Source organism: Perca fluviatilis, chromosome 17, assembly GCF_010015445.1.
Source record: "Perca fluviatilis chromosome 17, GENO_Pfluv_1.0, whole genome shotgun sequence".
Classification (NCBI taxonomy): Eukaryota; Metazoa; Chordata; class Actinopteri; order Perciformes; family Percidae; genus Perca; species Perca fluviatilis.
In genome coordinates this window covers 9859289-9931377 of record NC_053128.1, presented here as the reverse complement: position 1 = coordinate 9931377, position 72089 = coordinate 9859289, and the positions used below count along the sequence as shown (strand labels likewise).

At 42.0% G+C, this 72089-nt stretch overlaps 2 protein-coding genes across 11 annotated transcripts in view; both read left to right on the top strand.

The window, feature by feature from the left end:
• Positions 1-8172, top strand: part of zgc:92275 (cholesterol 7-desaturase nvd) — a 15745-nt gene extending 7573 nt beyond the window's left edge. Inside the window, exons 3-7 of the mRNA XM_039780837.1 lie at positions 534-712; positions 945-1070; positions 1376-1495; positions 3605-3781; positions 7717-8172. Coding sequence (XP_039636771.1) covers positions 534-712; positions 945-1070; positions 1376-1495; positions 3605-3781; positions 7717-7878 — 764 coding nt within the window. The 3' untranslated portion in view covers positions 7879-8172. The remainder of the gene's footprint in view (positions 1-533; positions 713-944; positions 1071-1375; positions 1496-3604; positions 3782-7716) is intronic.
• Positions 8173-28905: 20733 nt separating this feature from the next.
• Positions 28906-70376, top strand: grin1a (glutamate receptor, ionotropic, N-methyl D-aspartate 1a). 10 transcript variants are annotated; one of them, XM_039780419.1, is made up of 23 exons: positions 28906-29682; positions 33866-34000; positions 38174-38350; positions 42404-42466; positions 43238-43335; positions 44989-45110; positions 46116-46290; positions 47147-47291; positions 50481-50567; positions 51006-51141; positions 51468-51595; positions 55066-55230; positions 56012-56130; positions 56490-56602; positions 57221-57369; positions 57580-57737; positions 58295-58456; positions 58772-58881; positions 59255-59400; positions 59690-59740; positions 63990-64016; positions 64801-64911; positions 68286-70376. In XM_039780419.1, exons 1-23 carry the CDS (start codon positions 29434-29436, stop codon positions 68352-68354), a joined length of 2895 nt encoding a protein of 964 aa, XP_039636353.1. In that variant the 5' UTR covers positions 28906-29433; the 3' UTR covers positions 68355-70376. The 10 variants fall into 10 exon arrangements, with proteins under 10 accessions (XP_039636353.1, XP_039636344.1, XP_039636343.1 ...); XM_039780410.1 differs by lacking the exon at positions 59690-59740 and having other exon boundaries at positions 28907-29682; XM_039780409.1 differs by lacking the exon at positions 59690-59740 and having other exon boundaries at positions 28907-29682; positions 51006-51153.
• Positions 70377-72089: the final 1713 nt, after the last annotated feature.

Here is a 72089-nt window from a genome sequence, read left to right as displayed (position 1 = left end):
AATGCAGATTTTGTCCTGAGGGTGGTGCTACAGGACACTTTGTGGCAGACATGTAATGTCTACACCTAACCCTAACATTTCAGCCTGTGTTGGCGAAGAGATGCAAATATGTTTTGTGTGCAATTGAAAAGGAAATGGGCCAACGGTGGTGCTTGCAGAAAGGTTAAGGGGTCAGCAATATTAAGAATACAAAATATTAAGATTCACACCCTGAAGAACATGCATATTTACAGAAAATCTGGACATATTTTGTTCAAATCTCTATTAATTTGAGTACAATTTGGTTAGAGGATGGCACCAGAGGAAAGCTGATGGAGTGCAACTAATGGAAATGTTTCATCCTCTGGGGAGCATGAATATCTTCAGTTAATACATTGACTTTAAATTATGGTAATATAGTGTTTAAATATTAAACAAGCTGAAATGGTCTTACCAAAAGTCAGTAGACCAGCATTGTGTATTGGTCTTATGTGAAAAGTGGTGAAGCCGAAAGAGACTGTATGATTCAGATTTGGGTTCCATTTGTCATTCAGTGCCAGAGTTCGCCAAGGTGCGCTGCTGGCCCAGCTGTGAGGTCAACAGGCAGATCCTGGTTTGGTTTCACTGTGATAAAGAAGATCCTCAGTGGAGCGTTCCAGAGCAGCAGGAAATTACAAAGGGCGAGTGGGTCTATCGGGGCAGAACGGAACATTTTATCAACGCTCACATAGAGGTAGGTTCATATGTGTGTGTGTTTTTATGTACGCAGCATGAAGAGGCTTTAGTTTGTTTGAAGTTGAAAACCAATTTATCAGGTGTCTCTACTTTTTCATAAGTGATCAGTTGTTTAGAATTAAGAAACATCACCCCTCACAGTGGCTGACCATTGGCTTCCTCCAACGGTTTACTTTCAGTTGTAGATAAATTCAGTATCAAGTGCTCATGGTGACCTCTGCTCCCTGTAGGAGATCCCTGAAAATGCAGCAGACATCGCCCACCTCGCCCACCTTCACACACCGGGCATTTTAAGTGGAGTAGATCTGCGCTACACCTACAGCAAAACCTGGGAGTTTGTGCGGCATGACTGGAAGGTAAGAATCTTGCTAAGCTGAAAGATGCTACACAACATGTGATGGTGCTTTTACAATCCTCAAAGTTTCAGGGATGCCAAATGAGTTCTAAATCTTGAAACGCGTGGAAAACACTCAACATACTGTTTTAAGCCATGCCAACCTTTTTATGCTATTTACTGGTATTTAGATTTTAGATGGAATATATTTATTTTGGGAGGATGAAGTATTATTGAAGGTACTTCTGTGTCTGAATGCCACTGTATGTGCTTTGTGTGTGTGTGTGTGTGTGTGTGTGTGTATCCATAAATGTGTGTTCATTCAAGGTTCAATGGGAACCAGAGCCAGAGCCCAACAAACATTGTTCTCAGATGTTGGTGAAACATGCGCTGACTGTGTTTGGATGCCACTGGTCTCTGCTGGACATTTGTGTCGTGGCAAGACAGGTACAGTACATGTTCAAAGTAGCATTGCAGTTTGTACATAATTCCATGTTGACTGATTTGTAAATTATATTGACACACAACAATAATCAAATCAATAGTGCCATTAAATTAAAATGGATTTCACCCACATTGATATGTTTTAAGATTAAAAAAAAAGATCTAGTGTACCTCAACTCAAGAGCACAGAGCTGTTAAATTAGATGAAAAGTTAACATTAACATGGCTTCTGGCTGTGTCAAAGGATTTGTGTTCATGAAAACCGTACAGAGCCCAAAGGACATGAGCTGTGTGTTATAGCAATAGTGTTTATTACAAAAACCAGCAGGACTGAAAGCCTCCAACAATCTTCAATGTAGAACATTGGTGGACAGAACTCAGTGTTCATACAGCTGAGAAAACTGCTTGTCTGATGCAAAAAAACACCACAACTCATGTTATGGCCGCCTGGTCAGGACCCCATGGCGGCATTTTTTAATGCACTGGGTACCTCTTTAGCGTCGGTTTTGCAAGTGCAGGACTGTCTGTCACTGGCCGATTCTTACTGGAAACACAGTTTGTTTTATACATGTGCGTAGATGGTTGAGGTTAGGCATTGAAATCAAATAGTTAGGGTCAGGATAGCCAATTGGTCGGGGGATAGGACCTGAACAAATCGGGTAGTGACACATAGTATAAAGAGTGACGTAAAGTCAAACACAGGACTTTCACCCAGGAGACCGCTGTTTGTGTCCTGTGTGAAACCAAAAGTCTGGTGGGGGGCCTCCTTCTCTCTGCTTCGCACCACCTGCTGGGACTTGCTCTGTAAGTTTGACTGCAGCGCTGCGACTCCAAATGTTTCTTCAAATTTGCCGTAGTGTTTTTGTAGCTAGATAGCACTTTGTCGCCACCAGCACAGAGTGTACAACCAACCTTAATATTGCCATCCTTAGCTGACACAAACTCAAAATAGTGACTGTATTTCCAGCTAAAAAACACGCATCTCTCTCCTCCCTCCATTGTTGTTTACGTGTGTGTCGCTGCGTGGTACACGTGACCTGTCCTCATGCTGAAAACGTGACTTGTCGCATACGTGACTTCACTCCCCGAGACGCAAGAAGAAAGCAAAAATATATATTTTTACTAAGAAAAATGACAAAAATAGTAACGCACAGTGACTTGGATAAGTAACTTTAATCTCATTACTGGTTTGGAAATAGTAACGCGTTAGATTACTCGTTACTGAAAAATGTGGTCAGATTAGAGTACATAACGCGTTACACGTTATGTGGCATCACTGTACCCAGCAAGTTAAAAAGTGACTCCAAGGGGTCCTGACCAAGTAAGAATGTGTTGGTCTGGAAAGTTAATAAACCCTGTGCAGTCTGTGCCAGTTGCAGAGACATGACACAAATGTTTAAGGCAAAGATATGGTTGGTCTAATGTGGGCGGTTAGCAGCATTATTGTGGAATGAAATTAAATACATGACAGAGAGGCGGTCATTATTGGGCTTAACCATGTATGTAAATGCAATGTTTTTCAATTAGTCTATACCCGCGACGTTCCACTTCCGGGATGGCTCCGGTGCCGCAGGAGATTCCGCCAGATGTATGTCTTTTCACCGATGTCCGTTACCTTCCGCTTTCTTTGTGTTGGAATTTTAAACTCTGGTGGATTTCTGAGGACTATGGTTAACTGCTCCTCAGATCTCTGCAGGGTAAATCCAGACAGCTAGCTAGACTATCTGTCCAATCTGAGTTTTTTGTTGCACGACTTTTGAACGTACATGTTCCTCCAAAACAAGTTCCTTCCCGAGGCTATTTTGCAGCGACTCCATGCAGAGCTTAGGGCCGCCCATGAAGATTGTGATTGGTTTAAAGAAATGCCAATAAACCAGAGCACGTTTTTCTCCCATCTCAGAATGCTGTGTGGACCAGACCCTCCTCCGCAGCGCTGTGGAGGAAGGTCTGGCTATGCGTTCAGGTCTGATCAACATACTGTTGCTTTTGAAGCATTACAGATTCTGTAAGATGGGCTTGATGTAAAATAAATCAAAATATATTTGACTACCAACTTAAATTGATGTAAATGTAATCTACAGGTTGCAGTGATCATACATGTGTGTGTTTCAGGTGGGTCCAGGAGTGGTGTTCCTGCAGTTTGAACACAGTTTCTTGGGCCGGGGTGTTATCTTGCACTGTGTGACTCCAGTGGAGCCTCTGTTGCAGTGTGTCTCCCACACCATCTACTATCAGTCTAACATCCCACCTCTGGTGCCCAAATTCATCCTCAAAGCAGAGTGCATTCAGGTGTGGTACACACTTACCTTCTACTATCACTGTCACATGGTCCTTCATTGTCACATTGTTTGGATTTGCAGCACATTAACTGTACGGTTCAGTCTATGGACTCTCAACCTACTGTCAGCACGCGCTATAAAATAAGGTATTTTGGGGTATACATCAAAACTTACAAAGTAGTTAAACTGCATTAATAGCGTACGTACTACTGTCCAGGGGCGCAGCCAGACGTTGTTAACATTCAGGGCTCAGCCCAAACTATAGGTGGGATCTGGCACCATGCTCCATTTATGGCAGCTACAGTGCCTTGCGAAAGTATTCGGCCCCCTTGAACTTTTCGACCTTTTGCCACATTTCAGGCCTCAAACATAAAGATATAAAACTGTATTTTTTTGTGAAGAATCAACAACAAGTGGGACACAATCATGAAGTGGAACGAAATTTATTGGATATTTCAAACCTTTTAAACAAATAAAAAACTGAAATATTGGGCGTGCAAAATTATTCAGCCCCCTTAAGTTAATACTTTGTAGCGCCACCTTTGCTCGCGATTACAGCTGTAAGTCGCTTGGGTATGTCTCTATCAGTTTTGCACATCGAGAGACTGACATTTTTGCCCATTCCTCCTTGCAAAACAGCTCGAGCTCAGTGAGGTTGGATGGAGAGCGTTTGTGAACAGCAGTTTTCAGTTCTTTCCACAGATTCTCGATTGGATTCAGGTCTGGACTTTGACTTGGCCATTCTAACACCTGGATATGTTTATTTGTGAACCATTCCATTGTAGATTTTGCTTTATGTTTTGGATCATTGTCTTGTTGGAAGACAAATCTCCGTCCCAGTCTCAGGTCTTTTGCAGACTCCATCAGGTTTTCTTCCAGAATGGTCCTTTATTTGGCTCCATCCATCTTCCCATCAATTTTAACCATCTTCCCTGTCCCTGCTGAAGAAAAGCAGGCCCAAACCATGATGCTGCCACCACCATGTTTGACAGTGGGGATGGTGTGTTCAGGGTGATGAGCTGTGTTGCTTTTACGCCAAACATAACGTTTTGCATTGTTGCCAAAAAGTTCGATTTTGATTTCATCTGACCACAGCACCTTCTTCCATGTTTGGTGTGTCTCCCAGGTGGCTTTTGGCAAACTTTAAACGACACTTTTTGGGATATCTTTAAGAAATGGCTTTCTTCTTGCCACTCTTCCATAAAGGCCAGATTTGTGCAGTGTAACGACTGATTGTTGTCCTATGGACAGAGTCTCCCAGCTCAGCTGTAGATCTCTGCAGTTCATCCAGAGTGATCATGGGCCTCTTGGCTGCATCTCTGATCAGTCTTCTCATTGTATGAGCTGAAAGTTTAGAGGGACGGCCGGGTCTTCGTAGATTTGTAGTGGTCTGATACTCCTTCCATTTCAATATTATCGCTTGCACAGTGCTCCTTGGGATGTTTAAAGCTTGGGAAATCTTTTTGTTTCCAAATCCGGCTTTAAACTTCTCCACAACAGTATCTCGGACCTGCCTGGTGTGTTCCTTGTTCTTCATGATGCTCTCTGCGCTTTACACGGACCTCTGAGACTATCACAGAGCAGGTGCATTTATACGGAGACTTGATTACACACAGCTGGATTCTATTTATCATCATTAGTCATTTAGGTCAACATTGGATCATTCAGAGATCCTCACTGAACTTGTGGAGAGAGTTTGCTGCACTGAAAGTAAAGGGGCGCAATTGAATTTTGCGCCGCCCTTTTTCAGTTCTTTATTTGTTAAAAAAGTTTGAAATAGCCAATGAATTTCGTTCCACTTCATAATTGGGACCCACTTGTTGTTGATTCTTCACAAAAAATTACAGTTTTATATCTTTATGTTTGAGGCCTGAAATGTGGCAAAAGGTCGAAACGTTCAAGGGGGCCGAATACTTTCGCAAGGCACTGTATATGCACTATCTTTCAAGATATTTGAGATAATAGAATGCCTGAATCTGTAAATCATTTGGGCAGAACACGATAGTTGCCAAGGAAAAGAATCATCCTGTGGAGCCTACATCCTGTTTTGTATCTAATTGTTCTCCAACTGTCTTCATTATTCTGAAACCAGAACACACCATATGTTGAGGATGACTCATTTTCAGTCCTGCCACCTAAAAAGTTGCAAAAATGATCTGATGTTTCTATTTTTAAAGTAGGAATTTGGCGTAAACAGCATTGCTATTCTTGAAAAAAATCTTAGTAGAGTTCACAGAATGAATGGTGATATTTCCCCAGTAACGGAACTTTTGCTCTGTAGATTTTCCGGTCCAGTCAGAGAGACTGAGGGGAAATGACACAAAGTTGAAGGTATTTTTAAAACCTTAAAAGATTCGGGGCTGGAGCCCCAGAAGCCACCCCCTCTCTCTGCTCCTGCTGCTGTTACATGACTGTTAATTTATTAGTAACACGTTTATGATTCAAGATTGCTCTGATGTGAAGAGATCATTGTGTGCATTTGCCTCCCACTCTGCCTTTTGGTTTAATTCTACATCATCATTGCTAACAGAAGAAGTAACACCACACAGTCACAGAAAAGGTGTAAATAGCCCTCATTAAACTTGATAATTAGCTGTGTGATAAACCTAAAAAACACAGTCATTGATTTAACAAAAGAAAAGAAAACTATTAAGTTGGCTCAAATGACAAAGATTAAAGTACTTTTTCTGGATGGTAATGGGTGGGTCCACACTAAAACTGCCTAAAGAATTCTACCAAAGTAAGTTTATCAGTTAGATTAACAAGATAAACAGTTTAATTAAACACAGGAAACATGACAGATGCAGATGAGGATTGTGTTTCCCCCTCAAAGAATAAGTGACGAAGAAGCAGACTTACGTTTTAGAATTGAATCAACAGCACTACATAGCTTAGCTTCCGTGTCGGTACTCCTGCCTGCTTCTCCAAACTGGGGGGTGTGCCGACCGCCATCTACTGTAGCTAACACACTGACTATGGAGAAGTGCCTCATACAACCCCACTTCAAAAGATCCAAACTACCCCTTTAAATAAGAAACTACCTGAAAAAAATGACCAGGTTTTTGATGCAAACCTTTGGTACAAAAATAAAATATTTAATATCTAGTTTTGAGACACGTTTTGGTCAGCCTCTTTCATTTTCTACAACCCTTCTGAAATGTTTTGAAGTGTTACATACCTAATTGTTTAAAATAATTGAATTCAATTATTTTGTCATTTTGTTTTTGCGTGTGGCATTAACTCAAAGAGCCACCTCAGGAAACTCAATTATAGAGGGCATTTCCAGAGGTAGAGTTAGAGTGTGGACCAAAATGCCAGCTCTCAGCAGTGTGGAGTGACATTTAATCAGCGACACAGAAATCCCTGCTGATTTTGTACTGGGATTAGACACAAACATGTTTCTAATTGGGCTGGGTACCGAATTCAATACTTTTTAGGCACCGACCGAATTACCTCTATAGTAAAGTAAAGTATTGAAAAATGCCTCGTCATTCAATACCCAATTTCAATACCTAAGGAGTAAATCTCATCAGCGTCGGTGAGCCAATAAGCATGCAGCATGCTTCTACCAAGATCTAATAATGCTGGTGATTGGCTGTCTGACGTTACACATCGTAGAGACCACGCAGGAAAAACTCAGAGAGACGGGGCTCACGTAGTAGGAGCTGAACAATAAATGGAAAGATTTGTGCCGTAATGTCTAATGTTGTCATTTATTTTTGTTTTATAAAATTGGTATCGAAAAAATGATCAGTTAGAAACCGGTATCAAAGTCACGGTATTGGTCTCGGTACCGGTATTGAATATTTTTAAAACGATACCCAGCCCTAGTTTCTAATGGACTTGAAGTTGTAAAACAAACCTATAATGAATCATGTTTTTTTTTTTATCATAATGTGAAACTCTGTCCAGTGACCGTCTCCTGTTTTCTTCCTGTGTTTATAGTTTGAGCGCGATGTGATGATCTGGAACAATAAGAAGTACATCTCCAAGCCTCTCCTCGTGAAGGAAGACTCAGCCATCCAGAAGCACAGGCGCTGGTACAGTCAGTTCTACAGCGAGAACAGCCCGCGGCTGCAATACCAGCGTGACACTTTGGACTTCTGACCTCCCTGAACTAAAAGTGGAGAGATCAGCAGAGAAGATGTCAGGTCAGGGTTGACATTAATCAGAAGTGTCAGAGGAGGGGAGTCCACAATTGATTTTCTTCTGTCACATATACAGTAATAAATTAAAGGAGGAAAAGGAGACCTGATTTGTTTGTTGGGATGGGGCTCTTTTAAAAGCCTGAAACTTATGTTAAACCGTATAACCGTCTCTTCTTCTTCGTCCGCTTATCCGGGGTCGGGCTGCGTTGGGCAGCAGCTCCAGCGGGGGACCTCCCAAACTTCCCTTTCCCGAGCCACATTAACCAGCTCTGACTGGGGGATCCCGAGGCGTTCCCAGGCCAGGTTGGAGGTATAATCCCTCCACCTAGTCCTGGTTCTTCCCCGAGGCCTACTCCCAGCTGGACGTGCCTGGAACACCTCCCTAGCGAGGTGTTCCCTAGCGAGGTGTTCCAGGGGGCATCCTTACAAGATGCCCAAACCACCTCAACTTGCTCCTTTCGACGCAAAAGAGCAGCGGCTCTACTCTCAGTTCCTCACGGATGACTGAGCTTCTCACCCTATCTCTAAGGGAGACACCAGCCACCCTCCTGAGGAAACTCATTTCGGCCGCTTGTAAACCGTATAACCTCCTTTAATAAGTCTCATTGAAGGGGATAATATGACTTTCCAGCTTTACATACACAAGTGCCTACAGATGTCATGTCGCCTGGTTGGACCGGTATAAGTAACTGAGTGGATTCAGCCCATAAATGTGAGATTTTGATGAACCAGTGCTAATACAGAAAGCAAGCAATACTAAGAGGACCACAAAGCCATTTTACTCTGCAATATGCAAATACTTAATTACTTAATATACTTAAATACTTAATTATACTACATAATTACCAGTAACAGTCTTCTGCTTAAGAACAGCAAGCTAATCTTGTTTTCTGTCTGTATGTGTGGCATGGGTTAAACCACCTGCCTCGAGTTTGAGTTCAGTGAAAAGTCTCACAACACTATGATCTGATATCAGTTTCTTTCCCACTCTGGCTTTATCTGCATTAGAAAACACGTATCTGGCCTTCCAATCTGTAAGTTTAAATCACACTGGCCAATGCCCCAGCCGCAGGTTTAATGGCAGGTGGGTGTTTTCCGACTGATATCTGATAGTGACTTTCTAGTCACAGCAGTGTGCAATGACAACCGAAAGTACCACTTCACCAGTTTTTTTGTGAAGTTATCTCCTCAATACCTCAAAAAAAAAAAACTGTACAAGTTTGTAACAAGGAAAAATGAAGCTAGACTTTGGGTTAAGAAAAAACATTGGTGATGTGTCCTGCTACAGACTGCAGAAAATTCTCTGTAGCATCACCACTTTCCCATACGAGACATCCATTGACATTATACTGTAAAACAACTATTGATTACAGCTGCTTTAACAGAGACATGATTATGGAGTTAGAATCATGCCAAAACCTCACACACACACAAAACGTGTTTTACTCACGCCCAACGATTCACAAACAAACTTAGTGTGGTTTGCAAATACGAAACATCATTCACAAACTAATGCATTTTGTTCTGCAAATAAGAAACCTACCTATCAAACAAATACAGTATATTTTACACATACAAAGAAACTTTTAAAATATCCTGCAAGTACAAACTAAAATCCTTCAAGTACAAAAAAAATTCTACAAGTACAAAAAAAAAAATCCTTCAAGTACAAAACAAATTCTACAAGTACGAAAAACTGTCACGTGACTTTTGGCACAAATTTTCCACCTTGCTGATCCGCACACAAATGCCTTCAGATCCACACACAAATGCCAGGCATCATCCGTGGTCTACGCACAGATTCCCTGATCACAGCAGGTTTATTTCTGTACAGAGAAGCTGTATACAGCTTTGCTATTTTTTGTATTTTTAGCCAAATAACCGCTGTTTTAATCAACATTTATTCACCAGATCTTATCATGGTTTAATTGTATTTCTTTTAATGTTATTATTTCGGTCTATTTCGGCCAGGGAAGCTGGATTGCTTTGTTGTTTTGATATTTTTTAAACTATAATACTACATCTAGCAACATATATGTAGATATTATCATAGTATGCATTTCTTTATTTTAATAATATTATTGTGGTCTTATTACTGGTGAAATATTACAGTATGCTGTAAGACAGAACAATGATCAGAGCTGGGCGCATGCAAAGCCGATTTCCCACGATGCAATGCCGGCATTCATTTGAATCAGACAACGATCAGCGGGTCTTTAACGCCAGTATCGCTTCAATATACATATATATAATCAGTGGTTTTGTCACCAGCAACAACACGTTGCTCAGCTTTGTTCCAGTAAGTTATGCACGGTAATAACGTTTAAAAAAATCCGTGTGTATATATCTATGGTCCTGGTAGGCTTAAATTGACTTAACAGCGCTACCTGCTGTTGTGGAGTGCAAATTACAGGACATTTGTTAGAAAATTTACTGGCATTTGTGTGTGGATCTGAGGGCATTTGTGTTTGGATCAGCAAGGTGGGAAATTAGTGCCAAAAGTCACGTGTTTTCATACTTGTAGATTTTTTTTTGTACTTGAAGGATTTTTTTTTGTACTTGTAGGATTTTGTATTGTACTTGAAGGATTTCTTTTTGTACATGAAGGAATTTTTTTTGTACTTGAAAGATTTTAGTTTGTAGTTGCAGGATATTTTAAAAGTTTCTTTGTATGTGTAAAACATACTGTATTTGTTTGATAGGTAGGTTTCTTATTTGCAGAACAAAATGCATTAGTTTGTGAATGATGTTTTGTATTTGCAAACCACACTGAGTTTGTTTGTGAATCGTTGGGTGTGTGTGTGTGTGTGTGTGTGTGTGTGTGTGTGTGTGTGTGTGTGTGTGTGTGTGTGTGAGGTTTTGGCATGATTCTAACTCCATACATGATATCAATTTTCTAATCTGTCTCTTAAATGTTGAACTATTCCTTTAACAAGCATGGTTGTGCTAGATAATGGTGAGAAATGATGAAGTGGTCCTTTGATTATGATCTCTGTTCTGAACTTAACATACAAGAAAATGATTGACCCAAAATGAATAGGATTTGAAGAAAATATAAGTTCCCTGGGCTCTTGCAAGTATGTAATAAAAAGAAGTACATCTTGTACATCTATAGCAATATTTTTACTTCAATGTTTTTTCCCCTGATCAGGGATTCATGTCAGTATGCAAAGTTTTGTGTTTTTTTTATTTTTTATTTTTTTTTATTTACGACCAAGCATTACAAATCTTTACTGCATTTAGAGTCCGTCTTGACTTAATTTCAAGTCTGATCATTTATGTTAAAAACTGAGACGTGTTTGTATTTCATACTCTGTCAGTGTATTATTTAGTTTGTGTTTTACATACAGATTACTGCTCCAGCAGATCTGTATGAAAGACAGCAATATGCATTTTTATTGTTTATTCACTGTGCACATTGTCGACTCGTCACTGACTTGATGCCCCACATTGCTGCGAGGCTTTGTTAAATGATGCGGTGCATTAATCTTCAGTTGCCTGTGGTGATAGGGCTGATTATGTGCAATTGCTTTGCATTACATTTTAATTTCCGTGAGATTGTCAGAAGAGAGAAAACACATTTCAAAGCAAATAACCAGCAATGTTTAATATATATATATATATATATATATCAAAATAAAAAAGCACAATGAATATCAGATGAAATCCTATCTTTTGTTCCATCTTAATATTAAAATGTATTTTTGTTACTGGCTAATCTACAGATGTACTGTTTATTTAAATATGCAGAATAAATCTGTCTGCTCTGCTCTAATGTGTTTGCTCATGCATACTCCTTTCCGTTGCACTGCATACGTTAGCGTGTTAAATTGAGCGAAGTAGTGAAATGTTCACTGTACTACTTGGCCAGTGGCACTTCCCTGAATCTCTTATTATTGCACAGCACTCCTTATCTGTGAATGTGCTTATCTTATCTGGGTTTTTAGAGGGAGAGGACTGGGTTGCCTTTGTTTTACTGAAGCATTACATCAACAGTTGGCTCACTTGAGCTTTGTCCACGAAGTAAGTAAGTTTGCTGTAATAAAGAAACATGTTGAACTTGTGTTAGGGCTGCGTTAAATGTCTAAAACGGGCAGGAAAAAAGAAAAAGAATCTTCATATGAAGGATGGATGAGGGAGAAGCCCTTGGAACTGGGGAGGAAGGCGTTGTTACACTTGAAGAAAAGCACTTGCTGGCTGCTGAAGGGACTTGTGTCAGAGTTTTCTACACCACGAGGGGCAAGCGAGGCGACGAGAGCGACTCGGTCGCACAGCCTCTGCTTCGGCACAAACATCAGGACAGCCGTGATGAGAATCACAAAGCAGACACGCAAACAGCGACAGATGGGGCTGACCCAAAGACATCTGTTCCACATCAGCTGGATTTGGCTGGCAGGCGCGAGGCCGGCTGCGGTGGAAGTGTCAGGAGTTTGTGCAGTGACAGCAGTCGGCACGAGTGCCCCATCTGCAGCGAGCTGCTCCACTCGCACCACGTCACTTTACTCAACTGCAACCACGCACTGTGCAACAGCTGTATAGCTGGCATCATGAGGCGGGCCAAGGACCAGAGCCGACTGCAGTGCCCCTTCTGTCGACAGACCACCCCGTTCCCACAGTGGGAGATCAGAAGGCTGCAGGAGGAGTTGTACAGTGACAGGGTTTACGAGCCCGGACCAGCCCTCGCCGTCAGTCCTGGCCCTGAGCTTCAGGGCGTCCCTGCGTCGCTGTTGTGCTGCTTTGCCGGGGAAGAGCAGCCAGAGGCAGACACGCACATATGTGGATGCAGCATCTACCCCAGCCGCCTCGTCAGAGGCTTCAGACTGGTGCGACCATACTTCACCTGCTTCTGCGTCACTGCTCTGCTGCTGCTCTTCCTGGTGCTGCTGGGCTACTTCCTATACATGGTCCTTCCTGTTCTTATACTGGCCATACTTTTCAGTGGCGGCTAAGCGTATGGATCATCATTTGAGTGATGTCTGACTTCTGCAAAATGGTTTATGAATTAACTGCTTGTTGTTATGACCCGGCTCGTATGCCACAGCAAATGGGAGACGCGCCGTGGTAATGTTTTACAAAAATATACTTAATTATTCAAATGAAACCAAATCAGACCAAATAAATGATTATTAAAAAAAGGTGTCAGGTGTGGTTATCAGTGGTGTAAGTGTACATGAGGACAGTGTGGTTTAGGCACCAACATTTCAATTTTCTTGTATTTTCTCTAATCTTTGCAGGATTTGTCAGAAATAATTCCCAGATATAGAGTGGCTGAGAGGCACCATAGAGCATATGCTATATAACATAGCCATTTCATCCTTGTTAAGCATATGCTGATCCCATATGGGTAGTGTGTGTGTGTGTGTGTGTGTGTGTGTGTGTGTGTGTGTGTGTGTGTGTGTGTGTGTGTGTGTGTGTGTGCGTGCACGCGTGTGTAAACTAAACATAAAGATAACCCCAAAACAACATAACCAAACCAATGGCAAAACAGAAAGAGCTGAACAGCAGCGACTGACTGGCAGAGCGAGAGAGAGAGAGAGAGAGAGCGAGCGATAGAGAGAGAGAGAGAGAGAGAGGCTTAAATAGCCTGGGAACCCTCACGTGTTCCAGCTTACACTAACAAGCTAACACACTAACACAACAAGGGTCGTCACACCTGCTAACTATTAGGATACCATACAAGTAAGTCACATTTGGGGAAAAACAAGCACCTGCATCAGATTTTTTCTCACAGTTCCGCTGCAAAAATATGTCAAATCTCATTTATACTTCCATTGTTTTATTAACCTCATTTCTAATCTTTCCTACCATGATCATTCCACACTCACCTTTGGACTCAGGACTTTCACTCTAGATATTATAATTGGAATAAGCCCAATTTGGAGGTGGCAAAAGTTAATTTGACTAGGATAATTTGCACACGCACATAAAGAATTAGTTTTCGATATTGTAAACATATTGAGAAAAAAAGCCATTAGGTTCATCGTACAACATTTGTAAAATATCTGTCAACCTGACAGGATCCAGTCTTATCAGTTTGTCAACCTCTGACCCTTGTTATCTTTGTACTTTAGGATTTGGTGCCACGGATAAACCAAGGTTTGATTTTGGATCAAAAGTCTTTACATCTTTCCGAGGCACATATTGACCTACTTCTTATCAGAACAGCTTGGATGCTCTCTGCTGTGACTGCTGCATATTCTTAGCAACAAAACCCAGCTTGATCTCCTTTCATAGTGCACATGAGGGAGACATGGCCGGCAATTGAAGCCTTTATATCCATTTTATTCATTCAAAGAGAGAAAAAAAACAGAGAGCAGTGATGAAAGATGGCTAACTTTTTTTGTTTTGCTGTTGATGCAATGCACTTTTAAGTTATGTCACCCCCCTGCTTCTTATGTTGATTATCAAATTTAAAATTGTCAAAGGCAAAGATGCCTAAAATAGTATTTAAAAAAAAAGTTTTGATTCAGCCTTAATGCTCTGAGGTCTTTCCCCCCAGTCTTTGGTTCACATGGTCTCCTTGTGTAATAATGTAAATAAATTGTAAAATGTCAACGCTGTTATGCCCAATGAAGTTATATCATTTTTCTCAGGACAACCTGGGCTATCAGGATATGTATGCTGAAAATTGAATCTCTCAGAAATGTATTGCAATCACACAGAGAACAATAATAAAGTAGACTTTTGGCTTTTGCAAAGTGTTATCGTCATCAACTTTATTGCCAGACTCTTGGCAATCAGAGGAAAGAAAAATTAACACTGTAACTAACTAGTATTTCGATTTCTTCCCAGAAGAATCCATACAGTTTATCCCAAAAGTTAATTGTATCATATCCAATGCATCACGTTTTTTTAAAAACTGTAACGAGGTGCGTTAAACACTGTTGTGTGCGCAAGCGCTGTGCCGTTTCACCGTGCGTTCATGGACATCGGAAAAACATTTTTCCGAGTGAAAACGTCACCATTCACGTAACTTCCTGTGGGAATCGGAGCTGGGAAACTCGGGCTCGATTTTGCTAACCGAGTTTCCCAGTTGGTGATGCGTTGATGACAACTGATGTTTGATGGAGGCGTCTTTGGTTCACTGAACATATTTCATTGACAATAAACTGTTTATTGTGGACAAATGCCTCTGCCAAGAAACATGCACAGACATAACATGTTTAAAATTATTCATAAATAGGCCCATGTATAAAAAAAACAACACCTTATCCGTGTCTTTTCCCGTTGGTTGTCCTGCAGATAACACAAACAAACACCTGCCGATGTACTGTTTGGATGCTCGCATAAGAAAACAGCAGAAAATCTTTTGTTATTGTGGCCTCCATGTTTTCACACACCTGATGCTCTAGGCTCCGCCCAACCTTTGGTGGCAGTCATGCAACAAGTTGTTATGCCAAACGCCAATATAACAGAAGAAGAAGAACACGCATCCCGACCATGTGATAATCACTGGGGCGGTCCCTGTTATTCCGAGGTGGCATGAACGCGCCATCAGTACCACGAGTTTACAGACACGTCTCTGCTGATTGGGTATCACCTGTGACACAGGCAATTAATGAGAGACACACCCACCAAACGAGAGAAAACATAACTCAAAGCCCGGTGTCGTTGTCACTACCCAAAGTGAGTAGAGTGCAGATTTGAGTAGCGCATGCTCAGATTTAAACGGTTTACCGCATAACGTGTCATACCCGATGTTAGCCGAGTCAGACCGGCTCTGGTCGAGTGCAGATGTGAGTCGCGCATGCTCAGATTTAAACTGTTTACGGCATAACGTGTCTTACCGAAATTTGTGAAATCTGTAAAATAATAAACTTTTCTCTTGACATACAATAACAGAAGATGGAAATAATTTCAAAAAGGTTTTAGCTATCTATGATTGTTTGGTTGCTAACATTAGCTCAAAACGCCATTCAAGTGACGACCTTTGTTGTGTTTGATTGCTAGCTTGTAGCTAGCAGTCATTTAAAAAACGTTTTTACTATGATTGTTTGATTGCTAACGTTAGCTCAAAACGCCATTCAAGTGACAGCCTTTGTTGTGTTTGATTGCTAACTTGTAGCTAGCAGTGTTTGATCGGGTACTGTGTCACTCATAGACAGTACCCGATCCGATCCACCGGCACAATCCGTTCTGCGCATGCGCAAGATGTTCGCGCATGCGCTGTGATACGAGGATTTACGACACTACCCAATCTGTTCCCACGCTAGCCTCCAGCTAATGTTAGTTTAGCTAATAGCTAATTCGGCGGACCGCTATGTGATTATAGCGGTCTGCCGTTAGCCTCCACCGGGAAGCTAACATTAGTTTAGCTAACGGTTAATTTGGCTAACCGCTAGCTGACTGTAGCGGTCTGCCGTTAGCCTCCACAGTTAAGATAACGTTAGTTTAGCTAACAGCTAATTCGGCTAACAGCTAGCTGAGACAGCATGTAAACTTTAAAAGACCCTCAAAATAAAACTTGAAAATAAACGTTAACATATATAACAGCTGTTACGTCAGTTCTACTTGTGCTCATTTAAAATACAATCACTCAATACTTGTCTTTATTGTTATTACTGTAAAGTCTTAATTTAGCTGTAGCCTGCTTTTCCCATTATGTTTGACTTAATGTTATTTTAGACCGAATCTAGCTGTCCGTTCTGCCTGCACGATCCGTTCTGCGCATGCGTTATTTTAGACTGAAGGCTGTCGGCTAGCGGTTAGCCGAATTAGCTGTTAGCTATCCCGGTGGAGGCTAGCGTGGAACAGATTGGGCAGGTCGTAAAACAGTATCTGCGCATACGTCATGGCATACGTGTCATCTTGCACATGCGCAGAACGGATCGTGCTGGTGGAACGGATCGGGTACTGACACCCGTTGCACACCATTTCACACCGTTGCAAGGAAACATGTTGTTCAACCAGGAAACTGTAGCAAAACGGGTTTTTTTTAGATTGAACGTGCCCCTGATCCTGCCACAAGACCCTCCTGCTTGTATCAGGTTAGGGTTATATATTGGCTGGGCAAGCTCCCTGTCTATACTGACATATCCTCATGTGATTGGTCCACACAGCCCATCATCAGTCAAGACCAACACGTTGTGTTGACATGTTGACATGTCATAGTAGGAAAAGCACAGGTGCATTCAAAACCATTAATGATGGCTGCATTCCACTCAGGAGAGGTCCTGGTATTGTGCATGCTGACTCACTGAAATAGCTTACTGGGACACTTGATGGATCTGAGCCATCGTTAAGGTTAACAGTTTCAGCTGGGCTTTTTCTACTATGACAAGTCCAAATGTCTGCTGTGAAAAAGGTCAGCCAAGATGGCAGTAACAGTAAAAGATGGCCTTTCAAACAAAAAGTTGACCAAATAGTTTTTATCGTTATTGTGCAAAGTCTCCGAAATTTACTTTTTAGGCTATTAAACAAAAGGCAAAACACAGAACTAGGTTAGGTTGAAGCGTCGTGGAGAAATGGGAGATTACGTGACTTAATTTTTGGATTCATAATTATTCATTTATTTTACAAAAAAACTGTAATTCCATGATGGATTAAAAAACTTCTGGATGGCCTGCAATCGCATGGAGGACCGCATTGAAACGCTGCACATCTCTGCTTCTAAACAACAACAACTACAACAAAGTAAGTCTCTGCATTGTATTGATCTGGAGATATTAAATATGACATAAAACATGAAGTTTGGCGTCATATACGACACTGGCGACATCATCGATCAATATGTTTTTATGTTTTATATTCATTTGAAAGGAGTCACTCAGCGACAAACCCAAAGAGAAAAGGACCACTGACTCAGAGGCTTTTTGTCTAGTTTGGATCCTTATTTTGATTTCCCAGCATTGTGTCAAACTGTTCCCCCGCCCCCATCCATAATTATGGTTAGGGATAAGGTTTGGGTTAGACATAGACTGTTAACATTTAGCTACAGACTGTGGGTTTGGGTTTAGGTAGGGGGAAACACATATTGACGGGGAACAGACTTCGACACAACACCGGCAACTTCCGCAATTACACTCTCATCAACCCTGTTTCCAGTAGCAACAGACAGCTTCACCTTAAAGAGATATTTTGCTGATTTAAATCCAGCTCTGTGTCATGGCAGTGTGGACGGTGTGTGCAGATGAAGGGTGTATGGCGTCCCTCCACGGCCGCAGTGCTCAGAGAGTTCAGAGTTCAGAGTTCAGAGTTCAGAGTTCAGAGTTCAGAGCGGTCGAGATCCACTGGATGCCGCGATATGTAAGGGTGGTCCTCTGAGAAACCCGTCCCGTGTCATGCGATGGATTTCAGCAGACATCGACTGCTCTGAGCTCCGTGCACTGGCGCAGCAGAGGGAAGCCCCACACCGTTGCCCATCCAAAGATAACATAGAGCTGGATTAAATATTGAGTGAACATTGCATTTACATTCATGAGGTGGACAGAAACATGACTTATGGAGACAAATTCATTATACATTTGCTCGTCCATTACATGTACAACTTTAAAGGCGACTATAAGTCAAAGTTGTTTTCAGCTTGCCCCGCTGCCCCCAAATGTATGGTGCTAAAACAGTCTCATAAGTATTTGCAACTTGTAAAACACAATTCGCAAATGAATACAGAGTGATTTGTATTCGTAAATCTGTGTTGTATCTGTGCCTCTAATTTGCGACGTGTGAAACACAATGCACAAATGAATGCAGAGCGATTTGTATCCGCAAATGCGTATCTGTATCTGTCCGTGCGTCTGATTTGTAACTCGCATTTGATCATTTGTAAATGAACTTATTTTTCAATGTAAATATATTTGTAAATCTTCTATTTGTGCAGGTACTTTTGAGACCGTTTTTCTGCGCTGTTATTGTCACAAACAATTTGTGTCTCAAGTGAGGATCCCAGCGCTCTCCAGTAGATGGCGGTAATGCAACACTTATGGATGCCAACTGCTGTTAACCTACATGAAGACTACGAAGAAGCCTTGTCAAATGTTTCAGAGACAATTGGCAGAATCTACTTGACGTTCCCCCGGGTAGGTTGATATTATTAGGACTTTGTCGTCAAATAAATTACATTTATGTTTTCAGCCTCATTGTTGCAGTCACATTTGCAATTTGCTTTATGTTGTTATAGCGGCAGTGACAGTTTGCTACATTTTGGAGCATGCAAACGTTGATGTTCTTGTACAGCTTGAACAGCGATGCTAACTTAGCTTGTTAACGTCAGCCCTGTAACATGGGCTTTGCCTGGTCTTTGTATGGAATTGGCAGTCTGAAATGTTGTTAAGCGCTGCTTAAACCAGTCAGCGAGCTAGTGAATGTATTGTGTGAAACTATGCTTGTCCATAACAGGATATATAAAATAAGTTCCAAAGTTAAGCCATTGTCAAAGGAGTCTCTCTCACCTCAAGAAATCAGAATAAAAATGGATTTATCATGTTTTACACTGTAGCTGTTGCCATAGCTACAGATTTCAGATGATATTGCAAGTTAAACTATAGAGAATACAAATGTATTTAATTTTCCAAATGGCCAACAAATCTATAAATACATTGTGGTCAGCTTTAACAAATGTGTCCTAATACAAGGAAAATAACTGCAGACCAGAGTCGTATGGGTTTAAAAAAAAATATATAGAAATGTAATATTAATTAATTTAATATGTAACCATGTTAAAGTGATATGTAAAATTTAACTTGCTAGAAAAATCAGTTTGTGGAGATTTTTGTGTTGGGCATTTTTAATGAAGTTTACATAGTTTATTTATTTTTTTTATTCCCAGTATGGTTAACTGGCTTTAAAGTCTAATGCCAGAGATAAGGCAAAGGTAACAGCCAAGACACGGTTTTCAAAAATACATCACTGATATTACTTATAAAGTACTATAAAGTATAGAAAATGCACAGCAATCTTTCCTTGGGCACACTGATATATAATATTATTGTTTCAAAATGGTGAGCTGCACAACAAGAACATCATGTAATATGTACTGTGTTATTACATAATACTATGTAATAACACGTACGCCTGTTTCTCTGAGATCGAATCCTAATTCTCCCCTGACTCAGTCGTCTGTCTCAATTACTGAAGCCAGAATTTGGAGCTGACAGGTCTCTCTAATGTGAAACTAGACATTGATCCATATTGATCAGGCCTGCAGCCCCAGACAAGGCTTTGCAGCATGTTACCTGGAATCTAAAGTCCCTTAGAGTCTTTGTGTTCTCTGCAGCATGAATACTTCAACTTGGCATCGGGACAAGCTAGCAAGCGAGCACTGAGGGAGCTCACACATCTATAATTTATGCAAGGACTTCACTCTACATGAGAAACACATCAGATGGGCAAGCATCCATCTGAGATGACTCATTAAGGAAAATCCATTTGCAAGACTCCGTTTGTGTCAACGCACTGGCAATGCACAGCATGACCTGTTTAGCTCCCCACCTCGATCAGATAATGTGAGCGTCCAACAACCATGGACATCAGCTCCATGCTAAATGCTGCTCCATGCATTAGAGTGACACACATATATATATTGTATTCATGGTACGTCTCTTCACACAATTCAACTTGGACATGTTCAGGTCCGAGCACAATGTTCTGAAATACGCTCTTGTCTGACACAAGAGCAACATGAGGAGCTGAAGACACGCAGTTTGCAGACAAACACGCTGCTGTCATGCTAAGCGCTAAAGTATGTAGGAGTTCAAGTGTGACATGCTCTGTCTGTTCTTTCCTCCCCATCGCTCCCACTTTGTTTCATACATGGGTGATTCTTCATTAAAGGCACTTTTTACCACTCAATTAAAAAAAAAAAAAAAAGGGCTACAGCAGTAAACAGCCAGTGCACATATGGTTTTGTGGCCGTGCACTCACTGGCTGGTGTAGTAGCTTAATAAGGAAAGTTAGCTTCAGATAGGTAGTGGTAGATGGAGTATAGTTTGTTTAGGTAACCGTATTTCAATCAGAGGAGACTTCATTTAAGAGTGAAAATAAGTTTAATGAACATGGTGCAAGATAGGTTGGTATGTTAAGGCCTTGACACACCAAGCCGACCGTCGGCCTAGTTTGTGCGGTGTGTCCCGCACTGTCGCCAAGCAGGGGTGTTTCTAGGACTTTAGGAGGTTTGGGGCACGGACCCATTTAAATGAACTGAATGCAATGCAAAATGGCGATTGCCCAGCTTGTACATAGCCAGTGTATGTACATTTCAACTTCCAGTTTGTAGATGTTATTTAGATGGCGCCAACATTTGGCCTAATCATAACTGGCCTGGCAACCCAAAGGACAGGGTTTTGTTTCCAGATTTGTGTGGTGACTTATGATGGGGGATTTTCATAATTTTAGCCCAACAACCCATTTTAACACAATGGATTTGAAATGAAATCATCAGGATAGAATTGTAGGGCAGACTTTCAGCTTTATTTTGAGGGTATTTACATCAAAATTGGAGGAAGGGTTTAGGAATTACACACATGTTCATACATACTCCCCTTATTTCAAGGGACCTAAAGTAATTGGACAAATTAATATAATCATAAATAAAATGTCCATTCTTAATACTTTGTTGAGAATCCTTTGCAGGCAATGACTGCCTGAAGTCTGGAACCCATAGACGTCACCAAATGTTGGGTTTCCTCCTTTGTGATGCTTTGCCGGGCCTTGACTGCAGCTGTCTTCAGCTGTTGTTTGTTTGCAGGTCTTTGTGCCTTCAGTTTTGCTTTAAGCAAGAGGAATGCATGCTCGATCGGATTGAGATCAGGTAATTGACTCGGCCATTGTAGAATATTCCACTTCTTTGCCTTGAAAAACGCCTGGGTTGCTTTTGCAGTATGTTTTGGGTCATTGTCCATCTGTACTGTGAAGTGCCATCCAATCAACTTTGTTGAATTTGGCTGAATATGATCAGAAAAAATGTTCCTACAGAATTCAGAATTCATGCGGCTGCTTCCATCTTCTGTCATATCATCAATAAACACTAGTGACCCAGCTCCACTGGAAGCCATGCATGCCCATGCCATTACACTGCCTCCATCATGTTTTATAGATGATGTGGTGTGCTTCGAATCAAGAGCCGTCCCAAGCCTTCTCCATACTTTTCTCTTCCCATCATTCTGGTACAGGTTTATCTTAGTTTCATCAGTCCAAAGAATGCTGTTCCAGAACTGGGCTGGCTTTTTTAAGATGTCTTCTGGCAAACTCTAATCTGGCTTTTCTATTCTTGAGGCTTCTGAAAGGTTTGCACCTTGTGGTGAACCCTCTGTATTTGCTCTCGTGAAGTCTTCTCTTTGGAAAGGATCCTGCGATCATCAACCACTGTTGTCTTCCGTGGACGTCCGGGCCTTTTTGTATTGCTGAGCTCAGCGGTGTGTTCCTTTTTTCTCAGAATGTACCAAACTGTTGATTTGGCCACTCCTAATGTTTCTGCCATCTTTCTGATAGATTTTTTTCTTTTTCCGCAGCCTAAGGATGGCCTGCTTTACTTGCATTGAGAGCTCCTTTGACCGCATGTTGTGGATTCGCAGCAACAGCTTCCAAATGAAAATATCACACCTGAAATCAACTCCAGACCTTATATAGCCCACACATGCTCATCAAACAGCTTTTGACTCAATTGTCCAATTACTTTAGGTTCCTTGAAATAAGGGGACTATGTATGAAAATGTTTGCAATTCCTAAACCCTTCCTCCAATTTTGATGTAAATACCCTCAAAATAAAGCTGAAAGTCTGCACTACAATTGCATCTCGATGATTTCATTTCAAATCCATTGTGTTAGCGCACAGGGCCAAAATTATGAAAATATTTCCGGACCTAACTGTATATTATTCATTTTAATCTATTAATAAACCCCTGGACTGTAATATTTCAGATGTTTGAGCAAGATATCTGCTCGTGTCCAAAACTTTGTGCACATTCAAAATATAACTCATCCCATCTGTGTTCTCTGAGAGAAAAATAAAGTTGTAATAGTTTATTACAAGAATAAAGTCACTATATTTCAGAAGATAATCTACCTGCACCATAGTCTGCTGAGCAATAAGTGATTGCTCTGCTGAGACGGTAGATCTCAGACCTTCTGACAGACACAGAGCCCCGTTTGGGTCTTTGGTCTGTGAATGAGACAAAGTTTAGGGAAGTGGCTGTACGCTGCTCTACATCGGAGGTGGAAAACCGAAACTACGGTAGAAATACACAGAGCACAAACGCAACACATCTGCCACAGCATGTCCACAGCAAAGCGCATCCATAAACCTGAAGCTGCACAGCTTTTTACAGCGAGAGTGGACACTAAGCGACGCGCAGGTCTTCTTCAGAGCTCCGTGTGTTTGAGTCTGAACCGTAGACTGGAATCGTCACGTCACAGTAACTTCAAACTAAATCAGTAGTATTGCGCTCCTAAACTTTGTGTTTGTGGCATCAATGTATTAGACTGATTTGGCTATGATTCCTCCGAAAATTAAACCTTTCGCAGAGCTTTCCTCAAATAGAGACGGCAGGTGATGGCAACAAATACAGCATGGTCGGACCCCGCACGTAGCTGCATGTTCTTTTCGCCTTGGAAAAATAAACTGGACAAAGTTACAGTTCTACCATGAGTGCTACAACAACAACAAATTTAAGAACTGCAAGTGCGTTGGAAAATACTTTTCTTCTTAATTTGCATGTGCCATTCTGGGGCTTTTTTATTCTATTATAATTATTTTTGAATAGAGAGAGAGGGAGAGATCCGGGGCTATTCATAATAGATTCGGGGCTGTAGCCCCGGCAAAATTGGCTGATGCCGCCTCTGGTCGCCAAGCGCCGGCCTTTTTTCGGCCGATGTTGAATCAGCGTCGGCGGTCGTCTGCCGAACAGCCAATCAGATGGCTGGTCGGCTTGAAAACGAGAGTGAGGAAAACAAAAAAATTACTGTGACAGGCGCACGCACGATGCTCCTTTTCATTTTTCATCTCATCTGATCAATCCAAAACACATAAGAACTGTCAAAACTGGCCAAAAATGACGTTCGAAAGTTTCTTCTAAAAACCAGATGAGTGACAATTTTGTTTGGCAAATTTTCTGTAACCAGTGTCTGATGAAGGCACGTTGGGTGAGGGAAATTAGCAAGCTAACGTTAGCTAACGAGCCGGCAGCGGGCCGTTCGGTCCCTCCGCTCCCACTGTAGGGACACTTATTTGCCGAGAGAACAGATGACAGACCGGGAGAGGGACAGTCCGGTTAGCCATCGCCCAGTGTCTGCCGTCTTCCTGGCGGGGAGTGAAGCAGAGGGACCGTAGGCTCTGATTGAGCAAACGCTGTTTGTTGTGTATCACAGCAACGTTATCCCTTGTTAAAGGAGGAATAGATTACTGCCACCTGCTGGTATGGAGAGTTATTTCCTCTCACGCAGGCGCACAACAAACGTGGTACTTGGCCGTCAGCTGTAGTCTCTTATAAGGGGTACAGAGCTAGATATAGCCGTGGATATATAGGAATATGCCCCCCCCCCAATGGAGTCCAGGCACTGGTGGAGGTGATGAAGGGATAAAGGAAGCCTGAAGATCTGGATGGATGTGATGTGAAGCTGGGCTTCTGACGGAGGAACCCTGGGTGCTGGGAATGATGAGAACCGGAGGTGAACGGGGTGGAGGAGGGTCGCATCGATTTAGCCTGAAATGACAACTGACAGCAGCAAAGCGTAGAGAAGATTTAAAGTTTGAATGCAACGACGCGATAGCTCACAGAGATTGTGGCAAAATCCGGTTGGTTTAAAGCAACACTAGAGAACTTTTACCCGATGTGACAGATGGTGGTTAAGGTCAGACATTGATCTCAAATGGTTAAGGTTAGGCTAGGTCCTCAGGCAACGAGTCTCGCGAGACCTTTCGTAGTTTTCGCAAACCTACGGGGTTACCATCTCGACATCTTGAAAATGGGAAATGCTGTGTCAGGAAAATAGGTAACCGATAAATTATTACATTTGTGCCAAGACCAAAAAAGAAAGTAGGATGATAATTAGTCAGTAGCTAGTGTAAAATAAATGGTGGAGTAAACTTTATTAAGTTTTTATTTATTTTATCAACTGACTGGTGGTAAAGGACTTTTTTTTTTTATCTATTTGCATTTGTAACCAGGTGATTGGAGGTGAAAGGAAAAATATAGAACTTTTTTCTTTTTACACTCAATTTTGATGATTTGAATAACAATATTTATTGGTGTATTCCTTTTTTATATTTTTGAATTGCCTGGTTAAAGTTTAGGTACATTTTGTCAGTTTAGGGGCTCCATACACTGACATTAAAGGTCCCATGGCATGAAAATGTCACTTTATGAGGTTTTTTAACATTAATATGCATTCCCCCAGCCTGCCTATGGTCCCCCAGAGGCTTGAAATGGTGATAGGTGTAAACCGAGCCCTGGGTATCCTGCTCTGCCTTTGAGAAAATGAAAGCTCAGATGGGCTGATCTGGAATCTTCTCCTTATGAGGTCATAACAAGCAAGGTTACCTCCCCTTTCTCTGCTTTGCCCGCCCAGAGAATTTGGCCCACCCACGAGAGAGAGGTATCATGGCTTTCAAACGAGCAAAGTGGCAGTTGGTCAAGGCCACGCCTCCCCCCCCACCTTGCCCCCCCCCCCCCCCTCCTCTCCTCCTCAATAGCTACAGACACGTAAGTGGCACATCCTAAGGAAAGTTCATTGTGGGACTGGCTCTAGTGGCTGTAATTCTGCACCAAGGCTGAATTTCAGGAAAGAGACTTCAGATCCAGTATTAGGGGACCACTAAGGTCTATATAAAAGAGACTTCAGATACAGTATTAGGGGACCACTAAGGTCTATATAAAAGAGACTTCAGATACAGTATTAGGGGACCACTAAGGTCTATATAAAAGCATCCAAAGAGCACCATGTCATGGGACCTTTAAAGCAATTTACCAGAATTATTTAATGTCAGCATTGTTTCTGAATATGTGCTCACAATTTCTCTTATACAGTTTCAATAAGATGTATGTGTTTGTAAAGCACTTTGAAACTGCCTCATTGTGCTTTTTCAATGAATTTGCCTTGGCTAAAAAAAAAGAACAGTTTCCAACCAAATTGCTTGTCTGTATTACCATACCGTGTGATGGTAATGAGACATTATTCAACAGCAGTTTAAAAAACATACACTCGCAAACGCTCTTCTTCTAGCCTCGCAGAGGACCGTGTGGGTGGTGTGTGAGTCTGCGCATACTGAATGTGTGGGCGGCAGCTCAAAGTGTGAACTCAAGAGTGTGTCCATGTGTGTGTGCATACTTAAGTTTAAAAGCCTGCAATAATCTTTGCCTTCTACACTGCCTGCACTTACTTTTGTGCGTTAGTCTGACTGAGCCGGGGAGTCTTGTGTTGTGTTGCTCCTCCAGCAAACTGCTTATATAATGGCTGCAGAGCAGATTGGTCTAGCTTTATTGATGTGTGAGTGGTGGGCCGGAGGAGAGATTTAGAGGAAGGCTTCCTAACCTCCTTTTTAATAAGAGGCCAGCACGCTGTAAGGGAACATCCAATAAATGGTCAGTTTACAAACTGGCTGTGGCAGTCACGCAGAGGCTGGGAGCGAAGTCATTAGGTGCTCTGTTCAACACCATTATTTTTTCACTTGGTCTTTTCCGCGGTCTGATGGAAGCAGGGCCTTGTCTCCTCCTGTCGGGCATTTTGGAGGCAGTGTGTTCTGTGGCTTCAGGTTGTCATGCTTTTTGTTTCAAAGAGCCTTTGGAAGTAAATCTATCCAGGCTGAGCTCCAGAGGGACACTGTGTGTCAAAATCCTGGATCCAGTCAGACCAACCAGCCTCAGTTTCTGCAAAATGTGTACTAATTTTCTGTACTAGACATGTTGTTGCTTTAAGACTGTTCTGAAATAGAGATAGGCCTACTTATGTATGTTTGCTTTGGAACTATAACATTGTTGGGTTGCCTTCAGTGGATTTTCTTTCTCTGATTCCAGTCTGTTTTTATTTGTTAAAGGAATACGCCACCGTTTGTTGATGGGGCTTATCACGGTCTACCCTGGTTGTAGATAGGTGGGCCAATGCATTTTTTGTCTCAGTGCAAGTAATTAGGTAGGTTTTTTTTGTCTTTTGTTGGCTCACTTTTACTCACAAAATGCTAACCGGCAACATAGAATTCCATTCACTACACTAAGCTAACTAGCGGCGGCGCTGCCGGTGTTGCACCGGACTAAAACAATGCATGCACAAAAAATGCGTTGGCCCACCTATCTACAGCTAGGGGAGACCGTGATAAGCCCTGTTTCAACAAACGGTGGCGTATCCCTTTAATGTTGAGAGTTAGGATAGGGATCATGGTTTCTATGTTGTTTTTAATGTTTTGTTGCAGTAGAAAAACTATTTTTAGGTTTCAGTGAAACTGATGGATTCAATGTTAATTTATGTTTTTCGAAAGTCATATCTGGCTAAATAATCCTTTAAAAAACAAAAAAAGGCTTGATGTTTTTTATTATATATTTTTTTTTGTACCATGGATCTGAAAAATCAAGTCTAGTATACAGAATTGAATTGAAAATGGGAATGAGGCGTTCAGATAGCTAGCTTAGTGTGGACAATAAAGTATTTGCCAGAGCCCTGCTGTGTCCCCTTCACTTATTTAGCATCTGCTTTGGTGTTTTAACTACACGATTGCTTTCAAAATACAGATGTTCTGTTAAATACAACTCAGTCTTAGGTGGTTTTCTTGCAGGAATTATTTAGCCAGCTGTCCATAAACCTATTTAGTTAAACAGTGCACATTAATTCTCCTTGTCTTAAGTTATGAACAGAAAAATAAAACCTTAATAAATCATATTTGAGACAGGCTCATTATGGAGGCCAGCAGCCAGCAGCTGATGACAGTTGATTTCTTCAGCCTTGTGATTAATTTATCACCTCACTGCAACACAGAGAGACAGCACAGTGTTGTGATGTATAATTTAGAACACTGTTCAATGATTTTTAAATTGGCCTCATTTCCAAAACACCTTTTCCAATAGGAATAAACACGCAACGCAAACCTCCCTTGGGACAAAAAAATTCAAATACTTGACTATTAATAATCAAAATGAAATGATAACGCTGTTTGAGTTCATACAATGAGTCTCTCTGACTATAAGTCTTCTCATCTTTTTCATTTTTGTGTGCATGTTCTTTTTTGTTAATGTCATTTTTTTTTTTCGACGTTTCCTGCTCTGATGAATAAAGTCACTGCCGGCTTGTCAGGGAATATTTCCTCCATGTGAAGATCGCCTTTGTGTGTGTGTGTGTGTGTGCGCGCGCGCGTGTGTGTTGTAAAAATAAAAAAATAAAACTTGTTTCCTAGGTAACAAGGAGGTTGATTCTGCTCGTGTATCTCGCTTCAGGGATGCTCCCTACAGTTAGGCTACTAAAACGCTCCAAAGCGCGGGGTCAGAGATTACACAACATCCGCAACACCGGCGGATCTTTAGGCTACTCCGAGTCCACACACACACACACACACACACACACACACACACACACACACACACACACACACACACACACACACACACACACACACATACGCTCGGCTTCATTCACGGCTCTGACTTGCTCCGTGGTTGATGAGCTGTTGGTCCACTTTCCGCACACAGCCACGAGGCAAATGTGACTCTCCTTGCAGTTTGGAGGGAAATTGGTTAAGTCCCATCAAAGCCCTGTCCATGACTCAACTCTGACCTGAAATCCCCTGCATCTCCCCTGTTGCAATCAAAACCACAAGGTTGTCATTAATCACCCGCATTAACAAAGCCCACATATTAATCTCTATCCACGCCCTAACCCTGCAGGTATGCAGCCTAACATACATGTGCGCTTCCCCCATTGATTCATGTCCCGTTATGACTAGCATGGTGGTTCTAGTGGATTTCGAACTACACGTTTAGGCTATTTTTTTTTCATACGAACAGCTTCTACTCCCCGCATCATCACCATCTTCAGCATCAGAGCAGCAGTAGCACGCCAAGCAGATACAGCGGGAGCGCGCAGTACCACCGCGGCGCGCATGCACAGCTGTCATCAGCACCAAGGACAGCAGCCGCTCAGCCCGGAGCGAGCAGCCGCATCGGGGTGATCAGTTCGCACGGAGCAGCGGCAGAAAGGAGCGATACACAGCCCGGAGAGGAAGCCGTCTGTCTGGAGGCTTGGACAATGGTTTAACTCTTTCTACAAAAAAAAAAACAACCCTTAGGAGGTTTGAGCAGTTCTTCAGAGGAGACAAAAAAAAGGGGATGGACAATGCGGTTTGGATGTCCCTGGTTGACAGCCTGCTCCTAATATGAGCATGCACATTCCTCCGCATTGCACATAAATCCACCTCCTTTTTTTTTTTTTTTGTCGTCTCCTTCCTTTTTTGGCCTCCCTCCCTGCCCGGCTCACACCGCCCACCTGGATCGTGTCTGCAGTAACTGGCTACGCCGTGCTGCCGTCCAGAAGCCGTTCGAGCCGACCCGCCACCGGGGAGAAAAGCGACCGGGCTGTGCTGTGCTGTTTGGTGGTCCACACGATGCGTCTGTTTCTGCTGGCGGTGCTCTTCTCGTGCTCCTGCGCGCGGGCCGGCTGCGAGCCGAAGATCGTGAACATCGGGGCTGTGCTGAGCCAGAAGAGATACGAGCAGGTCTTTAAAGATGCCGTGACCCAGGCCAACCAGGTCTACGGCAGGGACAAATTCAAGCTGACCGCTATCTCCGTGACGCACAAACCCAACGCCATCCAGATGGCTCTCTCCGTCTGCGAGGACCTCATCTCCAGTCAGGTAGAGTTCATTTCCACCTCTGCATGGGCGCAAAAAATCAAGCAACCGTCTAAAATAACCTCTGAATCATACAGCGCATATATACTGTACTGTGCATGCATATGACCCATGCACACCTCCACGTTATCTGGAAAACTGGTTCACTGCGAGTTACATCAAAGTGTTCCAAAAGAACAAAACCTCTGTGCTACGCAAGAGAAAGTTGGTTCTTTCAGGAACATGACATGTTATCTCACTCAAGTGCCACTGAAGTGTGTGTGTGTGTGTGTGTGTGTGTGTGTGTGTGTGTGTGTGTGTGTGTGTGTGTGTGTGTGTGTGTGTGTGTGTGTGTGTGTGTGTGTGTGTGTGTGTGTGAAAGACCAGATTGGTTGTTATGCCTCGATCATCATCAGTCTTGAGCTCTGAATGACTAAACGTGTCTATTTCTCCAATTTCTCCATTACTAACACTGGAAGAAAATCAGCCCATAGGCTACATTATTCGTCCTCATCATCTGTGGTCACTCGAGGCAGTGTGACTGTCCTCTCTCTGCTGGGTCTGTTGTCTGATACAGTGAACTCCCCACATACCCATCTGTTTTTACAGACCTCCGGAAATAGGCTTTGGTTTTGGGGGCATATCTCGGATGAGAGGGCAACTGTACGTTTCATGACACACAGCTGCGCGTCCACTGAACTGCAAAGGAGCCAGCGAGGAGTGAAAATTGGCAATACGTCTCTTACAAATAACAACTTGGCGTTCAATGCGCTTGTGCTGCATGATAAGCTTTTCAGCAAGAGGGGGGATGACACGGCTGCAGGCAGTTTCTGTAGCGTGCGTCGGTCCATCGGGTGGATCGCTCGCTCACTGCAGTCCGTACGTTGATGCGGTGGAACAACTGTTTTTGGAAGTATGAGATTCCTGTTCAAACGTTGTGCGTACGACGAGGCAGAAAGATCCGTGCCGTATGTGCTGCAGATCTAACAACCAAAACATATTTCATCAGTAATATATGACGAGTGCGTATGAGAGTTGTTAAAAACATTGAAGCATCCTCTCATGTGACGCTCCCCGTGGCTTTTAAAAAGCGCCAACGTTATGTCACAGCATGTTGGGGCGTGAAGTCCTTCTCGCTCTCGCTCCTGTTCCTCCCACACACGTAATGAGGCTTGATGCGGGGGAATAATAAAAAAAAAAAACACCCACAGCTTCAATGCTGCTTTCATGTCCTCGCTCCTCTGCTTAGTGTAATGACTCTAATTCATACAGGCTTGTAAAATAATACTGTCGCACCCAGTCTCCTGTCACATGTTCATCCAAAGCATGAGAGCGCAATCCGGCTATTAGACTGTACAGATTATTCAAACAGTGGTTCAGCTCTCTCTCTCTCTCTCTCTCTCTCTCTCTCTCTCTCTCTCTCTCTCTCTCTCTCTCTCTCTCTCTCTCTCTCTCTCTACACACACACATCTCTCCTGTAAATTAGACCGACATCACACCTGATTGAGACAGAAGGTCCATGGAAGGTTTCATCAGATTCAGAGACTGGCTCCTAGGCGAAAACAGTAACTGAGAAGGGAAGTCTGTGGCAGATGGAGGAGTGGATGCCTGCGAGCAGTGCTTGGAAGATAGACCTCATTTTTGACCCAACCATACGGACTGCTCATATCCAGTAATCCATGCCTGCACAGTCATGCCAACTTTATTCATCTTCCTTCACATCCCCTAGGCATTTCTTAAGGCTGAGCTTCTTCTTTTTATATATATTCTTTTATATATATATATATATATATATATATATATATATATATATATATATATATATATATATATATATATATGGCCAGCTTCGGTTTGCTTAGTATGCATGGATAAGACTAAATCAACCAACCACAAATTACTATTAGACTAGTCTGCCAGCCCACACAGTGAAGACATTTTGAATAAAGGAAAATAGGTCTGTGCTTATCTGCTTCTTTTTTATAGACGGTATGTCACTGACTACAATTTATGTAAATATTCACGGCTCCAAAATGTTATTTTTAACCTGTTATACAACATTTTAGAGCAGCAGTTGCACCCTCTAAAAGATGACACTGTTGTATTTAAAGTGCGCACACAATTAATTCAACTTTAGGTAGAAAAACAGATGTTTCAGCGGAGGCTGGATTACAGATTAGGCGAAGCAGACAGATGCTCAGGGGCCCCAAATGCCCTATATTCAGTGTGGCAGTCGGTTTGTGATCATTCGATTGATTGCAAACAATTAAAGGGACTCCTGCATTTGTACCTACTCTCGAGGCTCTGTCTAAAAAAGGCCATATCTACCCAGTGTATATTCTTAAATAATTTTGCATTTATTCCATTTATAACCTAATATCTATGAATGCAGAGTCTGTAGGCAAGATTTTTGGTATCGGATGCGGTCTGGTCTTTAGTCCGTTTGTAGTCTGAGTAGTATTGACTCCAGTGCTGACACAGTGCTGGAGTATGGTCCGGCAATGCCAGACTACATGCAGGTAAACAGTGTGTTGGAGAGCAAAAGAGGTGAAATGCATTGGCCAAAATGCAATATTGGAACCTATCAGCTATTGTCTGATGACGATAGGGCTGGGCGATATGGAGAAAATCAAATATCACGATATTTTTGACCAAATACCTCGATACCACAACAATATTGTAGTGTTGACTAATGGTGCTTTCACAAAATATTTACACAATGAGATTTTAGATAAATAATCAACAGTAATGTGAATATAATGACTAAGTGGGTAAAAGCAAATAATAGAAAAGCTAGAACAGTCTGCTAAGTTCAGAAAATGACATCACTTTACTGTAATGCAGCCTTTAAAACCAGAAAAGACAACACTTATACCATATTACGATATCCAAAATCTAAGACGATATCTAGTCTCATATCACAATAGTGATATAACATCAATATATATCGCCCAGCTCTAGATGACGATTTAGCTTTTCATTAGCTTTAAAAAAATAAATGTATCTGTATTCATAGTAAATGCCGAAATGCCATCTGCACCAAAAAAAACCTACAAAAAGTATTGATGTTTGTGTATTGTGCGTAGAACCATTCCACTCATAAATAATAAATAAAAGAAACAAATTGCTTTCAAAGTTGGACTACAAAACTGCCATTGGAAAATCCTTACACAAGCCATTGTTGTGTTTTTGTTGTTGTTGTTTTTTCAACTATTTTTATTTAATTAATACATCATACAGGCAGTGGTGAACGAAGCATAGGAGAAGCCGCATGTCATTGTTGTGGTTTTTAACCGTTACCTGGGTGTAAACTGGCTACTTGTGAAACAATCCGGTCATAGACGTCGGCTCTCAACTCCAACTCTGTTGTTGCGTCTTAAATTGCTAATTGGACTGTAAACAGTGACCGCTGCATGGAAGAGGAAGTCTTGGCCCAGATTATTACATGGATGGGATGGCCTGTAAAAATCAATTGCCACTCTGGGATTAATAAAGATTTCTGAATCTGACTCAGATATCTGTTATCCGGATATCTGCTGGCTACACTGGAACCCCCAAAACATTGTCCGTTACACCCAGAGGCTAAGGGGGAATTGATGTATGGGGATGGGGATTGTTCTAAGAGAGGCTAAATCACTGTCAGACTGATAGCCGATGGGATCCTAGATTACTTACGTAATAGATTAGATTACAATTTAAGTTGGGAAGCACTGGGGGCCACATCTCACTTTTTGCCCTGCTGCTCACCCAACCCTGGTTTTAGAGTTAACTGATCTCAATGCTGAAATGAACTTTTCATAATGTAAATATTATACAGTCACCTTTGTAAGTGTGCATAGCAGATGCTGTTTTCTTATGTTAATAAATGAATGGAGTCATGTGTGCATCTTGTCCTGTTGTTGTTACAGCCTACATCAACGTATGCAGCAGACACATCACAGTTGTCAAATTTGCGTGATACTAGCAGTGTAAGAATTTAGCTTTATTTGATTTACTAAGAAGGATAATGGACTTTCAGCAACTTCCCATATGTATGTTTCTGTATATGTTGGTGTTTGTGGAATATTGTCTGCAAAAATGAAACCAATATAAGAAAAAAAGGATGCCTTTAAGACTTAATTCTTTATCCGAGTATGCCTAGTGGTTTTACCAATTGGTCCAATGACAGAATGACAAAGTGTTTTTTTTTCTTTCTGTGCCTCTGCAGGTCTATGCTATCCTGGTGAGTCACCCTCCCCAGTCCAATGACCACCTGACTCCGACGCCTGTCTCATACACTGCAGGCTTTTACCGCATCCCCGTTGTGGGCCTCACCACCCGCATGTCCATCTACTCAGACAAGGTGAGCGATGGATGGGAGAGATGTAAGGAGAGATAGATGGAGAGAAAAACAGAAGAGAGCGATGGATGGGAGAGATGTAAGGAGAGATAGATGGAGAGAAAAACAGAAGAGAGCGATGGAGTAAGGCGCTCCCCTGGGGAGGCTTCAAAGGCTTCCTAGATTAAACGTCCTATCACTGTCCATTAGAGGAGCTGTGTTTAAATGGCTTCCCTGCTGAAAATTGAAAGAGCATCATTAATAATGCCTCTGACCTGAGTTATGTTTTTATGAAGCACAAGCCACTAAGATAAAACTTTAAAGCAGTGACATAATTGAAATACCAAGGACTTTAATAACTTAATTTCAAACATCCTTGCTAATCTTGCGAGTTAAAGGAAATCAGAGGCAATGAATGCATGAATTTAAAGGAGCCCCGGGGGTCTGTGCATATAACTGTGACTGTGCAGACCGGCCAGTAGTTAGCTGTCTGTGAATCTGGGGGCAGAGCTTCTGAAGGAGGGGGGGGGTGTATTTGTTTGGCAATTGAGTTCAAATATCAATTATCCTTGCGCAGCATGGCTTACTGCACCTCTAAGGAATTTTTATGCTTTTTCAGTCCTTCCAGAAAAATGCGGAGTTTTTTTGTGATTGTTGCGGGCAAAAATCCTTGATTATGTGGCACGTTGTCTTAAAAAATGCAATGGAATATGCAGGATATTTATGCAATTTTATGCGATGAAATTGCGGGAACTTGTAAAAATTGCGGGAACTTGCAAAAACTGCGGTTTGATGAAAAAGAGAAAAAAAAGTGATTCCCCCAACACCCTGCTTTTCAATGATGTTCACGTCGTGTAATTACGTCACTTCATAACGTTCCCATGGCAACAGGGGAAAATGGCTGCTCTTGTGTGAAGTAAACGCAACATTTTTCAACTTTCTGCTAAGATATATGTGACTTTTTTTGCAACAAAAATGCGGGGATTATGAAATCATGCAAGCCCCACATATTTTGAGCGGAAATCGGCAATTTATGTGGTGAAAGTGCGCCGTATTTGAAAAAATGCGGCACCCGCATTTTTATTTATTTTTTTTACTTTGGCTGATTATGCATTGAATTATGCGATCGCATAATCACGTTTTTCTGGAGGGACTGTTTTTTTAGACAATGTTTGTCCTATGGCGTTGGCATTTGTTGTACCACCTAAAAAACTGTTTATCATTAATGCACAGTGTCCCTTTTTCTAGAACAATTACAGTATATGTGTGTGTGTGTATATATATATATATATATATATATATATATATATATATATATATATATATATATATATATATCAGTACAGGTCAAAAGTTTGGACACACCTTCTCATTCAATGCGTTTCCTTTATTTTCATGACTATTTACATTGTAGATTCTCACTGAAGGCATCAAAACTATGAATGAACACATGTGGAATTATGTACTTAACAAAAAAGTGTGAAATAACTGAAAACATGTCTTATATTCTAGTTTCTTCAAAGTAGCCACCCTTTGCTCTGATGACTGCTTTGCACACTCTTGGCATTCTCTTGATGAGCTTCAAGAGGTAGTCACCTGAAATGGTTTTCCAACAGTCTTGAAGGAGTTCCCAGAGATGCTTAGCACTTGTTGGCCCTTTTTCCTTCACTCTGCGGTCCAGCTCACCCCAAACCATCTCGATTGGGTTCAGGTCCAGTGACTGTGGAGGCCAGGTCATCTGGCGCAGCACTCCATCACTCTCCTTCTTGGTCAAATAGCCCTTACACAGCCTGGAGGTGTGTTTGGGGTCATTGTCCTGTTGAAAAATAAATGATGGTCCAACTAAACGTAAACCGGATGGGATGGCATGTCACTGCAGGATGCTGTGGTAGCCATGCTGGTTCAGTATTCCTTAAATTTTGAATAAATCCCCAACAGTGTCACCAGCAAAGCACCATCACACCTCCTCCTCCATGCTTCACGGTGGGAACCAGGCATGTAGAATCCATCCGTTCACCTTTTCTGCGTCACACAAAGACACGGCGTTTGGAACCAAAGATCTCAAATTTGGAGTCATCAGACCAAAGCACAGATTTCCACTGGTTTAATGTCCATTCCTTGTGTTTCTTGGCCCAAACAAATCTCTTCTGCTTGTTGCCTCTCCTTAGCAGTGGTTTCCTAGCAGCTATTTGACCATGAAGGCCTGATTCGCACAGTCTCCTCTTAACAGTTGTTCTAGAGATATGTCTGCTGCTAGAACTCTGTGTGGCATTCATCTGAGCTGCTGTTAACTTGGGATTTCTGAGGCTGGTGACTCGGATGAACTTATCCTCAGCAGCAGAGGTGACTCTTGGTCTTCCTTTCCTGTGGCGGTCCTCATGTGAGCCAGTTTCGTTGTAGCGTTTGATGGTTTTTGAGACTGCACTTGGGGTCACATTCACAGTTTTGACTGACCTTCATTTGTTAAAGTAATGATGGCCACTCATTTCTCTTTACTTAGCTGATTGGTTCTTGCCATAATATGAATTCTAACAGTTGTCCAATAGGGCTGTCGGCTGTGTATCAACCTGACTTCTGCACAACACAACTGATGGTCCCAACCCCATTAATAAGGGGAAAAAATCCACTAATTAACCCTGACAAGGCACACCTGTGAAGTGAAAACCATTTCAGGTGACTACCTCATGAAACTCATTGAGAGAACACCAAGGGTTTGCAGCGCTATCAAAAAAAGCAAAGTGTGGCTACTTTGAGGAATCTAAAATATAAGACATGTTTTCAGTTATTTCACACTTTTTTGTTAAGTACAAAATTCCACATGTGTTCATTCATAGTTTTGATGCCTTCAGTGAGAATCTACAATGTAAATAGTCATGAAAATAAAGAAAACACATTGAATGAGGTTGGTCCAAACTTTTGGCCTGTACTCTCTCTCTCTCTCTCTCTCTCTCTCTCTCTCTCTCTCTATATATATATATATATATATATATATATATATATATATATATATATATATATATATATATATATATATGTATGTACACACACACACACACACACACACATAGTCATGTGAAAGAATTAGGGCACCCATGCTAAAGTTGACTAAAAAGAGGAATAAAAAAATTATCTTTTGGAAATTGATCTAAATGCCTTAATTAAAAAAAATGAGGAAAAATCCAACCTTTAAGGACAGCAATTTTCTTTGTGAATGAATAATGTATTGTAAATAAATAAATGTTCTTCCTTAAAATACAAGGGGCATACCTTCCCCATACCGAGAGATTGGCATGGTTTTATTTCAGTTAACCTAATAGATGGTTTGATTTGCATTGAGAGATGATTTTATGGAAAGTACCCCATGCCAATCTCTAGGTATGGTGGAGTGTATGTGATGATGGGGGGCTATTTTAATTCCAAAGGCCAAGGGAACTTAAAAATAAAAATCTATAAAAATCTGCCTGCCTCTATGGGGTGTACTTACTTTTGCACCCTGTATTTTAAGGAAGAACATTTATTTATTCATGATAAATTATTAATTCACAAAGAAAATCGGTGTCCTTAACGGTTGGATTTTTCCTCATTTTTGTAATTAAGGCATTAAAGGACAATTCCAGCGCCAAACGAACTAGGGGTTATTAACTGAAGTGTACCTACTCTGTCGCTCTCTGGGACATGTTTTCATGCTAATCGAATGAGTTTGGAGCTTTGATGAGGCTACCGCTTTGACGAGGCTACCATGAAAATTGTCCTTTAAGATCAATTTCCAAAAGATGATTTTTGTATTCCTCTTTTTAGTCAACTTTAGCATGGGTGTCCTATTTTTTTCACATGACTGTATATATAATAAAAGGACAAGAATAAGGTACCCTGGTAGCTCACCTGGTTAAGCATATGCCCTATATACTAAGTCTCAGTCCTTACCACAGCGTCCCAGGTTCGATTCTGACCTGTGGCACTTTTTTGCATGTCATTCCCCCCTTCTCTCCCACTTCCCTGTCTTCAGCTGTCCTATCCATTAAAGGCCGAAAAAAGCCCAAGAAATAATCTTTAAAAGGGCAAGAATCTGCCCTAGTGGCAGCTTTTTGTCCACGTTCATGTTCTGAGCAATGATTCACACATTAAAAATGAAGTTGTTGTTGGGAAAACTGTCAACTCCACAATGTTAATCTCTATTTCCTGCTTGGTGCTCCTCAGAGTATCCACCTGTCCTTTCTGCGGACAGTCCCTCCCTACTCCCACCAGGCGCATGTGTGGTTCGACCTGATGCGGGAGTTCAACTGGAACCACATCATCTTGATAGTGAGTGACGACCACGAGGGGCGGGCCGCTCAAAAGAGGCTCGAGACCCTCTTGGAGGAGAGAGAAACAAAGGTGAGACGCTCCAGCTCCTAAGCCCCCTCTTCCCCCCCCCCCCTGCAAGAGTGTGTGAGCATGAGCGCGCGAGTGTGTAAGGTTTTGTAAACCTCAAAAGGTCTTCTGTGTAACTGTTTTCCTTTCTGTTGTGTGGCCACATCTCTTTCTCACCATTGTGTAAACATTGGCTAACATTCCTAGAGACATCAACAACAGCGTCTAATGTGGTCTAATCTGACAAAAGTTTGTACGTTTATTTGCTCATCTTCACGTTGCTTTTCGCCATAGTCCAAATTACCCTGTGTCTATCCACATTGGGAGCCAAATAGTGGACTTTAACTTGGGGCTTTTGCAAACCATCACAGACTGAAGTGTTTTTATTGGGGCCACGGCGGAAGCCAGGTGTTCCTCCCAGTGGTGATGAATGGCCGGCCTCATTACACAGAGGCCTTGTGTTTATTGCACCGTGCTAGGTCATGATCACATGATGTGGGAGATGGTTTCGCCTTTTCAGATACCGCTGATGTATCCATTTTAAGTGTAGCTCTGAGCAGTGTATGTGGGTCAGTGAAATGCTGATCTTCTTTGAGCCAAAACAGGCTTGAGACTGCGATGATGTGTGCCCTTTAGGAACAGAAAGAGAGAGAGAGAGAGAGAGAGAGAGAGAGAGAAAAAAAAACAACTGCCATCTATTTCATCCATTTAATAAAATGAAATTACCTTTGGGATATTTTTTTTTTCTTCTTTATTCTCTGTGATGCTTGTCTGTCTCTGGGGCACTTTGCTGTAATTGTGCGGCAGAATGAAATGAGTCCTGTTTCAGAGATTTAATTAAATCCGAAGCTGATAGACGCTGAATATGAGACGTCGCGTACCCGAGTTAGTTCACAGAAGGCAGCTACAGCTGAAGTGAAAGCTGCTTAAAGGAAGTGATCCTGATCAGTATTGATTAACAGCCACAAATGGGAACACATTTCAAACATTTGGGTTAATCAGTTTGGATTGTGCGACCACGTGCAGTTAAAACAATTATACTGTCATATCTAGATGGGACTCACATCCTGCACTCGAGAAGATACATTTGTGTATTAAAAGCCTTTGATGAGAATCCAGGAAGTTCCTTTCATGTTTGCAGAATATGGGTTTGGATCTTAAAATGAACCCATCTGTGCATCACATTCAATCTTATAATGATGAGGGAACTAGCTGCAACCCTCTGCTATTAGGCTTTCTTCACCCATTAATTTAGTTGTGACTGCAGGGCCCGCTCAAGCAATTTTGGGGCCCTAAGCTGGATTCATTTAAGAATTCCTCCTAAACGTGGCCAGCAATAATTACAACGAAAACCGGGTCAAGGATAAGGTTGGCGATATAGTTTTTGTTCACAGTGTCCACAAATCCATATGACATCTTATTCTGCTGTGCCGTAGAGCGCCATTGTTCATCAGTGAGCCACACCGTTGCCCTAGGAGACATGTTTCTTCATTTTAATGAACACATACACACACTATAGTTTACTGAGTTGATCACATATACACTGTCCTGCTACTTACTCCGCCAAATGTGTATTAATCCGCAGCGGAAAATAGTCCCCTACGAATGCACCTTTTCCTCCTGTTTGAGTGAGGTTTGCTAAAAAAACTAAAAGAAAATCTGTAGAGACAGACTAAAATATTGTTAGTGCTGGTATTTACATGGGATTTATTCACAATAACAATGTAATAATACCCATTTGGTAGAGTATCATTCAAATTGAAATTGAATATAAAAAGTACATTAAAAACAGAGGACATAATAATCTTTAAGATACACAAATAATAAATAGCTCCACTAAATATCATCTTTGGTGAAGCCCCAACGTTTTGCGGCTGTGAGGACATTTGGCGATTTGTTGTTTGGCACTATAACACAATCAGGAATTTTATACTTTGAATACTGAAATGAAGAAAAGGAAAATGAGCAGAGGAACCAAAGAAGTTTAGATTTGTGGGCGCGCCCCCTGGTGGCTACACGGCGCAGCCACTTAGCTCATTCCCGGCTCGGCTCTGACGTCCCATGTATGTCACAACATCTGCAGGGTAATAAACCTGCAGCAGCTCTTTTTATTGTGCATTTGTTTGGATGACGCGTTGACAGCTTTGATTGTTTTCGCTGATGTAACTGGATGTGCGTTTGGATGTGGCAGACGGCAGCGTTGTCACATTATGCTCTAATTAAAAATGTGAGGTGTTATTCTTGCTAATCACCCTGTTGTGCTGCATACGCTCAGTAAATTTCCATTTTCATTTTAGCCCCATGGCAAGTCGTTAGCGCGGTCACACATTCACAGGGGAATCGCTGTCACTACCAGCAAAGAGGCTCTGGACACAGTGGATTTAGCCAGAGTGCAAATGTGACCAACACAAAATGAAATATTAATGCCTGACTGAGGATACAAAAATAGAGAGCTCAGAAAATCTCTTGGGAGAGAAAAACAAAGACAGTTTTTTTTTGTCCGCAATGCTGCTGCATGTTACTCATGGAAGGATTTCTACCCGCTGAAGATGCATACAGTCTCTCATGTGATGAGTGAACGGGAGTTAATTAGTTATTACATGGTAGCTAAGGTGTTCTGATTGAGTCAACTGAACTGTGTTCTTATCAGGGAAATGGAAAAAGTGGAATTCTCTATAATCCCGCTGACAAGTTGTGATAGTCTTTTCATTACACCGGAAAGAATGGTTGGCATTCGGTTTGCAATCCTTCAGTGTGGATGGAATTATTTACATTGTGATTGTGGTTCAGGACATTTCATTTTGAGTTGCTTGTCAGCTTGACTACGGCGCTGAGGCATGGCCACCGTCGACTTTGTGAAGGGAGGGAAACGGAGCCAGAGTGCACTGAGGGGTGAGCTGTACAGCCAGCTGTGTAAGAAACCCGCTGAAGCAGAAAGATGATGATGTTTTCCTGCAAAATGGCTGCCAGTCTCAGGCAGAACTCCAGGGTGTCTGCTCTTACTTAAAGCGGACCGGAATCCAAAATGGGGACGCCTCATGTGTCCAAATTAAGTTCACCCTGCTCAGCACCTACTGAGAGTCCGTATGTTGTGCTGTGATCAAATTCCACACTATTGTACTATACCATCTGTAACATACTTTACTGTTTTATACCAACAGGGAATGATACAAGACGTGCATCGACGTCTGTCAAACTGCAACTTTGGAATGTCGCTGCCAGTTAGATTAGAGAAAGTAAAATGTTTTTCAATTAATTTCAATTCGTTCATTCATTATTAGCAGCTGTGATGGAGAGCCTCCATTTCCATTATAGGAGGGAGTCATTGGCCTGTGTTTGTGATTTAAGCTTTTGCTTTGATTTGTAAATCATAGTTGAATTGGTAATTACGGTTGTACTAAAATGTGTGCACGTTTAAACAAAAGATAAATCTAGCTAAAAATAGACTAGAATCTAGATAAATCTATATTCTAGCTGTTTATGTGTTGTTCCAATTGTCCTGATCACACCACTTAATAACACTTAGGATAGAACTGGTGAAAACGCTGTCGTGTCACCACCGACAGATGTTTAGATAGATTAGCAGTTTCCGAGTGCAGGTTTGCAAGTTTACACGTTTTTAGGATGCCAAAATCGCGATCACACTTTGGATATGATGGTGTGTTGGTGTAGTCTGCTGGCTCTCGTTGACGGCTATGTTTGTTTGTTAAAAGTTAAGATTGCGGTTGTGTAATGTTAACTGTAGTTTTCAGTATGGTGAAGAAGCTGCAATTTGGCATTTTGCATTGATTACCGCTTTGTTCCAGCTGAATCGGCATCGCTGATCATCTATGCTATGAACACAATGAACACATTTCCCTGATCCTTAGTAGTATTTGATATCTTGAACAAGTGTCCATGATTTCAGCTTTATTTTGAAAGCGGTCATCTCTGATGATTTGCAAGCCCCACTGTTAAAGATCCCAATTTGAAGCAGAAAAGTGGAGATTTGTTGGAATGCTTTACTGCCCTCCATTTTCAACTGTTTATAATATTTTTCTGTGTCTGCATATTTTCTCTGTGCACATTACTCATCAGAATAAAAAAAGGAACTATGAAAACCTCGACCAACTGTCCTATGACAACAAGCGAGGACCTAAGGTATATTTGCATGGTCAATGCACGCCGCCCACCAACTTTCCAAACGTAGCAACTAGAAACCAGCCCAAACCAGTCACCAGCAGACCCAGAAATGTTCCTCTCTTGGTAGCACGTGTTTTCTTTAGTTTTTTACTTTGAGACATTTCCCTATGATTTAAATGAAGAATGATTTTGTTATGAAAAATCTATAATTTCCGGTCATTAAAAGAAAGAGAGATATCAGTGAACAGCGCCCCCGCTTTGATCATTTTCATTTTCTCCTTCAATAAAGGAATGCATGAACTCAGAACACACATACTCACACACACACAAAAAAAAGAGTTTGCAAGTCCATTCCTTTGTGGAGAACCGGTAGTGTGGGACAAAATCGTTTCCCAGATGCTACTTCCTCCTGTTCTTTAGCACTTCCCTAGTTTTCAGCAGTTTCTTTGTTGGGGGAAAACGTCCCCCCTCACCCCCCTTCACCCGTTTTTAGTTACTGGTTGCATTGACCTTCTTCTTCCCTCTACCTAACACATGCACGTCCTTTTTTGGAGCCTTGATAACCCTCAGTTTGCATGCGAACAAATGCAAAAGTTTTTTTTTCCCTTCAAGCTTTTTTTTTTTTTTTTTTTTAGTTCAGCCGGTTCCCCTGGATCGCTTTCCTTTTTATCTCTGTCTCCCGTTTTCAAACTAAATCGGCCAAGCTCGAACCAAGCAGGTAAAGAGGCAGCATGGTGTCTAAGGTAGGGAAAAGTAGCTGGCTTGACCTTTCTTATGCCCTGATCACAGGCAGAGAAAGTCCTCCAGTTCAGCCAGGAGACTAACTTAACTGCCCTGCTGCTGGAGGCCAAAGAGCTGGAGGCCCGAGTCATCATCCTGTCCGCCAGGTGAGATTTGTGTCCCAAAGTACACCTCAATTTTAAGTCCCAAAAGGAGCATTGGTTAAGGTATCATATTTACCACACACTGGCTTAAAAAAACGCCTTAGCCACGATCCAAGAAGATCATTTGGATGGTAAAGCTGATGTAAATAGTTTTCATTACGCTGATCACTTTCTCAATTAATCGTTTGGTCTATAAAATAGTAAGTAATTCCTGTTAAAATTGTAACATGTCTTCAAAAACGTCAACTTAAAAATTTTATTTGTGTTTCTTAGCATTAGCCAAAGAAAAATATTCAGAAGTTGGAACCCAGAATGTTTGGGTAGTTGTCTTTTAGAAATGGCATAAACAATTAAACGATTATCCAAATAGTTGCCGATTCATTTCCTGTTGATCGAATAATCGATTAATCAACTAATCATTTCGGCATTTCTTTTACTCTGCTGGATCCAGCTGTGGATCTTTATGTTCAGTTACAGTTGACATCTAAATTATGTCCATGTATATCACGCCGGATAAAAAAAATAAAATCAAAATGTACAGACAGAGCACTTTTTTAAGGCAAACGTTTCCATAGTTGAGGAGGAGTAGGAGTTAGATCAGGCGATCATTCTTGCCGTGACACATAATATCTCTCCGTCCGTCACAACTAGCATGACGTATATAAGGGATCAGAGAGGAGGCGTCAGGGACTGCCTTCACTGTTCCACCCGGCAACAACACCAACGTCACACAGTTGTGAGTGAAAGAGCGCTCTGTGCTTCGATGGGGTCACCAATGTCACAGAACATGTCATGGAAATGACAAACTAGACGAGACAGGACTAAGAATAAGACAAAAACGACACACTTGTCTTTTGCGTGGTAAGGCATCCCAGATGCTGCATCGGTTGTCTTTCACCATGACACGCTGCACCAGATGAGTCGAGCGATTGTCACGCCTTACACTCCCTTTCATTCCCGATCCCCCATGTCCTTCATCTGGCTGACGCCACGAAGTCTGATCCTTGCGTTGGGTTTGAATATTCCTAATTAGGAAAAAATTTAAAAGGAAAATCAGAGCTCAAGAGAATAAAAGTGAGGGCATCCCGGTAGCTAAATAGGTTCTCCAGTCCAGACCAACTCCAGATCTGAGCCAGTGCCCTTGATCAAGGCACTGGCTCAGATCTGGAGTTGGTCCCCGGGTGCTGTGATTGGCTGCCCACTGCTCCCTTGAGGGATGGGTTAAATGCAGAGAATGAATTTCGCTACATGTATGTGTATGTGACAATAAAGTACCTTTACCTTTACCTTTTAAATGTCTAAGGCCCATACCACAAAACTGCAAAGGACCCTGGTTCAATTCCAGCTGCATCTTTTTCCTCTCTATCTCCCCTCCATTTCCTGTCTCCCCCAAGAGTATCTAAAGCTATCCAATTAAGGCGTAAAATTTATTTAAAAAATGCTTAAAAAAATCTTACTTTAATATAAAGACATTTCTCATAAATAATGTCATGTAATGTGAAATTTGCTGTAATCAGTTCAACATGCACCAATTCCAAACTAATGTGAATGAATCAATCCCTCCTAAAAACACCAAATGTCTTCCTTTCACTTTCATTCAGCTTACTGTGATGTAAAAAAACAACCAAAACCAAACAATCTTTTGTCAAACTCCAGTGAGGAAGACGCTGCTGCAGTGTACAAGGCTGCCCGCTTCCTCAACATGACGAGCTCGGGGTACGTGTGGCTGGTGGGCGAGCGGGAGATGTCGGGTAAAGCCCTGAACGAGGCGCCAGACGGTACGTTCATCCAGCGGAGATCAGTGGGAATACATACGAGTTAACCCCCGGCTTTACTCAGAGGCCGACCATAACACATCCAGGATTAGAGGGATTAACCGATGGATGCATTACATGATTGACTCTATGACCGCTTGTTGTGTTGTTGAGCATTTAAACGTTTAAGCATTATGTGTTTAAAGGTTTAAATGTGCTGTGTATCTACAGTACACTTTCAGTTTCAATGTGTATGTCCTGGATTATCCGCAAGGTACATTCATTGTGCTATTCTGCTACATTAATATCCTGATTTCTAATGAATTACTATGGGAGAGTTTTGCAACACATTACTGATAGAATGGTAAGCTACAACAGCCTTTCTTGTCTCTATTCCTGGAGTCTCTCACAATATTTTATCACTTTGTTGTCACAAATGTCGAGCGTCTCCCCCCCCCCGGGCACTTTCACACAACCAATCCCTGCCGAGTGTTTTGTTGTCCTGTCCATGTCCAGTCTCTTCCACCTTCGCAGCTTCTTCCAGGAGTCTGCAAGGCTGACGGACCTGGTTGCAATCAGAAAACTTAGCTGAAGTTGGATTGTTGCTTGGTTTAAATTTAGGTCTGATGGTATTTATGTTTATTCCTAACACAAATAATGCTTTGCCTGTGCTGATTCCCATCCCTTAGCTGGTAGGGCAGGAAAAAAAAAAAAAAAAAGATCCAACTTCAAGGGACTCTTTACACATGCTGTGAAAAGGTCATCAGTGGCAACATCAGCAAAATGATCCATTTATTCTGCTGCCTCGTCTCATAAATGACAAGATGTGGATATGATCGGAGTTATCTTCCCTGAGATTTACAGGCAATGAAGGTGTATCATGCAGCTGATGTAGGACCTTTCTTCAGGATGTCTAAACTGGAGGCCCTATAAGTTTTTTTTTTTACACGTTGTGCATTGCAAAAGGATCCAGAGAGGCTACAGTTTGCTCTGGTCAGTGATTATGTTTTGTTGTTGGCCTGGTCTCAGGTCTGATCAGCCTCCAGCTTATCAACGGGAAGAATGAGTCAGCCCATATCAATGATGCGGTGGCTGTGGTGGCGCAGTCCATCCAGGAGCTCTTTGAGAAGGAGAATATCACAGAACCTCCGAGAGGATGTGTGGGCAACACCAACATCTGGAAAACAGGGCCACTCTTTAAACGGTAAGCTTGAATACAGATGTAACGGCGTTGCTTCAGTTCTATTTCTTCACTGAAAGATGATAAAGGTGTGATCACCTTTTAAAATGGATTGTTGGTCATGGTTTGTTGAGGGGGGTTACAATTCGATTGTTATGGCAACCGACTTCATAAAATAGCTGGATCCTAACAATCTTTCAGATTTTTGTTTTTCCCAGGGCATATTTTTAACAACTTCAAGACCAATACATTTCGTTGACATTTAGGTTGGTATTTTTAAACTATGAGTTCAGGGAAATATTTTTGGAAAAGTGGCTCAAAAAATCTGTAACTTCAATTTAGCAAGACTCATCGAATCCAGACTTGTCCAAGAACACCTGATTTCAATGTAACACATTTTTGCTCAGTTTCTGTTGAGTTTGAATTGTGCATGTTTTCAATTACCATTAAAGCGGCACTATCGATATATTTAGATTAACAACTGATCAGACGTCCAATGTGAAAGGTGTAACTTGTAGTGTTGAACCCACAGAGAATTATCGCCCTGCTCTGCAGTTCGCCTCAGTCCCCAAAGTTCCTTCCCATTTTTGTCAGTTTTGACTGGAGCGCTGCCGTACACAATTCCAGGTCATCAGATATTCCAGAAAGTTCTAGAAACTCTATTTATCACTTCAAGTGACTGAGGTTCTCCTGACCCACTTAGGGTGGTTTCTGTTTCTCAACAGCATAACAAAGAATAACTGCAGTCATTTTAACACATGCACTGAAATAAGAGCCTTGTGCTGACACAATAAAATGCAGTCCTTGACACTATCCATGCATGAACATGTGTGCTCACTGCTCACACACACAAATAATCATGTTCATTTGCTTGCCATAGGGTGCTGATGTCATCCAAATACCCAGAGGGCCTCACAGGACGCGTGGAGTTCAATGACGACGGAGACAGGAAGTACGCCCATTACAGTATACTCAACTACCAGAAGGGTCGACTCATTCAAGTCGGCATATACAATGGGACACAGGTAAACTGACAGACAGGGACAACTTCAGCCCTGTCTCCTAAAAATTACGTTCCAATTACGTTTCTTTTTGACGTATCACAAATAGGTTTGTACTTACAGTCCACGTAGGCAGGTTGGGGGTGGATGGATGGGTCAAACAAACACTGGACTTTCACCCATTAGATCGCTATTTATGTCCCGTGTGAAACCAAAAGTCAAGAAACGTGACCACCCCAAATCAGAGTAATTTCCTGTATGTGTGTCACCACGCACCTCTAGGAGACTAGCTGCAAGTCCTGAGTGTATTTATTCCAATGGGAGAAGTGAACATAAACACAGATTATGACAGATTCTTTCTCCCCATAGTCACCAAAGTAAATATTGGACCCATTTTTCACAAGCCACATACATATCACGAACTTTCTGACCCTAAAATGGCATTTTTCAGACAGATAAATCAGGAAAGAAGTAACTTTGTACGTGACCTGTTTCTGTCTCAGGAACAAACTCTCTGGAACAAGATCTGGCAACAGAGATGAGCTAACTTCAACATTCGCAAATGCCCTAACAAAACTAATTTAAGTAATACTAAATATCGCACCATCTACACGATGTTCACTAAACTTTCAAACGAGGCCAAGCCCATTTATGAGGCAGGAACTGTGCAGCGTTTCATACCATTGGCGCAGCGTGTAATGCTTTAGTTCTAAAGAATCTTTGCTGGTACCAGGACATGTTGAAACAAGCGTAATCCAGAAGAGAATATGTTTCCATCCATCAAGATTGAGAATGCAGTTCGGTTGTATGGGAACATACTTTTTTAGGAGACAGGGTTGGCATCTTTGGCCTATTTGACACAACTGTGAGGCCATGTCCATGCCCTAGTTTATACTTACTGCCCAAATGTAAGTCGTATCTTCTCATGTACGTAGCCTATTTTTTTTATTTGTACTGGACATGCAGCTCCAGTTTTCTATCTATAGTACATTGCAGTTAATGTAGGGCAATTCAAAAACACTGCAGGTCAGCCAAAGCCAACACGATGCTGCAGTCTGTCCTAGTGAATTTGAAGGGTATTGCAAATATTCACTGTTTTTTATTGCTATAATGAACTGGAACATACAGTACATAAAACAAATGTTCTGCCCTCTGTCGGTCTGTTTCGCTCGATGGTGTTTTAAGCCCCCAACGTCTCCTTCCACGCAATGCTGCAACCGTTGACTTTAAGGCACCTAACCTTAACCCTAACCTAACCCTTGCCAGTGCCTTCGTTTTAACCCAAACCTAACCATTGTCTAATCGACTTCAAGGCAGCGCTGCAACCGTTGACTTTAAGGCACCTAACGGCTGCGTTCCGACTCCGTCCTAGCTCCGGCGATCTGCAGCCCTCCGGAGCAGATACGCAGAGCTTCTATGACGGATGCCGGAGAGCTCCGCAACAATTCAGCACAGGGCGGATTGTGTGGGACAAGAAGTCGAGCACAGAAACAAAATAAAATATCCGTTAATTTTCAAAATAAAATACACCGTGCTCATGACGGATCATATTTCCCTGCACTACACCTTGAAAACTTCATAATGGGCGGAAACAGGCCTGAAGTCAAGTTTGTGGTTCTGTTTATAGAAACTACATCCTGTTATATCGCGCGATCATACGTGAATTCGTGACTTCAGCTGTCAGTCATGGCCGCAGCCATTCCGCAATAAATCCGCACCTGGTGGGTATTGACGGACAGCGGAGCACGGAGCCGACACGCAGCGGAGCCGATCCGCAGTTTGTGGAAAATGTAGGTAATCCTAGAGACGTTGGGGGCTTAAAACACCAATAAACGTCTGTTACACCTCTGACCACAGCACAGCCCACACGTCTGGTGAGAAGTTAAACTACATGGAGGTCAACAACGCCAATGTTATTAGACCGGGTGTTCAGTTATTTTCTGTAACTTTAGAAATTTCCTGTTGATTTGCTAGGATTTGCATGTAACTTTTAGTTGAATCTCACTTTGCCATGAACCATGCATGTTTGGTTTTTTGGGGCATTTTTAGGCCTTTATTTTCAAAGGACAGATGAAGACATGAAAGTGGAGAGAGAGGGGGAATGACCTGCAGCAAATGCTGCGTCGAGGAGTAAACCTCTACCCCACTCTACCAACTGAGTTAACCCGGCCACGAACCATGCATGTTTTAACTGGATTTAACTCTAGATGGCAAGCAGGAGCTGCATGTATCTGAAAATGAAACCTAACAATGTTCTTCATGAGCCCTAGGTATAAATTGGAATAAAGAGAAAAGTTTTTTTTTTACATCTTTGCTGACCATTCTACAAAGCACAACCTATTTTTTTTTACGATAGATTTCCTACCTTCCAGGTGCCCACTGGTTTCCATTTAGATGCCAATATTCGTGATTTTTTTCCCCACAGGAAAACAGCAATGAGTGAATGCACAAAACAACCACATTCCCATTCTGGATAGTCTTCTGGGTTTGGCTTTACAACAAAAACATGAATTCAACTTGAATGGAAGGACATGAACATGATCCTTCATCAGAACTGCATAACCCTATCACTTTAACATAACGTGACAAACAAAAAAAAAAAGGACATCATGTTCACTGTATTGGTTTTTCTCTCTCATGCAAGTTTCAAAGTGTTGCAACTTCCACTGAATTTGGGAAATGGCTAAAAAATCTATTTAAAATTGTTTAAAAACAGGTGTGCATAATATAAAATCTATGTGTTTGAGCTTCGATGTTCATTCTTGACCTCAGAAAAAGTCTTCATTAGTGAAGAAGTCACTCCATAACCGAGCAAACTCCATCTGCTAATGGAGACTGTGAGATGTGGTTGAAAGCTCTGAGAAAAGCTAGTTAGTTGACCTAGTGTTGAGAGTATTCTGTCAAAATGAATTCATTTGTAGTTAATGGTGGATATTTAAACGGGCCAGCCATGCAAACACAGCAAAAAGTAAGGACTGTGAGGATCAGCACTTCAGTTTGCTGGCGATAGGTCTCATAATAAAAAGTTTCTATTACCCTCAGGTATGACACATAAGTCAGAGGTTGATGAAGTTAATAAAGGAACCGCTGAGCTGTGCTTATATAAAGCTGACTCATTAGTGATGCCCACCCACAGTGCTGGAGCCTCATCAGCAGCACGCCTTCTGTCAGCACTCACCTATGATACTGTGTATGTGTGCGGCATCCCTGCAGGTGGTGATGAACAATCAGCGGAAGATCATCTGGCCCGGAGGAGAGACTGAGAAACCACAGGGCTTCCAGATGTCCACTCGATTAAAGGTAGGGTGCCTTCACTTTGCTGCTGCAATGTGACGTTTTTGTCTACATAGAGTACGGAGCCGAGCTGATGTACTCGTGTTGGACAATCAGGTGATTCTTGTTTCTCATCGGGGAGTGAAGATGTCTATGCTCATAGCGCGATGATATATTTGCTATTAATTTCATCTCTTCAAATTTGTCATAGGCCTACAAAGAACCTCTCATCTGTATCTTCGTCAGTTATTTTTACATTCGTCTGTCTTTGTGTGTCCATGTGTATCTGGGAGTTTGTACATTTGTGTATCTGCTGGGTTTTTCCAAGTATTTTTCTCTCTCTCTCTCTCTCTCTCTCTCTCTCTCTCTCTGTCTCTGTCTTTCTCACTCGCTGAAGTCCCTCGGGATCCAAACGGATCCAGCTCTGACTACATGTTAAACAGCTTTCTGTCCCGTCTGTTGTAGATAGTGACGATACACCAGGAGCCATTTGTATATGTGAAACCCACTCAACCGGATGGAACATGCAAGGAGGAAATCACATTAAATGGAGTCTTAATTAAAAAGGTTATCTGCACTGGGCCCAATGAGACCATCCCAGGTAACCTATCAGGGACGTTTATATTATCACTGTGCTTTTACTGCACCCGCCAAACACCCACTGGAGATGCATACATATATATGCAGTAGGTATCTATATATGTATGCATGTAGCTGAGTGTGCCATTCAGAATGAGTGATTGTTGGGATGCTGGGACATGCTTGGTCTGTATGCTGTGTTTCTGGCAAACAGTGTGATTGTGTGTGGTCGTCTGCAGTGCAATGTCATGCATTTTGTTCCGTCTACATGCGCCGCCTTTGGATTAAAAACTAACGTGCTTCCTCAAGAGTGATTGTAACTTGCAAATGTTGCTGGTTTTGTTACAGGACGCCCAATTGTGCCCCAATGTTGTTATGGATTCTGTATCGATCTCCTCATCAAGTTGGCCATGACCATGAACTTCACCTACGAGGTGCATCTGGTGGCTGATGGAAAATTTGGAACTCAGGAGCGGGTTAGTTTTACATTCACAACCATATTTGTCATATTTTTGCATGAGGCACAGATAGCACCCAATACTTAACGTAAACTGAATAGTTTCTAATCTTTTTATTTCACTTCACTAACAGTAGTGATCTCACTAACCACTCCGAGCTGAATCAATAAGCAGTCATAAAGCGGAGACCCACAGATATCAAATGTCCAGTAGGTGAACTTGCCCATCGTCATTGATCTGGAGTCAGTTTTAAATGTTTACACTAGGATAGATTGAGCAAGCAGTAGTCTATACCCACGACGTTCCACTACCGGATTGCTCCGTTGCTGCCTGAAATTCTGCCGGATTTCACTGTTTTTGGTCGGATGTCCGTCACCTTCCTCTTTCTTTGTGTTGACATTCTAAACTCTGGTGGATTTCTGAGGACTATGGTTAACTGCTCCTCAGATCTCTGCAGGGTAAATCCAGACAGCTAGCTAGGCTATCTGTCCAATCTGAGTTTTCTGTTGCACGACTGAAACAACTTTTGAACGTACACATATTCCACCAAAACAAGTTCTATTTTTCAGTGACACCGTGGCTCTTCCCAGCGCTTAGCGCCGCCCATGATGATTGTGATTGGTTTAAAGAAATGCCAATACACCAGAGCACGTTTTTCTCCCATCCCGGAATGCTGTGTGGACTCCTCCTCCACAGCGCTGTGGAGGAAGGTCTGGCAAAGCGAGACAGCAATCCCCATTAGTGTTGTAGACAATGTGGAAGTGTCAATTGGTTGTAATGTGAAAGAGAAATAATAACAAAACCAAATTAAAAACCTACCAGAGAAAAAAAGGAGAAAATTTCCTATGGTCAAATAAAATAAACATAATACCTGAAAACTACTTCTGGTTGTGTTACCTGAAGAGACAGTAGCCTAAATTAAAGATTTGGTTTAATTAACAATATAGTTATCACATATGAACAGAATTAAAAGGTTGCCAAGCAGGCACCAGTGCAAATTGAAAATGCGATAGCTTTAATAAGATGGATTTAATAACAGTTCTTTTTTATATATAGCTTCAGCCAGGGTTCGAAATGACTTAGGACTCTTGGGGGGTCCCCTAAAATGTAATTATAAAAAATACTGAAGACTACCTTGCTACACTATATACTGCAGGCAAAATTATATTGACATATTTTGAAGGTGGGATAATGGTCTTGAGATGTTTTTCATGGTTTGGGCTAGTCCCAGTATTGTAGTGGTGTCTGGAGAAGTGGATTGGCTATCTAACAGGTAACCCTCTAATTCTGGAGCAACAAAGTTACAGCACCTTATATAAATCCCTGACATGACAAAGTGGATAACAGGTCATTCTTTCCTTGAGCAAGGAAGTTAACTCAGTTACCTAAATCCACCAGGTGTACTCATTATGGCAGCACCATGCACCTTCAAAGGGTTTGATCAAATACAAATGGCATTTCTCATCCCTTATGTTAATGGAATTTGTAAAACAACTAGCCGCTGGATTGAATAATAAAGATGTCTATAAAGACTGTACCTACATTAGATGGTTTACTTTGTTTTAAAGTAGTCAATCTATAACCTGAACTAAAATCTTTAGGGACACGTTTAAAAAAAATAAATAAGATATTCTAACATGACGGAAATACATTAAAATGACAATAATCCAATAGTAACCACATTATTCAAAATCACTGACTGGACAATTAGGTTGTTATGCTAGCTTTGAATAACTAGTCTAACTGCTATATGTCTGCTGTTAGCTGGCAGATTATTTGGCTTCATACCTATGCCTCATACACATACAGCTAGCAAGAAACGTTGACAAACGCACTCTTCTAATCATTACGTTACACTGGGTATCTAAGTTAGTTAATGCAACTTTTGATATAGGAACACCAACTCCAAATATTTTACTATAATAAGCAATTATTATGGAGATATAAACATAATCGAAGCACTTACAGGATTTTCATTCGGGATTTCACTCTTTGTGAGGCTTCGTTTTTGCCGCGTTCAACAATAACATACGTGTCTGCGCCATAGACTGTACTGTATGCGCCGGAGGACCACAACAACAATCTAGCTGCCCTGATTGCTGCCCAATCGCGCTAGGAAATAACTAAATTACTGTTATAAATATAAAACGTCACTAAAGACCTATAATTTTCACAATCATTTTTAATGTTAAAAATATTTGTCGGGGACCCCCCACAATCTAAAAATAAATTCTTATAGGGGGTCCCTAATGACTTATGGGGGGTCCGGGACCCCCCCAGACCCCCCTCATTTCGAACCCTGGCTTCAGCTATTGTACAAATTTGTTGTTTATTCATAGATTATATTATCTCCTCAACAGTTTGCTTAACTACCTTACAACGGAGTAACTTTTAGCTAGCAGCTAATGTTAGGTTATAGCTAACGTGTAGCTTACGTTTTGAAGCTTACACTAGCTTACTAATATTAGCGAACAATAAGGGTTAATGCTGGATCTGTTGGCAGTTATAAAGGTTGTCTGTTTTCTATGTAAATAGTTAGTTTTTAAGCTAACAGTTGATGAATAGCGTCAAAATATGGATACACTAGTGATAAGCACTAGTGAGGAGCTAGTGGCAACTACGAGCGTGGTTTAGGTGTGTGGCGGCCAAAACAACAATGGTGGACGTGATAGACAGATGGTTCATCCAGTCACCTGCCAGGCATTTTTTGAAAGTGCCAGCCCTTTTCCAAACACTTTCCAATTATGTCTTTTCAGATTGTTTTGTGTAACAAACCACCTGCCGCATCATTTTAACATTAACCATCAATATACTTCAAACACAGAATGTTATTATTACTACTAGCAATCATATTGGAGAATAGAGAAATCTTAACGTTTTCATTAATAGCTTCTGTCACATTTAGGGCCATGTCGTGTTTTTATTATTTGATGACCATGACAATGCATGAGTAACTGTCAAATTCCCACGGAATACTTCTTAACGATAACCGTTCATTTCAATCCCTTGATCAATACTTTTCCATAACTTTTTGTATGAGAATCATAATTTTGATGTGTTAACAACACACAGTAGTCCTGTATACTCACATCGATTTGCAAAAAGACTGAAGAGGATATAATTCAAATGGCTGGATATAATGTGAAAGGGGTCGCTTTAGGTTTATGACCTGAATCTTGGCTTTACAGAGCCTTATAACAAGTTTCAGCTCATTTTATTCTGTGGAAACATTCATTTCTAACCCAGAAAAGACCTGTCCTATAGGCATGAGCATGATATTCTACACTTGTGTTGTACTTCAGTGCATGATTTCATAAATTCCTGAAAATGAGCAAGCACTCTTCTGTAAGACAGCGCCAGTTTCCCCTAGAACTTATATCCCCACTAAGCTAAACCTAAATCCTCAAAGCCTAGAAACATTCTGTCGTCTAGACGACAGCAGGTTGATAGCTGATTCTCATGTTAACACCTTTCTTTTGGGACTTCAGGTAAACAACAGTAACAAGAAAGAGTGGAATGGCATGATGGGAGAGCTCCTGGGGGGCCTGGCTGACATGATTGTAGCCCCGCTGACTATAAACAACGAACGAGCGCAGTACATCGAATTCTCCAAACCCTTTAAATATCAAGGTCTCACCATCCTCGTTAAAAAGGTAAGTGTCTGCCTTTAACTTTCAGTAAAAAAGCTGATAAACTTATGTTGGGCAGTATATGGCAGATGTATCAGGCAGAAATTCAAATGCTCTTAAAGTCCGGGTAAAGCAAAATCTGTGTTTTTTTGTTTGTTTTTTTCTAAATACAGTATACGTGGTAGAAAATAATTGTAAATGTGAAAAAAATATATAAATTGTGTAGTACTGAATTGTGGAGTTAGACTGTTGGTTTCCTGTGTCCAGGATATTTAGGTGGTCTGAAATCATGGTTCGATGATGCACTGGAGCCATCCTTAACATAACCCCTCCCCTACTATATAAAACGGATGGTACTACTAACGTTAGAGCGCATAGCATCAGTCTTGTTATTTAAATTTCTAAGCACGCTTGTGAAACTTCATTTATTTTTGTCCATTATTAGGCTATTATTATTATTATTATTATGAGGTGATGCAGTGCTGACCTTTCAAATCATTCGGCACTTGCCACGACCATCGTTCTTTGATAAATGAATATTACCTCAAAGTTCACTGTGATTGACTACACAATTTCAATTCATTTCTGCTTTATGATTTCCAACACGCACAGACATGAACAGACACACAAGGGGGCCCGCAACAGTAGGAAAAACATGCAAGCAAATATGTAAATTATACATGGGTATAAAGTTGAGGAGATAAACTTGGAAACAGACATCCTATGTTAGTGTATTATGTGCAAACGTAAGGTTGTCAAAGTTGCTGATTGTCAATCAAAAACCCGTTGCGGTGTGTGTTTACAGGAAATCCCTCGCAGTACATTGGACTCGTTCATGCAGCCGTTCCAAAGCACGCTGTGGCTGCTGGTGGGTCTTTCGGTGCATGTGGTGGCGGTGATGCTTTACCTACTAGACCGGTTCAGGTACAAGGGGGACCTGTGTGTGTGTGTGTATGAGTGTGCCCATGTGTGTGTTCGTGCGTACTCACGACTGAATCAGCGAATGTGTGCCTACATGTGTGTGTAAACATGCACTCCTGAGCACTGCAGATCTTCCCTCGGTGTGGACACGAAGGCAGACGGAGGGGAAGATTGTCTCCAAAACATCCCACCGCTCTGTCCCTGTGTGTCTGTTTTCTTTCCGACTTTGTCTCCCTCTTACTTTGCTCGCTCATGTTCAGCTCCCTTCCCTGCCTGGGGTCGCAAAGGGTTTTCCCCCTCTAAGGGTTCTCTGCAATTTCTCAGTTTCATCTCCTGCAACCCTCCCAATTTCTTCCCTCTAGCCCGTTTGGAAGATTTAAAGTAAACAGTGAAGAAGAAGAAGAAGATGCCCTCACCTTATCATCTGCTATGTGGTTCTCCTGGGGAGTGTTGCTGAATTCTGGAATCGGTGAAGGTGAGATAAAGAATGAAAACCAATAAGGGAAATCTCCAACTCATCACTTGTTCAGCAGTAAATGTTGCCTTTCTCCCAGAACACGGTAATGCTCCCGAGTACTTTGGTGTTTACACAGTTTTGCAGTTGTATGAAGACCAAAATCAAGGCGTATGTGGCTCCGGGTGTCATGTTTTTCGTAGAGGATGACAAATTAGTTCCTTTCAAATCACATTTTGTAAAGAAAGATGGTGATGCGGCTCGTCTTTTAACAGTTTATACCTGTTGCCTTTGCTTGTGCCATTTGTCTTCCAGTTTTACTTTTCATGTCTGGTATTTTTAGTAAGCTATATTTGTATTTCTTTGTAAACGTTATGCAATTTTTTAGGGGGGTTATTATAATTTCTTATAAAACTGTGTGTATATATATATATATATATATATATATATATATATATATATATTTATATGTATATGTGTGTATGTATGTATGGGTTAATGATCATTGCTATCAGCAGTAGTAATAACAGAAGTAGCAGTGTTTTGATTGGTCAAACTCTTACCTAACAGGAAGAGAAGTATCCAGCTAACTACTCTACGTGACTAATCCAATTACTGAGTTGAAAACTCCCCACACAGGTGCCCCGCGCAGCTTCTCAGCGAGAATCCTGGGTATGGTGTGGGCCGGATTTGCCATGATCATTGTGGCTTCTTATACTGCCAACCTGGCTGCCTTCCTGGTGTTGGACCGGCCTGAGGAGCGCATCACCGGCATCAATGACCCAAGAGTGTGTACAGGGCGATACTCAAGCATAATACACACTAAAAATTTTATCTACAGTACATAAAAAATGTTTATACATATAAAAAAAAAAATATATATATATATATATATATATATATATATATATATATATATATATATATATATATAAGTTCTACATAACTTAGTAGTCATTGTTCAACTTTTTGTGTCTTGTCTCTGTCTCTTTATGCAGCTGAGAAACCCATCGGACAAGTTCATCTACGCCACGGTGAAGCAGAGCTCCGTGGACATCTACTTCCGGCGGCAGGTGGAGCTTAGCACCATGTACCGCCACATGGAGAAGCACAACTATGAGAGTGCCGCCGAGGCTATCCAGGCCGTGCGTGACAAGTGAGTCTCGGCCAGGCCGGGCCGACCAGAGTACGTGTCGGCCGGCTGATCGACCTATCAGACACACACAGACCAGGGCCAGTCCAGTCAGCTCAGTGGTGGGGTGGGGGGGGGGGAGACATGGACCTCTGGACCAGGCGGAAGCGGCAGGGCTTACTGCTGCGTTCCCTCTGATCCAGGCCCATCGCCCAGCCGAGACAGACGCCAGGGACAGGAGCGAGTGTGGACGTGTGTCAACAGCACTGGCACCAGTGTGAGGTTAAGCTAACATTGAGTGGAGGAGCACCCTTTTTCAGGTTGTACCCAGACGAACATCTTTGAGATGGGGGGAATCCAATGGGGGGACGCGCCCTCACCCATCTGGCATTGGATTTCATTTGGGGCCATAAGCAGCGGTAGGGATTGCTGGTAAACGCTGAATGACACACACGATCTGGTGTGCGAGAGAGAGAGAGAGGGGTGGGAGCCGTAAATGTGTATGTAAATCATTGTACTGTTGCACCGTAACCCCCTCCTTCCCCTCCTCCCTCCTCCTCCTCCCTCCCCCTCCCCCACAGCAAGCTGCATGCTTTCATCTGGGACTCTGCGGTGCTGGAGTTTGAAGCCTCGCAGAAGTGCGACCTTGTGACCACGGGAGAGCTGTTTTTCCGTTCGGGCTTTGGCATAGGCATGCGCAAGGACAGCCCCTGGAAACAGAATGTGTCCCTGGCCATTCTCAGGTCTGTCCCAGCCGAAGCTGCATTACTCGTATGACTTCTTTTTAGTTTCTTATCAATATGATTTCATGGTCACTTACTGACCGTTTTTAAAGCCATCCAAATACATCGCCTTATGTCACATCTTATCTCTCTGTATCTCCCCTCTCCTGTCTGTCTGTCTGTCTGCCTGTCTGTCTGTACACCTGTCCTGCTGTCTCTGTCTGTCTAATTTATGTTGCTATCTGGGAGTACAGTAAGCGGTTCGAAAATTTCCGCCATTTGCGACCGTGTATTAACTTTGTCACCTCTCTCCCCACCAACCCCAACCCCCTGCAGTTCTCATGAGAACGGCTTCATGGAAGACCTAGATAAAACCTGGGTGAGATACCAGGAGTGTGACTCAAGGAGCAATGCCCCAGCCACACTCACCTTTGAAAACATGGCAGGTATGGTCCTTAAGGCGTATAGAAAGCGTTTAAAAGTGATTGGACAAAAACTGCAGTGGTAAGGTACTGTAGCCCTTTTTTGTCCAATACCTTTACAAAATCGTTGTTTTAGTGTCGCCGTGGGTGCTCTGTGGAAGTGTGGCGTACAGTATCTTGTGCTGTGACTTTGTGCGGTTGTGGTCTTCCATTAATATTGTGTGGGTTGCAGCTGCCTTCGTCAGCTTCGTCGGAGCTGGTTGAAAAAGAAGGGCGACCACTGAGCATGACGGGCAGACGATGCATTCATGCGCAGTGGGCGCGGCCAGGTTGTAGACCAGCAACTCACAGATCTCTCCCTCTGCTCTGTTTCTGTTTGTCTGTCCCTTCGCAACAGGAGTCTTCATGTTGGTGGCAGGAGGAATAGCGGCAGGGATCTTCCTAATCTTCATTGAAATCGCATATAAGCGCCATAAAGACGCCCGCAGGAAGCAGATGCAGCTGGCCTTTGCGGCCGTCAATGTTTGGAGGAAGAACCTGCAGGTAGGATTAATCCCCTCTGCTCGCTCACACCCACGGGTGGAAAAGGCTGAGACTGGGGTGCAAGAGAGCCCACAGAGCCCCCTCCTCATGGGGGTTGATTTCTGTCTCTCAGCCTCTTTGGGAGCTTGTAATTTTGCACATCAGTGGTGATCAGACTGCCAGATCACCGTATGAGAAACCGTGATCTCTGATGCCTTCATGCTCTGTAAGGCATCCTCAGTGGCCACCGTGTAGATCCTAACAGTTCCCAGAGGCCAACGGCGCCCGTGTCTCTTGTGTGTGCCTGCAGGACAGTAAGGAGGCCTCTGGAAGTCAAGCGGTGGCCGGGACCCCCTCATTAGTATGTAACTCTAACTAGCAGAACCATTTCCACCCCCATGCTACCTTTCGCTGTTAGAATAACCATAAGATAATTAGCCTTGTGAATCTCTAACATGAAGGACACCCAAATGAAAATGTCCCTCCCATGTCCATGGCATGACATAGTATTTTCTAAGCTGCTGCTGTGGCGCTTATACACTTCATAAGTTCAGATGTTGTGGACATGGAAAGCCAACGAAAAAAAGCACATGTCCTGCCAGAAACAACATAAAAACAATAAATACAGTGATTACGGTCCGGTTGATGCACTTTGATCGCGTCATCATTGATTTCCTTCACTCTGAAGGCCATACTAACAGCAGCCAGAAGCTAAGAATGCAAATAGAGCATACCGATTAAAATCAATTCCCTGGCACAATCACACCGCAGTATTGTCAGCATAACTGTAAATGCTACAGTCTACAGTTTGTCTCCTTATCCACTGCAGTGTCTATAATGCAGACACCAAATATGAGTCAAGCTTATCTTGCATGCCTGAGGCTTCATGCAACGCAGTGCAAGCAGAAGCAGGTGTCAATTTAAAGGGTCAGCTCACCCACATTAATAAAAATAAAAATGTTCTACTTGCCCAAGTGGTGTCTAGCCACGTAGATAGTTTTGGTTTAATAACCAATAAAATGGAGGTGAATACATTTTTTTATCGATTATGATCTAAAGACGTCGGCATTGCAAGATACTGTAAGGAGTAAATGAGAATTTATTTTCTGTTTTGTAATTTGAGTGAACCAACCCTTTAAGCTACAATCAAGCATTAAGGTCCTCCGCTCAGCCGATGAAGAACATGATTTGCCCCCCCCGTTTTTCGAATGCAATCAAACGTGGCTGTGAAGCGTTGGAGCACTGGAGCACCCCTCCTCCTCCTCCTCCTCCACCCACACAGCGTCCCTTCCTGTACTCCTGATGGTTTCACTCCCTGATTGGATAGCTTGGAGATGGCAGGGGTCCCACATTTATTGGCCAGTCCCACTATGAGTCTGTGATGCGGCCTGTCTCTGTAAACCTTGAACCACAGCTCAGTGTTTGGCCCTGCTGAATAGAGACAGCAGGGCTGGAAGAAGGTACAGTATAAAATCACAAGTGGCCGTCAGCAAATCAATGTCCTTCCGAGAGTGTCTGCACTCGACCTGACTAGTGTATGTAATTGTCGTAAGTGTCCTCATATGATGTGCGTTCCCGAGGCGCAAACGGCAAGCGAATGCATGCTGGCGGGAGGCCGGGGGGGGGGGGGCATCACTGAGAAAGGAGAGGGACACACTAAACTGCCCGTAGATCAGCGCGTTTCAGATCCATGTCAGCGATGACCATGTTGACTTCTCTGCACCGCTGAACAAAGACGGCTCATGCACGCTCATCTTGCTCGTCGACCGTCACTGTGGGCCCTAGAGCTAAAATGACAGACACACACAATCTTCACTGCCCTAAATATAACCGCCTTAATTCAAGGAGCACAGAGAGAGCCCACCAAGTCAAGTCGAGCTAATACAATCTGTTTTGTTCTGTTCTGATTAAATGTTCTTCCGGATATTATTCATACTGTTTGGGTGCACTGATTAGATTACTCACCGTGATCTTATTTTCACAAATTAAATATGACAACATTGGTTATGTAGGACACAAGCTCATCACGATGGAAAATCTAAGATCACAGTTTATGTGGCCTCCTCCTTCCTTAGTGCAGCAAGCACTGAAACCAACCAATGAGTCCCATTGTTGGCATCATTTTGACTGCTTGTGCGTGTGTTTGTATGTAATTATGTGCTTACACTGCCTCAGGTTGGTGTTTTATGCAAAGCACTGTGCAGTACTGTGCACCCACATACCTTTCAACACAGAGACGCAACCTAAGAGAAGGTGCACTTCTGACTAACCTCAATCTGCTCATGTGCAACATCCCTCATCCTCTACATGCTTTTAATGCTCAAAAGCCCTCAAAATATAAGTTGATTAACTACCATACCACCAACCGTTGTTCCCACAATGCTTTACAGAGAAATAAAGGTGCATGCATTGTAGTAATTGCATGCCTAAGATAGTCCTTAAGGAGCTGTAGCCGCAGAGATGTAGTGGGGGTAGATCTACTTAATCTCATTTAGCACATTGGTTAGCCGTTTTTAGGCAGATTTTAATCTTTATGATCTAAATTTATAATTTACATTATACAAAGTGCATAGAAGATATAAGATGTTCACAGAAAATTGTAAAATGACCACAACCTCTTAACACCGCATTACGTGGCGGTGCCACATTAATGGTGCATTCAATTGCACCTTGTAGGCTCATGGTGCATTCAAGTGCACCTCGAGAAACTCATGCTGTTGTTGTAGAGTACACTCCTGCCATCTAATGGTTCTTCTTTTTGTTATTGAACAGCAATTGACTGATGAAATCATTTATTTTTATTACATTTTAAATACATTATTTAAATTTGGTTATACTGTGTGGCGTTAGCAATGAACAAGTCGTTCTTAAACGTCGCGGACTATCGTTTTGTGCTCTTCTTTTTTTTTTTTTTTGAGTATAAGTTCAGACACCGTTTAGGCAGCAGCACTGTTTTAAAGGTATTGTTTTAGCATTGAATTAAAAAAAAACTCCAAACGGTACCCAACCCTAACTAAAAGCACCCTGTACATTTTTGTTAACCTGTAATGAGCTCATATTGGCCAATAACATCGGGCAGACTGGTACGAACTTTATAGGCTTCATGTATTTTATATTTTAATGTTTACCAAGTCTACCAACTACAGTATAATATGCCGCTATATGTTCAACTTTATGTTACTGATTTCCCTTAGTGTGATCCCTGGTGCTGAATGTGTTGTTGACCACTACATCACTGAGAGGCTGCACGTCTGGCTTTCAGCTTTCCTCTTTATGTTACTCAGAAGTGCACTGAAACTGGTGCCCGTTTGGGATGAAGACCAAGTGTCAGAAACCCTGTTGCGGGATGATGACGATGATGATGATGATTGTGATGGTGATGAGGGTGTGTACTGATGATGCACTGCAGCGGCTCGCTCCTGTTTCCAACAAGAAACAGGCGGCTGTTGTACACTGTGCGAGTCCCGTGCCACGCTTCATCCGATGGTTCAGCATGCCGTGCATGGCCGAGACTGTGCACGTGCAGCGCCTCATCAGGGCTCCGAGCGGCCAGACTGCACTCCTGCTGCAGCCTCACACGTGTTTTAAATGGGGGAAAGTAAAGACGCCGCTTAGGCATTGATTTTTCCTGAACCAAGACGCTTACACTTAGAGGAATTTTTTTTTTACATAGGCTGACTTCCTCCATTTACTAACATGAAATGTCATCTTCCAACAGGAAAAGCATTTTACTTATTATCACCTAAAAGCGAGTGATGTCGGGCACCAATCACTCCTCTTCCAGCTCTCATCTATCCTCCACGCCAGCTAACGCCTGCTCGCCACCTGATATCATGCCATTAGGGGGTTAAGAGGAAAACATGCTGGTTGGCAGGGTGATGGGTGAAACAAATGTGCCCAAAAAGTGTCTAGTCATGTAACCTGATGAAAAAGGATGTACTGCGGGGACCAGTGCTGGCCAGGATTGATTTGTCATGCTATTTGTTTTGTGTTTACTTATTCTATGTTTTCCCCCTTTTGATCTTTCTCTCCATCCATAAAACGTTCTGGCATGTTGAAATTCACACCACACTGCCCCGCCCGGCTAAAGGGCCTCCCTCCCTGCAACCACTCACTCTTCATCCACTTATACTTTACTAACATCCATCTTAGAGCGCTTTTATTTTTTTAGTAAATAGCATCCTTTAGCCTTCATCTGCTCAGATCATTATGAAATCAAGCACATAGAACAGCAAATCGTTTCTTTTTTGCACCTAGAGTAAGAATATGTTTTGCACCGGCCTTTTTTTTTTTTTTTTTTTTTTTTTCCTTTTTTTTTGTTTGGGGGTTCTTTTTCATCAGTTGTTTTGGTTTTGTGGGGGGGGGTGGGTTTTTTTTTTTTGTGTGGGTTTTTTTTTTTTTTTGTTTTGGTTTTTTGGGGGGCCCCCCCCCCCCCCCCCTCCCTTTTTTATACCTGCCTGGCTTTGGATGTGGATGTTTGCTTTGCTAGTCTTTTTTTAAATATCCGCCCTCTTTTGGTTCCCTTGGCTTTTGCTTAAGGATCTTCTTTAAAGTAATAACGATCAAGTGGATGGAAATTTATTTTATTTTCCTTTTCTCCCCCTATGCAGCCCTCTTCCTCTCTAGAGACTCAGGATGTAAGAATACCTTAATATGAGTTTTTTCTTTTGCACACAAACACCCAGTTATTGTGCTGAGAGTAGCTGTGGGGTACTCTGATGGTATGGGGGTGGGAGGGCACCAAATTGGCTCGCCATCTTGTAAGGATATGGTTAAAACTGCTTCTTTCTTTTACGTTTCTATTTCTGTTTTGACAGGACATGCATTTCTAAATGTTTTCCGGAGCTCTGACCTCGTTCAGAACCGAGTAACAGAGTAGATATTTTGTAAAGTCACATTTGTTAAGTTGATCCATTTTCGATTTTTAAATCGCTTGTGTGTTGAAACGGGGAAGTTGCAACTGTGTTTTCAGGCAATAGCGAGCATACAGGCAGAATATCTAGAAGTGTAACGTAGGGTATCACACCCACTGACATCTTTACTAGTCATCACTCATTCCAATGCATTCCTAGGGACCGAGTGAATGTGTCAGCACATTTCTAGGTGACTACTATGCCATCTTGTGCAGTCCCAGTGTGACAATGTCGCATAAAAATGTAGACGAATATCCTCATATCAGACTGAAAAACTACTTCCACTCTCACATCTAACAGGCTTTATCCCTTTCTTTCTCCCTCTTTGCGCATTTTAAATTTCTAAATGCTGTAAAATTCTCACAAGGACCCTCCCTCTATTTAAACAATATAAAATAAGGTAATTCACTGGGGTGGTGGTGGGAAGAGAGAAATGGGTGAGACTGAAACCATGGTTATCACCCCAGCCAGAGGACATGAATAATGTTTCTACATATATTCATTTTAGGATAGGAAAAGTGGTAGAGCAGAGCCCGACCCCCAAAAGAAAGCCTCTTTTAGGTCCATCAGTACCACCCTGGCCTCCAGCATCAAGAGACGTAGGTCCTCCAAAGACACGGTAAGGAGATGCAGAAGCAACGTCTTCCCTCTCTTTCCTCTCCTCCTCCTCCTCACTTTCTGTCTCTACTTTCAATCCTCTCCTTTCGCCTCCTCTGTCCTCTCTGCCGACATCTCCATATCCGGCGTTCGAGAGACTGCCATGTTCCACTCACCCATTTCCACACGGCTCCGCGGCCTCTGCCACGTGTCTGTCCGTTCACCATCGATCAGCCATTCACCATTTAGCCATCTGTAGATCCCTCTACAGGCTGGAGGGCATCAGTGCAGGAACTCAGATCAGGCCAGGCCAGGAGCTGGGCTCTGAATTTGGCGAGGGGCGGGGGCGTCCCAAGTGTCCAGGATGTTAAGGGTTTTTGATGGGATTAGTGCCATGTTACCAAGCAGTCTGCCAGTGGTGTTTTTGTCTTGGGCTGCTCTTCCTCCCCGCCTTTGGTTTGGACGTGGATTCTGGCGATTGTGTCCTGTTTTGGTGGCGTTGTGGTGTCTGTACTGTACTTAAGCGTACAAGATATATTTGTGTTATGTGTGTCCTGTCATTTTGACTGCTTGATCCTTTTTGTATATTCATCGTTTTCTTTGCACCAATGCCACGCGTGCACTCCTCCGTTTGGGTTTCAGCCGCTGTTGGTTTGCTTTTGGTTTGAAAAGCATGCGCTGGTGTTTTGTCATTTTTTTCTCCCCCCCTTCCAAAATCCATTTCCAAGGTAGTCGTGATGGGCCGGTCCTCCTGGGAAGAAAAAACTAATGTGTTATCTGATTTATCAACATGTCTATTTCAGGAGTACACTCATGGATTTCTATTAATCAACTTACTTTTTGCTTTGTCATATTTTCTTTGTCATAATTCTTGTTTATTTTCCAGTGTCCTTGTGGTCTGAACTGTGCATGCCTCTTTCAGGGTATATTTTCAGGTGGCGACGACAGACTTCTTTTATGTTTTTAATTTATTGTTTTTACGAACTACAAACTCTGCGAAGCCTTAGACTCTCACTGTGTTACAAATACAAGCTTTTTTTTTTTTTTTTTGTAAATCACCATCTCCTTGCAGCACAATGAGAGTGTCAGGTTTTCTCAATTCCTTCACAGTTCAGATGCAAAGTCCTGCTCGTTGCATTTGGGAGATTGTACTCCACAAGCTTGGAGTGCTCTGACAAACCAGTGACCCGCAGACATTTGTGCCCAGCTGCTCCGCCGCACATAGCTGGTCTCTTACTAAATCTGTCATGAGACTCGACAAAGAGAGGAAAAAAAAAAAAAAAAAACACCGCAATAATCTCTGGAGATAGCACAGACAACCTTCACGGAAAGGCTGTACCAACGTTGTGTTTTGAATGTGTTTTCCCAGGGGAGATGTAGCCTACGGCAGCTAAGCTAACGGCTCACCAAGTAAAAGAAAAAAACAACTTTATTGTGTGTTTTTTATTTGATCTGCTGTCTTTCTCTCTTTCTCTTGTGTTAACTGTCTCTCTTTTTTTATTAGTATTATTATTATTATGATGATTATTTCTATATCATTGAAACCCAACCACCTTTACTCTCCCCTGGAGGTTTCTCAATAGAATCGGTCTCGTTTTTGAAGAGAAGGAGAGTGGCCTCGCCACTGTTAAGATGTCTGTGTGAGGGTTCGGATGCTGGTTTGGGAGCCCTAGCTGGGCGGGGGGGGGGGATAAAACAGGATTTAGCGTATTGGAAGAAGAAAAAAAAAAGATGCTCCAATCGAATGATTTCCCATCCCAAGTCTTTGACCATTATTTTGATTTTATATAAATGTTCTTCTTTTATATTAATGGATATCAATGGACTTGAGTGTCAGTGTCCCTCACCCACATGCCACACTGCTCCTCTCTCCCTCTGCAAGCATGCCGACGACTCTAACTGTCATAGCTGTAGTCACCGTAGCAGAAATAATCTTTGTGCTTACACGTTAAGAAGAATCACCATACCTGTACTGAATAAGTAGCTCTATAACCATTAACTGTGGTTGTGATGTCAGTGAGGTGTCTCTCTTTTTGCTGGTCCACTTGACCCCAGTAGGGTGCGTTGTTAACAGGCCCTCAAGGTACAAGACATGAGGAGACCCAAATAGGGGCTGTAAGCCATATGATGATGCAACCTGCGGGTCAAGGAGATGAGGGGCATCCACTCTGAATCCTGTTTATCTGGAAAATTTGACATTAACCCGTTCAGTCTGGATGTTGCCCCATCTGTCAGCATGTTCGTTGCATCATAACAGCTTCTGAAGCTCATATGCTTGAATGTATTGGGTCTATCAGCTTAAAATGAAAGGCACGTAAATCCTAAGATCTTGCTTAATTGAAAAAAGACAAAAAAGTACTACATTCACTGACGCAAGACTCTTCAGTGTTTTGGTTCTGCACTGAATGCACAATAGTCATTTGTAATGTACGAACAAAAGATGTTGCACATTGGATTTTCTGAAACAGGTTTTTCCAACCTAGTGCCATGAGTCAGGATTATGAAGGACATAATGTAGTTTATTGCTCCGCCCAATCTCCGTGTTCCAAAACACGAAGCTGTTCCACAAAAGAACAGCAGGCTCCTGTACCAAGCTCTTATTATGATGCCATCGACTACATTTACAACGAGTTATTGTTCCATCAGGTTTCTAGATTGTTTGCTCAGTAGCAGGAAAAAAAGCAAGCCTCAGCATTGCAAAAATATGGCTTACTGCTGTCAGACCACACTCATTCAAAAATAATCAAAGGCAAAATCGCCGTTGTCATAGAAACTAAGCACCTGCATGGAATCGGGACCTTGTTTCCCCTCGCAGCACTGTAGACGCCTATAATTCAACGCACTCTGCTTTAAAAGAAGCACAGTGAAGCGGGGACTGGACGTAAGAGTCCGACACAACAGCACTTTGAAATCAGCCTAAAATTCCTCCTCTCCTCCAAGAGCTGCTAAAATTAGAGGATCCGCCTGTCTGCATGCATACAAATGACTGTGGGGAGATAAATGAGCTGTCCGTTTCACCCACGGCAGGGAATTATCACCCACGTCGTAAGGCAAAAAAGAAAGGAAAAAAAAGATACCTGATTCAAATGTGCTGTTGTCAAGACTCGGGGCTTTACGTCTGCTCCCAACTAGCCCACCTCAGGCACAACCAAACTGCTTTACAAAAATCCAAATCCAAACTAAGGCAATTCCACCAAAGCTACAAAACTATAAGGTTTGCCTGAGAGGGGTTAGAGAACCCTCGTGCTTCTAAATTTCTGCAGAAATGAAGCACAGGCGTTCTTAAAATAAAAGAATGAATGTTAAGATAAGTATAATTAAGTTGCAAATGCTCCTTAAGTCGAGAAATGACTGTCTCCTTTCCTCCTTCCCCCCCATTTCTCTTCATCTCTGCAGCAGTACCCACCCACTGACATCACGGGCCAGCTCAATTTGTCTGACCCGTCTGTCAGTACTGTGGTGTAAAGAGGGAGACACCGTTCACTCCCCGAGGAGAGAGGAAACGAGACGAGGAAAAGAGGAGAGGAGGAGGAAGTGGAGGGGAGAGGGAGAGGGAGGGAGAACCCGTCTCCTCGTTCCCTCCACCGCCGAAGCCGAAGCGTTCATTTCACCGCCCGCAGATGGAGCTTTTGAGGAAACTGTGTCTGAAAACACTGGACTTGCACCTTTTTTTTTTTTAAAGCCAGGATTACCTGGCGTTAGATGTTTGTAGGGTCCCTGAGCATGCACAGAAGAACCCATCTGACTCACATATACAATTTTTTCCTTCTGTATATTATTAGCAAACTTATTTAACCTTGTTTCTGTCCTTGACTCACAGAAATTTACTTAATGTTCGATGTTAACTACTTTCAACTGACCAGCTGTATACGTCTAGCGAGCCAGCTTTAGTTTAGTTAAGTTAATGGATAAACCAGTTTTAGTACTGTACTCAACATATCACATCCAATTAGGGCTTAGATACCTTAGTATTACATTAAGTTTTTCATGTACTGCAATACGAGACGTACTGTACAGTCAGCTTCAATGGATATCAAGTATTTTTTTAAAGGGGACCTGTGTTTTTATCTACACTTTAAAGGTTTTTAGAAGTTAGTTTAGTTTTTTCTTTGATTGAGACCCACTAATATTGGCACTAATGACGAGGATAGGACTAACCTTGTCTACCAGTGAAGACGATGGAAGCACGTGTGTGCTTGTATATGAATAGGAGCTATATGCATCTAAATGATGACATTGATAACTGTTATTTGGAAGGCTACTGTATATACCAGATTCTGTAGTTAAATTGTATCTTTTCCCCTTTAATTTTCTACTAATCTGCCAAATGCATGTTTTGTTTTTCTAGCAGTTTCTTAAAGAAAATCTGTTAAGCTTTACTACTTATGTACAGCAAGAGTTAAGCAGGTGAATGTGTGAAATCACAGATTGATCTGCAATCTGATGAAACGGTTAAGTAAGGCTGGTGTTTGAGACGCTCATCTGGGAGCCATGTTGCTTTTGGGGACGCCCTCTCTCCTCCTTCCTCCTGCCGCAGGAGTGCTTTCTCATTCTCCAAGGGGTTGCATCAAAGGGCCAGGTTTTTCACCAAACCGTCACTCAGGCTTTCATGCAAAACTTCCTCCCCGCGTTAACGCTGGAGAGCTTTTACATGAACAAACCCGAGTGAATTTAAAGCGCGGCTTGGTTAGGTGCAACGACAGGCCGTTTCCCATTATCTGGAGCTGAGAAACCACTGCTGTTTGTTGAAAAAAAAAAAGACTACCACCTCGTGTCTGGTCTCTGGCACTGCATAGCACTTTATGCTGAGGCGTCTCCAAAACCATCAAATAAAGCTAGTGATTTACCAAGAAACTAGAACAGAATCGCTATAACATCAGTCTGACGTACTAACTTCTCCACTTTCACGTTTTAATTTCACACATCTCTTTTTCATTTTATTTTCTTACAAAAAAACAGTATCTGCAAAGTCTTTGTGAGATAAAGGACACTTTGACACAACCACACAGAGTGCAAAAAACAAATTTGGTTTCTTAACTGGAACCGAGAGTTTGTTTCTGATCATGTTCTCATTCTGGCCTATGCATGCTTTCGTGTTGCTATCAGTGCTTTAGTTTGTTTTTTGGATGCGTGTTGTTGCTGTGTACAGTCATCTGAGCTGTGTGGAGCCCTTAAGATGGATGAACTGTAAATAGAGTCTGGTTAAGTGTTGATAGGGTTGAAGAGATTGTACTGCTTGCATCACGACTGCCGCTGAGAATGTCTAGTTGCGCAACACACACACACACACACACACACACACACACACACACACACACACACAAACAACAGTTGTGACATAGGCATGCATCAACACACACACACACACACACACACACACAAAAGAAAGGAATCACTTGTTTTTCTTACCTTTTAAAGATCTTGCATTGAATCAACTGGTTTATACAACTGTAAATAAAATATACTTGCATTGCCAAGTTTAACCAATTCTGTGGTTTTCTTCTTTTTAGTCCTGCAACTGATAATTAGGCCTATGCTTTCTGTAAATGATCAATTATTCTGTTAAATTTATTTTGGATTAATCAGTTACAGTAATTGTATAGTCCATAAAATGTTCTCAATTATAGCTTTTTAAATTTTTTTATGTCCAACCAAAAGAGAGTAAAAAGCAAATCATCACATTTGAGAAGCTGGAGCCTGCAATGTTTGGCATTTTTGCTAGATAAATGACTTGGATTATGAATTCATTTTCAATAGTTACAAATGAAAGCATGTAAGCACACACTGTACCAAAAATAATAAAGTATATATATTCTTTTTGGTACAGTGTGTGTACAGTTATATGCTTTCATTTGTGTGTTTGTATATATATAAATATATCAAAGAAACTATAGAGCATTTAGTCACTTTAATATCTTGTTTTTGTTCTCTGGTTTTAGGGTGAACATGCAGTTGAAGAACCAGGTTTTATCATAGTAGAAAATAATATTGCAGAGGATTAATCCATGTCACCATTTCATTTGATTTTATTAGATTCCCATTAAGCCTCAACTGCACTTTGTGTTTACTGCTTATTAGCAAATGGTTGCATGCTAACATGCTAAACTAAACTAAGACATTTCAACATCAGCATATTGACATAGTCACTGTGGGCGTGTTAGCGTGACATTAGCATTTAGCTCGAAGCACCGCTGTGCTTACGTAGTAGCCTACAGCTTCACAGCGCAGCTTGTTGCAACTCTTTACTCTGTTTAGTTAATTAACTCATCTGGTTATATAAGTCAATGCTCCTTCCACATATCGTAGCATGTTATGTAAAAAACCTGACATGAAGAGACATGTATAATAAAAGCAAGGGTTTTTCCTCTTAACCTCTGCAGACAAAATAAAAGAGGCCGCAGGTTGCTGATCTAGAATGGATACACAGGTATATATATCTTATGTTAGGCTGATTAAAAACCTGTACAGTTTTAAACAGCCCTCACATGTAAAGGTTAATTAATACAACTCTTTTAATAGCTGATATGATACCAACGTTGCCATGGGTACCCCAGTGGAACATAGCAACGACACAGTCGCTGTCACAGCCAGTTAAATCTTTAATTAAATTATGAGTGGCATCATTAATTGGATCCTGGCTGTCGTGGTTAATTAATGGCAGAGCTAGTCGAAGCGGTCGCGGGATAATTGTCAGGTGAGACATTTCTTCTGTTCCGCTGACCTTCTGCTGCCCTGATCCCAGTCAACACTCTGTCCCACTCTGTCCCACTCTATCCCACTCTGTCCCACTCTGTCCCACTCTGTCCCACTCTGTCACATTCTGTCACACTCCGTCAGAGAGATGAATGTGACCGATTGGTCCCGTGGATAACAAGCTGATTGGAAGTGCCGGTCTGAACCCTATGAACACCCAGTGTGATTCATAGCTGAAGTTTGAATTACAAAGAGTCTTTTTCTTTATTAATCTACTTGCCAGCAATGTGAACCAGGAAATGTTGGGAACCCCAAAGTTGTATGTAAGAACTGTACAATGGTTGCCAGCATTTAGAAACTACCGGATGCTAACTTGCATATGTTGTGCATATTAAGCATTAATTAGCACAATCACTTACATGGACAATATTTCAGCAACTGCGTGGCCGATTTGTGCAATATTAGGGTGGTTTAGGGGGTTGTTGAGGATGCTAAATCCCTTTCTGA

What these genes read in the sequence shown, in the direction of transcription:
- grin1a (XM_039780419.1), top strand. Translation starts at nt 29,434, where the DNA reads ATGCGTCTGTTTCTGCTGGCGGTGCTCTTCTCGTGCTCCTGCGCGCGG. An exon ending in GCCCAATGAGACCATCCCAG is followed by an intron (nt 51,142 to 51,467) that starts GTAACCTATCAG and finishes GTTTTGTTACAG; the next exon opens with GACGCCCAATTGTGCCCCAA. An exon ending in TCACCATCCTCGTTAAAAAG is followed by an intron (nt 55,231 to 56,011) that starts GTAAGTGTCTGC and finishes GTGTGTTTACAG; the next exon opens with GAAATCCCTCGCAGTACATT.